General features: G+C 34.5%; 1 pseudogene; it reads right to left on the bottom strand.

Moving 5' to 3' along the window:
• Positions 1 to 1,948: 1,948 nt before the first annotated feature.
• LOC149572972 (uncharacterized) lies at positions 1,949 to 44,255 on the bottom strand (annotated as a pseudogene).
• Positions 44,256 to 72,089: the final 27,834 nt, after the last annotated feature.

Raw genomic sequence — 72,089 nt, forward strand, 5'->3', positions numbered from 1 at the left:
ACATTAAAATATTTTTTGTATTTAGTATTTTTCTCCATTGTACTCTTAGGATTAGTGTGGATATTTCTTGAAGTCGACCTATCATGTTTCTTCCTCAAACCCTAATGTGGTTGTATAAAAATAATAGATGTGACATGGAAGACATTGCCTCTTAGTGGAGTCTTAAGGCCTTATAACTTTGTAATATAAAAGTTGAATCAAATCAATATATATATATATATATATATATATATATATATATATATATATAAGAAAGATATTTATTATAATTAATCTAAATTTATATTTTTTATTCTATAAGATATTGATAAGAAATTTTGTGCAATTTTGTGCATTGATATATTCACTTGATTTGTATCATAATTTTGCATGTACTCATTATTAAATTAACTAATACCATGATATTATTAGTTCATTTAGTTAATTAAATGAATCACAGATAGATATACATTTTACTAAGTCCATATTGATTATAAATCTTATAAAGTGATTAATAATAGAAGTTTAAAATGACTTCATTATATTGAATTAGTGGTGATTTTTTAATGTAGTTGTACTATGAAATTATTAGGGAATATTTATTTAGTTATTATAGAAAACTTTGAAGTGAACACTTTATAATACTTGTAAACATAACATATTCCATTATGTTTTTCATTACTACCTAAAGAACAAAACATATATAAACAATTATATTATATATGAAAGAAATTTTTAAAAAATCAAACTTATATATATTATTTATTTAAAATTATCATTAAATATTCTTATTTTAATATCACTATATATCTAAATTACTTTTTATTTTATCCTTAATATCTCAAAATATATAAGAATTAAAGGTTCTCAAGGATAATTAATGATTAACTTTTTAAAATATGTGTTTAACCTTATGGCATTCTAGCGATAGACTATTTTATTTTTACATTCAAAATGCCTTCTCCTAGAATTGAATTTATCATGCCAAAGGTTAAAAAATGTGTTGGTTATTAAAAAATAGGCATCAATTAATTCATAACCATCGAGCTCAATACAACAATGAATTCGAGTACCTTCAAAGCTTGGTTGAAGTTAGCAAAAATTTTATTCCACGTCTGATTCTCTTTGAAGGGCTCGTATTGCTTGTTTCACGATTTGTCTTTCAACAGTTCAAATCTTCAAACGAAATAGCTCCTCATAGTTTTCAGCTTTGTTGAAGGAAGTTTTGAGGATACAAGGGTTTTTTGGTAAACAATTCAAGCACCAAAATGAGCAACAGAGAAATAGGTTACACAGTGGCGGTGAGTCTGGATGTGTAAGGAGGCACTCCCTTTGTGGAGATGGCCATCGAAATCAATTTGCGAACCTACAAATTTCATGTGGCAGTGTAGAGAGACTCAAAGGTGGAACTTCTGCAAAATCTAGGAAGACAGAGGACTATGCCCTCTTATGTTCTATTCCGGGGCGACACTCCATCTACCAGTGTAAAATTTATAGTTCCATATTGTAAGCCTCTAGAACTTCTCTTCAAAAGTGTGATCTTTAATGTGAAAAGGTTAATTGGGAGAATGGACATAGATCCTATTGTGTAGAATAGCAAGAATTTGTCATTCATGATAGAGACATTGGAAATCGGCGTTCGCCCTTTTATCGCAACATTATCTAGTGGTGTGTGGTGATCTACCACTCTTGAATAAGTTCTTGATATTCTTCTTGTGGATTTGAGAGCTATGGTGGAGGTCCAGCTAGGGAAAGCCATGCAAAGTGCTATGTTGGATGGTTCTTGGATAGCTATAGTTGGCTGCACATGGGAGATGATCTATATGTCCACAGTTGCATGGTAGGTGTAATTAATTTATTATTCTAACAACAAGCACATTTTATAGGTATGCTCAATATCATTCTATAGATTATTTTTATACTGTATTTTGGTTCCCTAGTCTTATAGAAAAATTCCTCTATGGATTGGTTAGGGTTTCATTTTAGTGGGGAAATCTACAAATTCTTGCAGCAATAAACCTGCTACCAATTGTGTGGCCTCTGGAGCATTTTTGGGCAATCAAGTGCATTTCAAACATGGTTGTCTAGAAATGACCAAGTCTACCTAAACTCTGGTGAGTAATCAGTTAGCATGTAAAGCTTTGTTGTTGTATAAATTCCTCCTAATACTATACTCTTAGCATACCAGTCAACATGGGCTAAGTGGTCACCGGCGGCATGCCAAATTTTATCTATTAAAATGGCTCTTTACTCAAACTTATTAGAAGATTTAGTGGATTTTCCTAGATGCGTAATGCTTGAGGTCATTCAAAAACATAGGCAGCCTACATTTCTAGATGGATGCCAATGAGTTTTGCAATGCGGTTGTTAAGCACCATATTGGAAAGCACTTCATTGTGTAATTCGATCTCATCTATTATTAGCCTTTGCAAGAAATCATCCATTAAATACTCAACATGTGTAGCTTCCTTTCGAGGGTGAAATACCCACATCTATTTCCCCTATTACCATAGGTGCCTCTATCCACCCCAATTTTGGCACATATCCAACCACCACTTCCAAGATCCTAGTACTCATCTTTGATATCAGGATGTGTTGAATTTTCTTCCTTGTCCTTATTTTCTTGTTCAATGTGTATAGATTGAGACTCTACATTTTCAAGGGGTACAGTGATATTGTCTACAAACCCCCATAAATTGTAGTGCAAGAGTCCCAATTCTTGCCTTAGCAATGGCGAAGGGTGATAAACTGGAAGGGTGGTGTGTTCATTACTTGTGATGTTGATATGCCAGTGATTTTTATGAATGTTATCCCATATATTTGAATACTGTAGGACTACAAATACAATTTAAGTTGAGAAAAGCCAAGCCAAGAAAAGTATTGAGAATGATAACATTTCAATTGTCATTATAGAAAAGTAGTGGTAGCAGATTTAATGGATCTAATTTTGTTAGAAGGCCTCTTCTTGGACTCATGAGTAGAAATCCTCAAACAAGAAGAGACTCATGATCCACTAAAAGTTTCACTCTTCCAAACTAAACTATAGAAACACTTGTGCAAGAGTAGGCTAGCACAAATACTGACCTTCAAAATCTGAATTCCAAGATGAAGAAGTCTTCAGATCAAATACTTCAACTTGAACTAAAGTTACACCACATCAGCAATGAAAAAGACAAGCTTAAATTGAAGCATAGAGAAGATGCAAAACTTTGGAGAGGTTTGGACTCAGAGTTGTTTTCTGTGAAGATGATACATGATTAATTTATAGAAACTTTGTAGGATTTGGCCATGAAAGTAGATAAAGTTGAAGGTAGCAAGGAAATTTTGGAGAAACAGTCAACTGAAAGATTGAAATCATTTGACATTTGAATGCCTTGTCCTCAAGATTGAACGGTGTAGAAGAAGTTACTAAAAAATGAGAACTTGAGTTGTAAGAATTATTTGATGAGAAGGAACAAATAAGTGAGTCATATGATGTTGAACTTATCCAAACAAACCTACTTATTGCTAAAAAAGAACATATTCAAAAACAATTACAAACTACCATTGAAGAAGACAAGAGATTAGTGGAAAATGTCCAATCTCATCAAGGAACTGCAAAAGAAGTTAGTCTCCTAGAGAAAGTGCAATGGCAACCCTGCATGTTATGCAATCCAAATTAGTGATAGAGAAAGATCAACTAAAGGCTCAGATACAAGAATATGAAGAAAAATTAATAAAATCAGAATCCCAGAGTTAGGTTCTCAAATTATATGATATTTTAGGACTCGAAGACAAGGTTATTAAACTGGGAAAGATGTTAGTTATGGCATCAAACACTATGGACATTATGCGTGCAAAAAATAGATAAAATAACCTATTTAGCTCATAAGAAGAAATGATTGTCTAGAGACAAAGCTCAGATTGAGATTGATCATGTTAATGGCCAGTTTCAAGATGATCTTTCTACTAAAGAAATTCTGGAAGCACAACTTCAAGAGTTGAATAAGTAGGTTATAGAGCTTGAGAATACCCTAGATCTTAGAACAGAAGAGCATGCAAAGAAAGGACAAGAAGATTATGGAAAAATTGATGATACAATGCAAGAATAATAGACACCATATTTATAATTCTTCTGGCTTAATTTTTTTAGTTTCAAACTATTTTTTTAGTACTCAACTATTAAAAGAATGAATTCTCAATGAACATCTTCTGCTGACTTGAATCTCTTTGGGTCTCAAATTTTGTTTTGATTACTCGGGAATCAATCACAAAGGTATAAGAGTGATGATTGGATTGTATCAAATGGTGCAAATTTCCAAAAAATGTGCTTCATAGCATATTGAATTTGACATAGATTTCCATATGCTAGCATTCACAGTCAAAGCCGCTAGTTTGCTCAAGTAATTTTTTGGCTAGAGAAATGTTAGTATCGAGGCCTTTAGTTTGCTGAAGTGAACAACCCATTAATTTCTCAGCCATTTTTGCAGTCACTATCTGAGATGCAAAGTGCAAGGGTGGTGTTCTTCCCCATCATTGGTTGCATACATCAAATCTAATGAGGATGATTTCAATAAAATATCCCCAACTAAGTGACCCTTAATTCCTTTTGCTACTAAATGTATATAATTCTGACCCAATCTATCCTTAGCATCTACTTTTAACTTCAATACAAACATTGGATAAGTCAGCTTGTCCAATGAGTGTAACCCATTGGAAAAAGCTTAATCCCCTACATTTATTTCTTTCATTCTCGTACCAATCCACATATGATGCTATGATCATTTGAGAAATTTCTTCATTTCTAGTTTGGTTGTATAATTGAAGAGCATATTTCTGTCTTTGTCTTGCTTTTTTCTCAGTTTCACATCTTTTCTTCAATGAATTTACCATACTCTGTAGACACTTTTTATGGCCTTTGCAGATGGCCCTTCGTTTAAATTCAAACAAACATATGGGTTGACTTGGTCAATGTAATCTTTGAAATTGTCCACAAGTTTAGTGAGCCTCTTTCAACTTCCTAATTGGAGCTCCACCATTTTTTGTGTTTTTTTGTTCGTAATGTCTTTGTGAGCCCTCATGTAAAATTAATTATTTTTTGCATACCTATACTGATGTGAATCAGTTCACTTTTGGCATCGAGGTCCAAACTATATCTCGAGGCTTTCAAGATGATCAAGACATTGTGATTTAGACTTTTTCTATTTTATTCTGGATTATGTAGAAATGTTAGCAGAAAAAGTAGTGAATGGTTGATTTTGTTTCCAACTGATCTTCTTCATCTTCATCTCCACTTGCATGTTTTATGTTTTTGAGGTGTTGAAATTTTCTTATCTATGTGTGGTTGTGTGGTCGGTCATTTAAAATGAGATAATTGCCTCACTCAATACTCATCCCCACTGGACTACTGATTGACAAATTATTCTTGTTTGCATTTCTTCTTTTGACATTGACTTTCTTATTTCCATTGATTCAGATTAGTCTTGTGATTTAAGGGGAGGATTTTGGGTTTGATTTTAAGGGATTGGTTGTAGAAGTTGAGGGAGAGTTGAGGTTAGGCAAGTAGTGTTTCTCATTTCCTTTGTTATTTTTGGGATTTAGTTAGGTTTTCTTTCAATTTGAAGGATTGTTTACACATGGGAAAATTGAGGTAGAGCAAGTTATTTTGTAGAACAAAGACTATTCTTTTTTTGGAACAATAGAATATTTGGATCTTTTATTTCCATTTTTTTCTTAACTAGATTAATTGGTGATGAAATTCAAAGAAAAGAAGAGTGATAACATCAAATGTTTTGATTTTCCCTACCCAGAATGAGATGCATCCCTGTTCAAGAAAAAATTATTATTTTGTATAGATTAGATTGTGGGGAAGCTTTGGAAGGGAAGTTGTATTTAGAATATTCATCTTATAATGAATTCAACTCTTTTCCTTTCTTTTATAAGAAGAGAGTCCTAATTTATTTTTTCCTAAAGTAGTGTTAATTATTTGGTCTAAAATTGGTATAGATTGGATGTCCTTGTATCTAGCTTAGAGTTTGTTTTGGTGTGGATTAAACATTAACAAATTCCCTCAAAAGCTTATAGATTATTTTTCAGGGCTTACCTATTATGATTTTGGGTGCAAATTTCATGTAAATGTCATTCCCCCCCTCTTGTCTAGCCTATCAATTTGTCTTGCAATTAGGCATAATCACTCCACATTCAAGATTTTTTTTCCCAACCTAACTGAAATTCATTATTTTCCATCTTTAGTACTTGGAATGCAATTATTTGAATTGATTATTGACTTTGAATATAGCTTCGGTGTACCTATTGCACCTTACTAAGGTGCAATTTCTAGTATTTATAATGATATGTTATATTTTCATATTTATTATTATATCTGTACTATTAAAATATTGACTTGGGATAAGATTATAATCACAATCTAATATTTTATTTTAATTATATTCATCATTTTAAAATAGATGATTCATAATATTATGTTATATGTTACTTCTTAATCATATTTGTAATAATAAATTATATTATGTAATATCATTAACAATATTTTTTCCCCTTTATTATAATAATTCAAATAATAATATTTCATAGTGTATTATTATTTATTTAACATGATTATTATTATTATTATTATATTTAATTTATTTTTTCTTTAACTTTGTATTTAGGCTCTATTATCATTCAAATCTAGCTCTAAAAAGGGGACATTACATTATGGTCAAGGATATGAAATTTATGGTTATGATCAACCATCTTAGGATTCATCAATGTATGTTATGAGGCTTATCCTATAATTGAAGTTATCAACAAGTGAAGCATAGCCATTGCTTACCAGACTTTACTAGTCCATTATTTCCTTTTGTTTTAGGTTTTTTAAAGCAATTTATCATAAACATACTATTTAGTCCATTGTTACATTTATGAATTGGCACCCCTTTACCTATTACTAGGAATAACTTAATTATAGATCATTGATAAAAACTTTTTTTTCATGTGCCTTATTTTTATCAAATTCCTATTTTTACATTGTTTGTAGAGTAAGGTTCAATAAATGTCAACATCAGGTGTAATGAATACTCTTATCACCCACGTAAGCATAAGGAAGAGGAAATATTTGATCCTTTGGCACCTCCATATGTTAAAAAGTGATTATTTCAATTAATTGTGTTTCATAGTTTTTAATAGATGTAATTTTTTAATGGGGTTTGATGTTTCATTTTAATGCAAAGGTCTATTTTCTTGACATAAATTTCCTAATCATTTGTATCTTTTTCTGAGAAGTTAGCACAAGAAACAATATTTGTTTATGGCCAAAGTGCTCCAAATTATATTTTATAAGAGTCTATCACTAAAATAATTCAGAGAAGTATAATTGACACATGAAATATAATTTTAAAATGCAAGAATGGTCAATTTTTAATTCTTGAATTGTTATTGATAAAGATTTAGATTATTATTTTTCATAATAACTAAAATTTGTATTCTTTGAGAAGAGTATACCATGTTACAATGACCATGATTATGGTAGATCTAAAGTTGGGAAGACAACTTTATCAATTGTTTGCATTAATCTTTAAAGGGTACTAGCTCAATGGAAGAGCACCTGCTTTATAAGTAGGAGGATGGTGGTTCAATTCCATCATGCCCTAATATGACTAAATTAATGATTAAATAAACTACCAAATATGTTGCCATATGTACTATCAAATAAATTACCAAATAAACTACCAAATATACTACTATATATACTACCCAAAAAATTACCAAAAATAGTACCAAATAAACTTCCAAATATACTACCATATATACTACTTTAAAAACTACCAAATAAACTACCAAAATTACCAAGTAAACTACCATATAAACTACCAAGTAACAAAAATATATGACTAAATCAATGACCTAATCAATGATTAAAATAGTTTAGTCATAAATTTAGTTGGGAGATAAATGTCTGGCAATAAACTACCATTGGTCACGTGATCAAAATTAGTCACATATCTACAAATTTTAGTAGTTTATTTAGTAATATATTGTTGTTTTTATACTAGTGCACGGAGACAAATTAGGACACATGCTTATAGATTGTATAGACTTTTTTTAATAATAAAAAATTTGGGTTTCAATGTAAGTTAATGTTGCAACTAATTAAAATGTCTAAAATGCAAAAAGTAATGAGAAGGTTGGGAATGTATGCAAAACCCAAAAATAAAAATGAGTCTTTGAAAAAAGTTGTATCCACTATTGCTAGTGTCTTTGATGTTATCAGAAAGAGAAGTCGGTCTAAAGATAAGAATGTAGCATGATGAGCAATAACAATAGCTTTAGTTAACAAATCAACATCTAACAAAAGATTGATTAGCAACATAAGTGGATATCTTAATGTGAATTGTAAGACTTTAGAAAGAGTTGTAAAGAGAAGGGTTAACTTTGAATGTGATCCAGTAAATATTTTATGGACTTCTAGTGGTAGACTCCCAAGATGTGATATGAAACTTACTAGTGAAGTCAAAAGTTTGATTAAAATTTTTTGGCATGATAATACAAGAGTATCACCTAATTCAAGAGATGTTCATAAATTGAGAATTGGGTCAAAAATACATGATCCACATCCTAAACACCTTTTGGACATGACTCAAATTGAATTCTTTAAAAAATTTGTAGATGGTAAGGTATTAAATATTACCATTAGCCAAAGATCTTTTGAAAAGTGTGAACCATGGTATGTAAGGATTAACAAGGAAAGAATCACATGTTGTTGTAAAACTCATATTCAATTTCATTACCATTATGATGTATTTTGATCCATACATGGTACCATGCATAGTAAAGAAATGTTGCAAGAATGTGGTATAAAAATACCACCTCAAACTATAAAGGATTTCATATCAAGTTTGTTTTGTAAGCCACCTCATGATCAATAGTTTATTTTCAATGCATGTCTTTCTAGTACATGTGATATGTGCAGCATCTTTCCTTGTTAGATGAACGTTTGCATAAAAATGCTTTGACTACTTTTGGACAATAATTAGTTGAGGTAAAAATATTCAAAACTATTGAATATGTTGAGATAATGGGTGTTGCACACATTGCATAATATTGTTATATTTTATTATTTTATTTTATTATGTAATGTTGTACCTAGATGGATGTGCAACATGTAAAGATTCTCATGGAATATTCTTGATGAGTCGTACTGTAACTGTAAGAATTTTTCTAAGGGGAAAATTCACCCAAGAACTAAGAACTCAAACACAAGCACACAGTAGATCAAAAATGGATATGATCAATTAATTAGAGTATGTCTGAATACATTGCTCTATTTAGAATGTGATGTTGAAACACACTAGGAGTGCCTGTATATAAAGGCCTCTCAGGAAGCACCTAGAATGTCTCTAGAAACAACCAGAAGATAAGACAACTAAGCACCTTATACAACATTCTAGATGAATGGATAAGAATGACAAAGAGTCATATGTGTGTAGAAGATTCCTGTGTTGTAGAAAATATGTGCTTAAAAGAGGTGCGAACCCCTATGATGTTATCAAGACAACTCACAAGAGTGTAGAAACTCCTAAGTGTCTCACAAATAAAATAATGCAAAATAATTAAATAATGCATTAACCTAAGTAAACTTAAGTAAGTGTAATAAGTAAATACTTATTTACACCAACACCCCCCCATAAGTGGAACTTAGGGGAATGCCCTTAAGCTTATGAACTAGGATGAAGATGCATAATGGGTCTTGGCTACTAGGCCATATTAGGTACCCATGTACATAATAAAAATGCAAATCTCTCATAAAGCAGGGAAAGAGGGAAAACCTCATCGGAAAAATCCTCCCCCAAAAAGAGAGATGAAAGAGGATGCATGGATGGATGGAGTAATCAAGACCCCCCATTATGACATACATCCATGTATATACAAGAAAGAATGAAGAAGGAAAAAACCTCCTATGAGGAAAAAGTTTACCCCAAAAAAGAGAAGAAGGAGATGAGGTAGTCCCCACCTTAAAAGTAGTGTGCCGATCAGTGAGAAATACTCTGATGTAGAAGCTAATCCATGACCTTTGAATGATGTTCCTTCCCTTTGGAAAAAACAAGAGAAAAGGTACCTATGAGATGTGTCCCCTATATGGAGAAGGAATCTCTATGATGATTGGTGTCTCTAAAGCCTATCCAAAAGTCCTTGTGTCGATATTGATGATGGCTTCCTCTAAAATTGCTGAAGAGAAGATCAGATCAAACAAGGAAGGAGGTAGAACCTATCTTAGGAAACCAACAATCTTCTCAACTGATGAAGAGACCACCTGCACATGTTGTAAAGAAGAATCCACAATCACACCAATCTGGAAGGATTGATAATGCAGAGCATGGAGTTGAGGGTTAGAGTGGGCCCTCACAATAACTGTAGAAGACTCCTCAGTAAAGAGAAGTGAGAAATCATCATAAAATTCTCCCATATCTACTATGTTTGACTCCGAGAACAAAACTGAAATGTCTGGCAAGAAATCATCACCTAGAAGACCATGAGTACCCTGCAGTGCTGAAGTACATGAATCTATCACTGCAGCAAAGGATGAAGTATCCACCTCAAAAAGAAGATGAATGTCATCAAGAATGTCTCCCACATCTTCAATGTGAAACTCCACAAATAACTGTGCAATGTCTAAAAGGAAGTCTTCACATGAAGGTAGAGTAGGAAGACATAAAGTATCCTGCTGCACTGATTCCAAAGCATCTATAGCTGAAATAGGATCAGTAGGAGCAACAAGAGCTGGAGGTGTGATCTCATTTGAGGTTGAAGAAACCATAGCTAGAGTGACTAGATGTAGAAAGTCCACTAGAGATGGAGGATCACATGGATCTCCATATGCTTCCCAAATAGACCACCAAATATCACAAGGAAAATGTGCTAATCTAAGAGGACCAAAAGATTCTCTACTCATACTTTGACATAGAAATTGATTAAGCTTGATAATATATGTCCAATCAAAATGCGGTGGCATTGAATAGAGATAAGGAAGCAATCCTGGATGTTCTCTTAGATGGTCAATTATCAAAATCCTCCATTTGTAATAGTTTCTTTTTGTCAATTGTGGTCTAATACCAAACTAACAAATTTGACAAGACTCCATGAGATCAATCAATGAACCCCCAAAGAATCAAAGAACCCCCCCTGAAAAAGATGATGTTGGCACTTAAAAACCACTTGCCAATTTAGGGCCTATTTTTGAAAGTAGTATTTCTATCTATAAAACCTATAATGTGATTGCAGATCTAGAAAGTAGACAAAAAATAATGCACTTTCAAAAAAAATAGAACATGATTTGGAGTCCAAATGAGCTCGTACCAAGCATTTTAAGTGGCAAAATTTGAGATTTTGGAGTTGCAAAAAAATTCAAAAACAAAGATCTCAAACCACCTGCACCAATGTGTACATCACAAAATCCTACCCCAAAACAAAAAAAAATTGCTCTCAAAAAGGAGTCCGTATGAGGAAGATATTACTATTTGAAAATCGTTGCTGTTGTTATTTTTTTTGAATCACCACCGCACCTCCAAAAAAAAAATCACTCTAGATTTTGCCTCAGATGTCTGATTTGGATGAAATAATATTTGATCTGGTAGTTTTTTGACCTTCTAACTATGATACAAATATCATATTTGCACCAACAAACTTCAATCTTCACTTGTAAAAAATCTCTCCTATGGCCCTATGGCCAAATTGTTTTTGAAAAATAATGCAGATCAGAAAAAAATAGAAGAGATGCAAATGAAAAAAAATGTAGATCTAAAAATTAAATGTACAGATTTGAAATGATCATACCAATTTTGCAAATTGGTCCTTTGAGTGCCGATTTGCAAAAAAAAAATTACCTCACAATCGACTTTAGCCTAGGGTAGGCAACTTTGTAGCTGATTTTTACCGAATCAACATGCTGGATGCCATGGTGAGGTCAGATCTAATGCTGCACACTCTCAATTTTTGCAATACTCCAGAGTCAGGCTGCAGTGATGAAGCAAGCATGGTCTCAAAATGGCTATGTGATGAGAAAGTCTTCAAGTTGCTCTGATACCATGTAAGAATTTTCCTAAGGGAAAAATTTACCTAGGAACTAAGAACTCAAACACAAGCACACAGTAGATCAAAAATGGATATGATCAATTAATCAGAGTATGTCCAAATACATTTCTTTGTTTAGAATGCGATGTTGAAACACACTAGGAGTGCTTGTATATAAAGGCCTCTCAGGAAGCATTTGGAATGTCTCTAGAAACAACCAGAAGATAAGACAACTAAGCACCTTATCCAACATTCTAGATGAATGGATAAGAATGACAAAGTGTCATATGTGTGTAGAAGATTTTTGTGTTGTAGACAACATGTGCTTAAAAGAGGTGCGGACCCCTGTGATGTCATCAAGACAACTCACAAGAGTGCAGAAACTCCTAAGTGTCTCACAAATAAAATAATACAAAATAATTAAATAATGCATTAACCTAAGTAAACTTAAGTGCAATAAGTAAATATTTATTTACACTAACAGTAACATTGTAATAATATTTCATATAATTATTATTGGAGAAAATAATTCAATGCTCAATATTAAATGTGGGGTTAGTGGGTTAGGTAGCACATGATTTTAACACATGGTTTATGTAATACCACTCGATGGTTTTGTGGGACTTGCTACCATATAAGCAGCCACAAGGGTAATTTTGTACAGAGAGAAGAGTGAGAAAGGCAAGAGTCGAGTGATACAAGGCTTAATAGGTTAGCCAAGGGAGCATTTGTGAAGGTTGGAAACATGGCATGGGATGTGTGGATTCATACTTGTTCACATAGTTTGCTCAGTTGTGGCTATGGCCATGAAGGCTTCCATGGTTGTATTTTGCAATGGTATTTTTGTTGAATAATACATGGTGATGGATGCTTTTGGAGGTTGGGTTTTTCTCTCAATGAGGGTTTCCTAGGTATATCTTGTGTCATAATTTTGTGAGTATGTTGTTTATTCTCTTGCATGTGGATTTTAATTTCATATTTATTTTAGATCTATTATGGATTATTTGAAAATGGTTATATTCTTTATTGCCAAGTTTCCTTACAAGTGGTATCAGAGCTATGGTTTTATTTTTGTAATCCTAGATTGAATCCATGGGAATGCATGAGAGGATAAAAGAAAGGGCAAGATATATGAGTGATTTATTGTAGATCTGAGAGTTTTGGATTTTCTATTATGATGGAATGTTAAAAGATTTGGGCATATGAAATTGTTGGACAAAAAGATTTTTTGGATGTTTCTTTTAAATGAGAGTTTTGGGAGGTAGCATGCAGAAATGACCTCCTGGGTAAAAACAGACCTCACCATTGGATCTGGGTCAAAATTTTCATAAATTTTGATATATAATATGCCCTAATTTGGCCATGTTCAGAGAAAATGAAAGAGTTTTTTGGTTTCAGCCCATGATGGCCGTCAAATTTAATCTTGTCAAAATTTTCGTCACAAAAAAGGAAAAAGGAAAAATCATAGTGAAAATGGTAAAAAGACTGTTTTAGTAAAACGACCATAACTTTTTTTTAGAATATCAGATTTTAGAGTTCTTATAGGCACTGGAAAGCTAATTCAGAGCACTACAACATGGTATAGGCTTGGTTCTATGATTTTGATATTTTTTTTGGTTTTAAGAGCCCTAAAATTAGATCTTATTTATTTTGAGCACAAATTGGAGCATAACTTGGGCATACAGAGTCAGATTTTAGACTTTGAGTAGTCAACAGAAAGCTCTTGGAGAGCTCTACACATTGGTTCAAATTTTGTGTAGGTTTGGCATGATTTATTTGTTGATATATTAATCTAAATAGTTTATAGATATATTTTGACTATGGTAACATTGTGAGTTTATGGCATTAGAGATTTAAGATTTTATGTCATTGTATACTCAGTTCATATTTCATATTGGTTTCATGATGATATGGTTATCAGTGTTTGGTTTGGATATGTATGATGAATTGTTGGATCTACAAGTTGTGTAGTGTTGTAAGTGGTCTATACTTATAGGTTGCATTTATGGCTTGGTTATGGGTTATCTTTGCCCATTGATCTTTCATTATTGATGCATATTTAGATTGGTGGCTTGGATTTGCGTTGTTTATGCCCTAAGTCACATGATTTGTTGATTTATCTTCCTGTAGAAGGAATGAGATGTTGTTACCAGGTATAGTCATGGTGGAAGCTTGTGGTTGACTATTTTATGCTGATAGGTTGGACACATTAAGAGCCAGATGCTTGATTCATGGATGTGATCATGGTGTCATAGATTTTGGCATGACATGATTGTATATACAGGTACATCCTTGATGTTCATTAGCTTGAATTTTTTATTTACTTATGGTGGCATATTTTCTTGGTTGAGGATCATGGTTATTTTGTTTCTTTTGAGGAGCTCATGATGTACATTTTGAGTTCTTTGATGGTTTGATGCCTTGGTTGATTCTCATTGTTAGAGGATGGATTTTTCATCATGGTGTCATGGATAGCTTAGATACATAGTTTAGTGGGTTCTTGTGACAGTGATGGGGTGATAGTGCAAGATTAGTTTCTAATTTGGTTTAGATCTTCATGTAGGAGATGGATTTTATGATGTCATAGGTGACTTTGTACCATGGTTGAGTGGGAGTTGTTGGCATTGATATATTTATTGAGTGTTTGCAGATGTTGGAGGTTTGTCTTAGATCTTGTTGCTGCAAAAGCATCTTTGACATTTGCATGGTGCACTTGTTATCTTCATGGTGTGTGGTGATGGTTTTCTTCATGATGTATGGAGATGGTTGCATCTTGAAGACTCACAAGGTTCTTGGTAAAGGTGTGGTTTATGCTTTTATTTGGCATGTTATCCTTGGTATGAGGATGGTTTCATTATTATGTCATGGTATACTCTTGATATGCATTTAGAGTTGTGACATGTTATAGTATGTTCATGTGGAGCATGTTATCTCTTTAGTTGAGATGGTTAGATCATGTTGTCATGTTTATGTTTCTAAGGCCATGGTTGGAACTTTGACATTAATCTTGGTTTAGTTTCTTGGTATTGAGTACATTGATCATAAGCTGGATACTTCATGATATTTTTATGTTGCATTTGGAGTTGGCATGGATTAATTGGTTACAGGTGCTCATGGATACTTAGAGATGGTGGTGATACTGATTTCTCTTGGATTAGAGAAGTATTTGTTGGGATGGTTGATGGTCTCAGCAGGAAGTCTGAGGAGCAGTCACCTAATATGGACTTGAGAGGAGATTTTTCTTAGATGAGTCTTGGTTAGAGACTTGGGTATCTTGATGAGCATTCTCATTCCCCACTCTTGGTCTACTTAGCAGTTTGCTACTTGAGAGGTATAGCTCATTGCTTCTTTTAGTTGCATTATATTTATGCTTGTCTTTCATGGATATGGATCTTGAGCTATGGTACATGAGTTAGTTTTGGAGAGTTCATTTGAGAGATGGTTTAGAATTAGTTATCTCCATGTGCATATGTTGTTATGTTAGTTGAGTTTGGGAGATGGTTTTATATTGGACATATTCCTTGGTTTAGAAATGGTTTTATGAGTTTGATCTCCTTGTGAGAGGCTTACATCCATGATTAGTTATATGGTATGATTTGAGTGTTGTTGAGGCTTCTTGTTGGGGTTTAATGGAGGAGATCATACTTGCACAATTTACATCTGGAGGTGTGTGTAGAAGGACATGATAGAGGTTATGATTTGCATAGTTTCTTTGGTCTTGGTCATCTTCTTGGATGTTCAGTTTTGCCTACATTGGATTTGAGATTGGTTAGAGATTGTGATCACTGGTTTGTGCTCATGTATGTCATGTGAGAAATGACATGATTATTACTTTATCTTTTTCCTCTATTGGTTGTGGAGAATTTGGGAGACTATTGGAGACTTTTTATGAGAGTTATTCTTGCAGAATACCAGTTTATGTATTATGGATGTTCTTGATACTACATGGATTCACTTCTTTGAGATGTGTTGAGTGGATTGGTTATAGATTTGACATTATCTTTTGCAGTGGGAGCTTCTTGGTATATATGTGGTAGGTATTTCTTTTGAGGCTTGTGATGGTAGGTTGTAGATTGGATATGTCGGTGATATGAGATTCACTTGTTATACCTTTGAGGTATGGATAGTTGGATGGGTTGGCACTTGCTGTGGGTGTTATTTCAGCTATGGATATTTTGACAACTACGGATACATGTGATTACCGTTGGATCAAGTTTTTGTGCTTGGAATTTTAGTTGGTATAGGATTTTATGATCTTCTAATGTGACAGGTTGGGTGGCTTTATCTTTGGATGGCTTCTATGTATGTGTATTGGTAGTGGCATAATAGGAGGTGAGATCATTCATGTTTGAGATGCTGGATACTCTGATTTTGTTGCGGGTACTAGGATGGAGCACTTGGTGTATTTTGATCCATGATGGTGGATGTGCTAGGAGGGATTTTTCCCTTGTTCATTTATGTGGCTACGGATTGACTCTATGCAATGTATACAAGTGGGAGATTGGTGAGATAATGGGTGTTGCACACATTGCATAATATTGTTATATTTTATTATGTAATGTTGTACTTAGATGGATGTGCAACATGTAAAGATTTCCATGGAATATTCTTGATGAGTTGTATTGTAACATTGTGATAATATTTCATATAATTATTATTGGGGAAAAGAATTAAATGTCCAATATTAAATGTGGGGTTAGTGGGTTAGGTAGCACATGGTTTTAGCACATAGTTTATGTAATACCACTTGGTGGTTTTGTGAGACTCGCTATAATATATGCAGCCACAAGGGTAGTTGTTGTAGAGAGAGAAGAGTGAGAAAGGAAAGAGTCGAGTGGGACAAGGCTTGATAGGTTACCCAAGAGAGCATTTTTGAAGGCTGGAAGCATGGCATGGGATGTGTGGATTCATGCTTGTTCACATAGTTTTCTCGGTTGTGGCTATGGACATGAAGGCTTCCATGATTGTATTGCAATGGTATTTTTGATGAATAATACATGGTGATGGATGCTTTTGGAGGCTGGGTTTTTCCCTCAATGAGGGTTTTCCAGGATATATCTTGTGTCACAATTTTGTGGGTATGTTGTCTATTCTCTTGCATGTGGATTTTAATTCCGTATTTATTTTAGATCTATTATGGGTTATGTGGAAATGGGTATATTTTTTATTCTCAAGTTTCCTTACAGAATATCCATTGAAGGATGGGAAGATTGGAAGAAGGTGTGATCTAGTTACAGATAAAGTTAGTTGTCATGCATATATGGATGAGTTTAAGAGTGTGATTATACCAAAATATGTTAAATACTTTCAATATTCTAGATGGCTTGATGGAAAATTTTGCATATGTAAGAATACATTTCCAGTTGGTACTATACTTTTAGTTGTTGACTTTGCAAAAAACTACACACTTTCACCACAAGAAGAGGTGCAACCACAATATTACAATTTAGTGCAAGTAACAATTTATGTTCATATACTTTATAGGCATGCACTTGATAGTATAGAGGATCAAAAAATATTGAGAGAGTACCATTTTTATATGAGTGATAATAAATGATGTAGGAGCATCCAGAGGTATAAGGGCAATCTTGTGTCACCCAAAAAAATGTACTTAGACTTAGTTTCTATGTCATGTCTTTACATTTTTGGATACCCATTTGCATCAAATAAAGGTTCCAACTCTCACAGTTCCACTATTAGTGTGTTTGAAAATCTTTAAAAAATAGGAGAATGCAATTTGGCCATCATTTTGGTGACCTAGAAGGTGTGAATTGGCCAGATGAATGCAATTGTGATTTAGAGCATTCCAAAAAAAGAATCAGGTCAAAAGGCCCCACGGTTTGAAAGTTATGGCAGTTTTTTGAGTTTTGGAGACCTCCTAAGAATGCTTTAAAGTTAGGTTACGGACATTAAATGACCCTAAAAAGGACAAAAAAATTGGGGATGAGCAAAGCTTTTCCATAGGGCTATAGAGCGCTTTGAGAGCTTTCCAAAAATGTAAATGGTTCATCAATCAGAGCTACGGTTCAAAAGTTATGCCTCCCGGAAGTTTGGTTACCATTTCTGGATTCTTCTAGATTTGCACCGACTTCTAACGCCGCTTCTGGAACCTTCTATTTGGTCGGTGGATGCCTACTAGCACTTTCTAGAATGTACTCCTAGTCCTTAACCCTCAAAGGTCTATTTAAGGAGATTTTTGGCATTGTAAAAGGCAGTTCGAAGTGGAGTTTGAGAGGAGGTGCCATAAGGAGAAATTATCTCCAGATTTATGCTATTGTAAGCCCTTAGGGCATGTTTTGAAGTTTATTTTCTCTGCACTATTTGTACTAGCTTATTTTATCAATTAATATAATTTTCCCTTTTCTGTTGGTTCCATTCTATTCTTGGGTTGTGTCCCCATCAAGTGGTATCAGAGCTGGTTTTTCTCAATGTGTAGACAGAGCGTTGACTGTGAGGCAGTTTGCACTAGGACTGTGCGGTTGTGGGTTCGAGTTAGAAGATGCCTCCACAAAGAGAGCATGGTGGAAGGGCCATAGCTATTAATCCTGAGGAGGTTAGAGTCCTCCAAAGGTAGGTGTAGGCATTGCAAGAGGAGCTTCGTAGAGGAGAAAATGTTGCCGCAGGTGACAACAGTGAGGATGACAATGAAGAAGAAGTAATGGGACCAGAAGAGGGATTTGATGGGGAAGTTCTGAATCCTGTAGAGGAGAGGCTTTTTAGGGCCATTACTAAGTTTGGGAAAAGACCTACAATTGAAGTGGGTGTATTTTCAGGAAATCTGAAACCAGATGAGTTGATCGATTGGATCAATGAACTGGAAGAATACTTTGAGTATGAGGATATCAGGGACCCAGATAGGGTTAAGTTTGCAAAGGCCAAACTAAAAGGCCATGCCAAAATCTGGTGGCAAGAGGTTCAATTGGAAAGAAATAGAAGAGGAAAGGAGAAGATCACAAGATGGGATCGCATGGTGGACAAATTGAAGAAGCAGTTCATTCCTGTCGACTATGAGCTGGATCTGTTTAAGAAGATGCATGCGTTAAAGCAAGCAGGAAGATCAGTCCAAGAATATACAGAGGAGTTTTACCGACTCTTGATTAGAGTAGGGCATGCAGAAGCAAATAAGGAGAAGGTTGCTCATTATATCAGTGGGTTGCGACCTAGCATCTAGGAGGAATTAAGTCTGGTAAGAATGACCAGCGTTGAAGAGGCATGCCAGTTTGCCCTACGAGTTGAAGAGAAGTTGAATAAGAGGTTTGAAGGAAGACAAAGATGGTGCAGTCAAGGAGGAAGGGGAAGTGGTAGATCATCTGAAGGCTGCAATGAAACTCAAAAGAAAAATGAAGATGAGGGTACTAGCAAGAACCAGAGGAATGAGGGTTTCAACCGCTCCCGCGATCAAGACTTTGGAAATCAGAGAGGAAGAGGTAGGGGATGTGGACAAGGAAGAGGAGGCTTCTATGGTACCTATTTCCATTGCAATGAAGAAGGTCATCGTGCCTTTGAATGCCCTCAACGACAAGGAAGGATAGATAGGAGAACTGAGGGCTAAGCTAGGGTTGCTCATGTGGATGAGGATGCACAATCATCACATTCAGAGGATGTAAAAAGAGGAGAGACCTTGGTAAATGAAAGAGTCCTACTAAGTGGTGAGAATGAACTAGGACAATGGAGGAGTTTGTTTCATACTAGATGCAAGTGTGAGGATAAATGTTGTGATGTGATCATTGATGGTGGTAGCACTGATAACCTGGTATTAGAAGAGATGGTCTCTAAGTTGAAGCTCAAGAGGGAGAAACATCCCCAGCCCTATCAGATTTCTTGGGTAAAAGATGATCATAAGGTCCTGGTAAGTGAACAATGTTTAGTAAAATTCAAAATTGGGAGTTACCATGATGAAGTTCTCTGTGATGTTATTTCAATGGATGTTTGCCATCTATTGTTGGGTAGACCATGGCAGTTTGATAGACATGCAATACATGATGGACATGCAAACACATACTCTCTGACAAAGGATGGAGTTCACCACAAATTGAAGCCCATGAAAAAGAAAGGTGAAAAGGTATGTAGCAGTGCTAGGATTTGTCTTGTTGATGGAAGGAAGTTTTTAGACGGCATGAGACATCGGCAGATGTGCTATGCTTTGATTCCTAGGAAAGATAAAGAAGGTAGTAGTGAAATACCAGTTGAAGTTTCAAATTTACTAGGGGAGTTTGGAGATATTATCTCTGATAATGTGCCAGATGGATTGCCACCAGTAAGGCAAATCAGTCATCAGATAGATCTGATTCCAGGAGCTAGTTTGCCTAACAAAGCTACTCATAGGATGACTCCTACTGAAACAAAGGAGCTAAATAGACAGGTTCAAGAGCTATTGAGGAAGGGCTTGATTCAAGAGAGCTTGAGTCCATGTGTAGTACTTGCAGTACTCGCACCAAAGAAGGATGGAGATTGGAGGATGTGTATAGATTCCTGAGCTATAAATAGGATAACCATCAAGTACCAGTTTCCTTTGCCAAGGATGGATGATCTTATGGACTGCTTGAGTGGAGCTCAGTACTTCACAAAGATAGATCTGAAGAGTGGCTATCATTAGATATAGATTTGAGAAGGAGATGAGTGGAAAACAACCTTCAAGACCAAGGAGGGTCTTTATGAGTGGTTAGTCATGCCCTTTGGATTGACAAATGCCCCAAGCACCTTCATGCGGCTCATGAATGAGGTACTTAAGAAGTTCTTGGAAAAATTTGTTATTGTCTGTTTGGATGATATTTTAATTTTTAGCAAGACTTTGGAAGAACATTTACTAAATATTCATACTATCCTTGAAAGGCTAAGGGAAGACAAACTGTTAATTAATCTAAAGAAGTGTGTCTTTGCAAAAAGGGAGTTAGTCTATTTGGGGTTTGTTATATCACTCGAAGGTCTCAAAATGGATCCAGAGGAGGTAAAAGCCATCTTGGAATGGCCTACTCCAAGGTTTGCTACTAAGGTAAGATCATTTCATGGTCTGGTCAGTTTCTACAGGAAGTTTATTAAGAATTTTAGTGGCATATGTGCACCCCTAACTGATACAATAAGAGGGGATAGAAAAGAGTTCAAATGGACTGCAGTGGCTGTGAGAAATTTTGAACTACTGAAGAAGAAGGTGATAGAATAGCCTGTGTTGGCACTTCCAAATTTTAGAAAAGTGATCCAGGTGGACTGTGATGCTAGTGGCAGTGCTATTGGGGCTATATTAAGCCAAGAAGGTAAGCCTATTGCATATTTTAGTGAAAAATTGAATGATGCAAAGAAGAAGTATTCTATTTATGATCAAGAGTTCTATGCAATAGTTCAGGCCTTAAAGAAATGGAGGCATTATTTATTGCCAAAGGAATTTGTTTTGTATACTGATCATCAGGCATTATAGTACCTAAATAGCCAAGGTAAATTGAATTAGAGGCATATGAAGTGGGTAACGTTCTTGCAGAGCTATACATTTGTGTTGAAGCATAGAAGTGGAAAATCTAACAGGGTTGCAGATGCACTAAGTAGGAGGCAGTTATTGCTTATAGTAATGCAGGTTGAAGTAGTTGGATTTGAAGAACTCAAGAATTTGTACCCTGAGGATCCTGATTTTGCTGAAGCATGGAAAGCTTGTAAAGAACCTGTTGCTGTAGATAGAACCAAGTGGTTAGACTATTTGATTCAGGATGGCATGTTGTTCAAAGGTAGTCAATTGTGCATTCCAAGGAGTTCCATGAGGGAAAATCTGATTAAGGAGAAACATAGCGGAGGGATGTCAGCACATTTTGGTCGAGATAAGACCATTTCCATTCTTAGAGAACATTATTTTTGGCCTCAAATTTCATAGGATGTGAAGAAGTTTGTATAGAGTTGCCAGGTTTGTCAAGTTGCCAAGGGGTTTAGTCACAACACTGGCCTATATCAGCCATTGCATGTTCCATCAAGGCCATGGGAGGACATAAGTATGGATTTTGTTCTTGGATTGCCAAGGACACAAAGGGGTAATGACTCAATATTCGTGGTGGTTGATAGGTTCTCCAAAATGGCACATTTCATTCCATGCCACAAAACTCATGATGTTGTCCATATTGCAGACTTGTTTTTCAAAGAGCTGGTAAGACTACATGGTCTTCCAAGGAGTATAGTTTCTGACAGAGATACTAAATTTGTGGGGTATTTCTGGAGGACATTGTTGAAGAAGTTGAGAAAAGACCTAAAATTCAGTTCCACGCATCACCCACAGACTGATGGTCAAACAAAAGTGGTAAATAGAAGTTTGGGCAATTTGCTGAGATGTTTAGTTGGGGATAAGCCCAAGGGATGGGATTGTATTCTACCATAGGCAGAGTTTTCTTATAATAACTCCGTAAATAGGAGTACTAGAAAATCACCATTCCAAATTGTATATGGGAGTAGCCCAAGGACTACACCAGAGCTGAGGAAGATAGAACAAGGGGAGAGGACAAGTGTTGAAGCAGAATAATTTGCTAAACATATCAAGCGTCTACATGAGGAGGTTCAAGCACACATTACCAAGATGAATCAAGAATATAAAGCTAGGGCTGATCAAAGGAGAAGACATAAGGAATTCCAAGTAGGGGATCTAGTCATGGTGCACTTACGAAAAGAAAGATTTCCAGCCAGTACTTACAATAAACTGAAAATGAAAAAATTTGGTCCTTGCAAAATTTTGAAGAAATATGACTCAAGAAATGCATATGAAGTGGAGCTGCCAGATGGTATTCACATTTCTCCCATTTTCAACATTGCAGATTTAACAGAGTATCATGATGATGGTGTAGATGATGAGTTAGTGTTAGAGCCATGTCCAATTCCTGCTTCTAAGAAGGAGGAGATAGAAGACATTCTAGATCATCATGTGGGTAGGAGTACTAGAAACAAGTAGTATGAAGAGTATTTGATCAAATGGAAAGGATGACCTATCGAGGACTCAACTTGGATTTCAGCAGCTGAGGTTTCCCATTTGGGATTTCCTCTACCATCCATAAAGTGATAGGGTCACTTTTCAATCTACCATGGGTGTCTGATGCAGGAGCATCCAGAGGTATATGGGCAATCCTGTGTCACCCAAAAAAATGTACTTAGACTTAGTTTCTATTTCATGTCTTTACATTTTTGGATACCCATTTGGGTCAAATAAAGGTTCCAACTCTCACAGTTCCACTATCAGTGTGTTTGAAAATCCCAAAAAAATAGGAGCATGCAATTTGGCCATCATTTTGGTGACCTAGAAGGTGTGAATTGGCCAGATGAATGTAATTGTGATTTAGAGCATTCCAAAAAAAGAATCAGGTCAAAAGGCCCGACGGTTTGAAAGTTATGGCAGTTTTTCAGGTTTTGGAGACGTCTTAAGAATGCTTCAAAGTTAGGTTAGGGGCATTAAATGACCTCAAAATTAGCCAAAAAATGGGGGATGAGTGAATCTTTTCCATAGGGCTATAGAGTGCTTCAAGAGCTTTCCAAAAATGTAAACTGTTCATCAATCGAAGCTACAGTTCAAAAGTTATGCCTCCCGAAAGTTCGGTTACCATTTCTGGATTCTTCTAGATTTGCACCGACTTCTAACACCACTTTTGGAACCTTCTATTTGGTCGGTGGATGCTTACTAGCACTTTCTAGAATGTACTCCTAGTCCTTAACCCTCAAAGGTCTATTTAAGGAGATTTTTGGCATTGTAAAAGGCAGTTCGAAGTGGAGTTTGAGAGGAGGTGCCATAAGGAGAAATTATCTCCAGATTTATGCTATTGTAAGCCCTTAGGGCATGTTTTGAAGTTTATTTTCTCTGCACTATTTGTACTAGCTTATTTTCTCAGTTAATATAATTTTCCCTTTTCTGTTGATTCCATTCTGTTCTTGGGTTGTGTCCCCATCAATAAACTCCATTCATCTAAGTTTGTCCAATATTGTTTCAAGGTCTTTTATGATAATTTAGAAGAGAGAAAAATTCAAATGACAAAACATTGGATATGGTCAGATAATTGTATAGGACAATTCAAGAATGCTAGAATGTTCTATTGGTTGAGTAGGACACATAGGCAAACTAACATCCAACATGTGTGGAGTTTTTTTGAGGCTGAACATGGTAAATGAGAACATGATGGTGCTAGTGCATGCATGAAGAGAGCCCTTATTAGAGAGCAATTAAAATTTGAGGAAAAAGCTAAATTTAGAAATGCACATGAGATTGTTGAATGGTGTAATAAATATTTATACATGAGATCAAGTCAAAACTCTACAATCAAACATTTCTTCTACCTAGTTGAAGAAAAGAATATCCTTTCAAGATATGACTATGATACAATTAGTGGGTCAGCTAAATGGCATTCATTTAGGAGTTTAGATTCTAACACTTCGACTATATGGACAAGGGAGCTTGCTTATTTTTGTCAATTTTATCTTGTAGGTGAATGGAAAGAATGTGAGAATACAAAATGGGTTGAAGATTGGCAACAAAGATCATTACCACCTACTGACACACATTTTGAAGATGATATAGTAAATGAAAGAAAAAATGTTACTTTTGCATCATAAGACTATGATCATATTTCAGACCTCATAGAACCTAGTATGCACAATTTAATTAGATTTTTTTGTGATATCATGCTTCAATTTATATAATTTACATATGTACTCATGTGATTAAAGTATTTCTATACTTTATCTTATCTTGTAGGACATGTTTATGTTTTTATCGCACCTAGTAATAATGATGAATAGATTGAGTATTGGCTTGCTAGATGTGTGGAACATAAGAAAAAATTGATATGTCATCAAGTAGACGATGATGGTTTTGATTATCTAGTTGGGTCTGTCATTGTAGCTCGTACCTAGCTATGTAGATAGCTAACAAGAAGAAATGGTTTACCAGCATTTGAAGACTACCAAACTGAAAAGAAGATTTTACACTATTCTCATTTGGTTGTGGCAATGAATATCAAATTAGAAAGATACAAAGGGAGACCCACCAATAAGGTATTATGGAAAATTTCAATGGACGAGCACAAGACAATCATAGATGCAATTCAAAAGAGAGAGGATGCAGATGGTATAGTGGGATGACTACATTTAAATCAAACACACGTAAGTTTTTTCTTTATTGTGTTATTTTTATATATGTACTTATATAATTTAATTACATGTATGTATTTTGATATATGTACTTATATATATTCCTCTTATTCAGGTCTCAATTACAACTTATGCAAATTTAAGTGTTAAAATGGATCATGTATCAACATCTTGTGCAATTCCACATAGTGAGTACATAGAATTTACACATATATTTACATAGTTCAGCTACCTCATATTAAATTATCCATTTATTAACATGTGTTTTTGTTTTACAATTTTATTTTATAGGACCTCATGTGAAGAGATGTGTTGAACCAATTTTATATTTTGAGTTCGTGATTCTATATATTTATCATTGACATTATCTTACATATATTTTTAAATATATTGTACAAACAAATTAAAAAATAGGAGTTTCCTTCTATTTGAAAGTTAAAGGTGTGCACTTGATATTATAAATTAATTGTCAATTTAAGTAATGGCCTCATATTTTTTTCATTACTTTTACATTCAAACATGTTTAAATTAATGTTTGTTTGACATTTCAAATTACTATTGATTGTAATTAATAACCCTTCACTTGTACATGATAATTTAAAGATCATTACTCATTGTATTGATTATAAGCTATTGTTATGTTGATAATTTATATGTATGTTTAACCATGTTAACCATGTTAAGTGAGAGAGAGGGAAGGAGGAAGAGAGGGAGAGAGAAGGAGGGAAGGATATGGGGAGGGTTATAAGTGCTTGTAATTTATCAAAAAGGAGTCCCATTATGAAACCTTAGGACAAATTAGCACCTCTTAGGACCCCTTACAACACATTAGTTATAATTATAGTCCTAAAATTAATCTTTTCTAATGTGTCCTAGTACATTCTAATATTTCCAAGAGGTTTTGATGGGTCATATGTGGTCATAAGAAACCTTAGGACCCATTATGACTCCTTGGAACCCATTCATACCATTAACACACTTTATGAACCCTTAGAACGCAATAATCATCATAGGATACACTTTAGGGTTGTAATGTGTCCTATTCAATCCTATTTTTTCCTAAGGAGTTTTAGTGGGTCCTAAGTGGTTCTAGGAATCCTTGAGACTAATTACAACAACCTAAGAACCAATATGACCCATTATGAGCCTTTATAGTCATATTAATCATATGTTCTAAAGGGACATTAGGGATTTTTAGGACCCATTAGTACACATTAGGTCTCATTAGGACACATTAGGATTCACTCACACACTTTAGGACCCATTAGACCCCATTAAAACCTCTTATAACATGTTAACCATTGCAAGACATAGTAATGTGTCCTAAGTGATCCTAATATCTTACAATGGATCATGATTGGTCCTAGTGGTTTGAAAGCAATTAAAATTGTTTTGGGGTGCACATTATGACCATTTAAAACATATAAAAATCCATTAATGCCTCTTAGATAATCTTAACGGGCATTTAAGACACACTAATGGGTTATAATATGCCCTAATGGGTCATAATGTGTCTTAAGGGGTTCTAATGTATTTTAAGTGATCCCATGACCTTTTAGAACCCATTAGGAACCCTTATAATTCATTAGGGGCCATTAGGACTCATAAGAAAAAATTATAACCCCTTTGAACACATTCACCACCATATGATACACTACTATGTCCAAACGCATTACAATAGTTCCTAAGTGGTTGTAATCAGTCCTAATGTTTCCTCTTGGATTTTAAACTATGGTCTTAATATATCATGAAGGGTCATAATGGGTTCTTAGTGGTCCTAGGACATCTTAAGGTCTATTAGGATTCCTTAGAACACATTAACTATAATAAGACACACAAATGGGATGGTAATGATTCTAATGTATCATAAAGGGTCATAATGGATTGTAAATGGCCCCAGGACCCATTAAAAAACCTTAGAATATATTAGGACCAATTAGGACACATTAAAATTACCTCAATTTTATGTGATATTTATCCAATAATCTTTTTGATATTAGTACTAATGCTCTATAAATAGTTAAAATTATGTCAATTAGGATTAGTACTTTAGGTCCTAATTTTATATTAATTTTAGGTATGTTATCCATACATGTGTGTCGTAAGGGGACATAGGAGTCCTAATAGGTCATAATATTTTTTATAGGTTCTAATAAGTCTTAATATGTATTATTAGGATATAATAGGTCTTATTAGGTAATAATAAGTCTTACATTACCAAACAACACATAAGAGCCTCTTATGATACATTTATAGGTAATTAGATCCATATTTACATTAAGGGGACCTAGAGAGTCTTACTCAATCCTAATATATGCTACAGGTTCTAATAGGTCTTAACATGTCTTAGTACATAATAATTAGTCTTACATTAACATAAAACACATAAGGACTCCTTATGATACATTTCTACGTACTCTGATTCATATGTGTGTTAATAGGACTTAGGGAGTCCTACTAGGTCCTAATGTCCAAAGGCATTATAATAGTTCCTAAGTGGTCTTAATAAATCATGAAGGGTCATAATGGGTTCTTAGTGGTCCTAGGACATCTTAGGGCCTATTAGGAACCCTTAGAACACATTAACTATGATAGGACACACAAATGAGATGTTAATGATTGTAATGTATCATAAGGGTTCATAATGTGTGAAAGGAAGGGTACCATCCACAATTTCATAAAAAAATATTCAATCTTTACCTAAATTTTATAAATTTAAATTTTTAGGATGAAAAATATTTATTTAATAATAGGTCAATTTTATTTGTATGAATCTCAATGCATAAATTTGATGTGATATTTATCCAATAAGCTTTTTTATATCAATACTAATGCTCTATAAATAGTTAAAATTATTGTTCATCTAGCATATATACTTACAAAATGTGTCATATGTTCATGAATAAAATATGTTGCAATAAATAAAATGGTGTGAATACTTAAAACATGATGAAACATAATAATATATACCACATACACAAGCATGATAAGAAGTTGTAAAAAAATAGTACATGGTCTAACATACATCATAACATGATCTATGAGGTTAAAAAATACATATATAATATAGTTTTAATTGTCCTAACACAAAGTGTATCAAAATATACAATATGTGTCATAAAAACATAATCTATAGGTGCCAACAAGACCTAATCTATCTGATCAAATGTCCTCTTTACTCCATGCAAAGAGGACTCGGATGGATCATCCTATGTAATATGAGTTATCTCATCATGTGGGACATCTTATGAAGTAGATGGATCACCCTATGTAACATGAGGCACTTTTCATCATGTACATGTTTAATTGAAATGGGTTTCAAAATCAAGCTTCCAAATAAATTAAATATTCACTACATAATAAAATAAATACCACATGAGATGGGTTTCCCTCAGTAATAGGAGGAGGCACACTATGAAAACTATCAAATGTAGTAGTAGTGAGGTCTTGTAATTTACAATACATACATTTTTTTAAATTTGATTTTAGAGCATAATGAACTATACATTATGTAGATAAATCACAATACTGACCTCAAAGGATGATGTAGGTACCTCCATCTAGCTAAGTTTTGTGCTCTCAGCAACACTCATGGTGACATAGTCCTAAAATTATGGATACATAAATGGTGAGTCAAAATTATATATACATGAATAATTACAAAGTATGCAAACTAAAAGGTACATAATATGTACACTACATTTTTTATACACTATAAATTTAACATGTATATATATATATATATATATATATATATATATATATATATATATAATACCTGAGTACTAGCCAATGTCACAGATGTGTCTATAGGTATGCTAGCATGATAATTGTAAGATGAAGTCAAAAATAGACTATATTGAGGCTTGTATAGATGAGTACGGTCTATCTCCTGTTTGTCAAATCAAAACACATAAAATATGTATACATGAGCCAAAATTTTTCAGATTATAAGTTAATAAAAATGTGCATACATAAAAATAGTACAAATTATTTTTCTTCAGTCAAAAGTTCATACCATATGTATTTGAAGTTGTGCCTTAGTGGTAACTAGAGCAAGACTTTTACTGATATCAAACTATGTAGCTGTGGACAATCCCTACAAAATTAGATAAAAAGAACATATGAGCACATGTTATTAAATTTGAGTTTGAATGTACATTTTTATAGCATAATTCAAAGTGCATATCGTATGAGGGATACCAATGTCTGTAGGTCTCAAAAAAAGACTATACTGCCTCCTAGGAGGAATAGTATCATCCATCCTCTGTTATTTCAAAAGTATAAATTAATATGGTTAATACAATTACACATGTATGTAGAAAGTAAATAATTATGTGTACTTTATATTTAAATTAAAATTAAAATTTTACCTACTATTTTTGACTCTCTCCCAGCTATCCTTGCTGCATGAGGTGAACAAATGATGACACATCAATCTCATCACTACCATCACCATGGAAAATGTATATGTCATCATCAAAATCAGCAACCTTAGCATAATGGTCATCATGTGCTACATCAATATCGCTTTGGGGGCCTATGCATATGCCTCCATAGCTAGTACAAATATGTCCAAGTGGACAAACATGTCTCACCTACATCCACTGTTGTACTAAATTTCCTAAAAGGGCACTCAAAGAGGTAAGATTAGATGAAACTACTCAATGATGGTATGGAGCTAGTACAACAAGTGCAGGAAGAGGTACAAGAGGCTAAGCTTGCCTGCAATTTCTCATTCTATCACTCAACTTTTCCCCAGGCCTATCATGAGGCATCCCTCCACCAACCCCCTAAAATGCTTTCATATCAAAATAATTGGGTTTCAAACCCAATTCAAACTCAACCCATAGCTTCCTAAGGAAGTACATGGGCACCTCATGATTAGTATGTGGTGAATGGTCAAATACCATCCACCACCACTCCCAAAAATGTGCTGCTCTAGGTGGATGTGTGCACCACCTAACAAAAATGTGAGGCTTCTTCTCATTAATATCCTCACTCATCTTAGGTTTTAGATAATAGCTTTTAAAATTTCCTTTACCTATATTGAGGTTATGAACCTCTCTATATGATAAGCTATCAGAATAGAAGGCATGCATGGTTTGCCTCCATAATCTGAATGAATCAATATTAGAATCTAAATGTTTTATGGAGTGAATGATGCCTTGCATGATATTTGCAAGGTGTAGTAGGTGGGGAGGGGGGTGGGTCTCATGTCAGATAGCCTCAGTATCATGCATGAGGTCATTAAGGTTACACTTCATGCTTTCACAAAGCTCATATGTGGTGGGTGGTGGAGGTGGGGGGTGGAGGTGGAGATGGAGGGGGTGGAGGTGAGGGTGGGGGAGCGGGAGGCGGTAGTGGTGGGTCCATCAAATATAATCTACATATATGTTTAAACAACATAAAAAATGACAAAATTACTATTTAATAAAATTTAAATCTAAAATATCAATTAAATATAAATGTGCAAAAATTTAAAATCATATCAATTAAATAAATAAAGTTAAATACTTAAGTCTAATTGAACATTAAATACCAAATTTAGATCTAATCATAAAATAATACTCCATAAAAACTATATAGGTTTCTTCAAGGTTTCTTTTCTAAAAATAGGAGCCACCTAGCTAATTGCTTTCATGTACACTTATTTGGTGACACTGGTGGATTTTATTCTCATTATGCATTATATGTTCATCTCAAGATCAAACAAAGTTAAGATTATGGCAAGGTTATGGTTTAAAATTTTGTTATGTTTATGGTTTTCATGTCCTATAATTTCCTTATGAGCTTACATGTACCTTAGAATTAGAATTGAATGAGATAACATGGTCATTTTATACCCTCTAGAAAATGAACTTGTTTTGATCTAATAACATTCGAAGAAGTATATAATAAAACCTCATTGTGTGTCCAACATGGTGATGAATCATGTTGACTTGTAGCCCTCTAGATTACTATGGGCATTGTATGCCTAATTTTGGTGGTTACTTTATGGAATTCTTGAATAATTTTTTCTTACATTTCCCCTTCTCAATGGACAACTACTACTAATTAGTTTTAAGTTTGGGTGGTCATCAGCTATGGCAACTCGCTTTATGTAATTATTTAAGAGTTGACCATTTTTGTATAAGGTGTCATTTGTTGTTTCTATTTGGGAGATAATTCCCTCCATAGTTATTTGGAATATTTGGCTCAAGAGAAACAATAAGTTTCTTTAGGAAAATATCATGAACAATATCTAATGTCATTAATAGGATTGGGCAATATATCTCTAAGGTTTTCATGACATATGTATATGAAAATATTAATCATCCTAAGACATCCAGACATTAAGATAACTTTAATCACAAAAATTTGCCTCTTTAAAATCCAACCCTTCTTAATGGTCTAGAAAACAAGTTAATAAGTATGAATCTTTGGCCCAAGTTGTTTGGTCTCCTTCCCCAGTAGGGAATTATAAGTTTTTTGATGATTATTTTAGGGTTGATCTTAGTTTGTCTTGTGATCATCTTGTAAAAATGGATTTATCTAGCTCAATCATTAAAGTCATTTCCAATAAACTTCATGTAGTTAATTTCTAATAATGTGGATAAAATAGAAGCTTTAATCTTAGATATTTCATCTTCTCTTACATCATATATCAAATATTTATCATCAAGGGGGATTATATGGTCATTTATCATGCACTTTTTAATACAATAAATTATTCTTAGAAGTTTTAATATTATTTGGATGAAGTTCCTTTTCATCCCCATAAATTATCTCAATACAATATTAAACTTTTTTATCATGAAACTAATAATATTGCTAATTTTATTGAAAATAATACCAATGACAATGATCTCCCTTTGGAAGATGTTGAGGTGGACTCATTACCTTATTTCCTCTCACTCTTCCATTTTCTCCATAATGACCAACTAGCATGTTCATATTTATATTCCTAACTTAAATGACTACAAAATGCACCTTGATATAGTCTTGTGCACTCTTGACAACTTCCAAGGATTGGAAATCTTTTCCACTTTCCATATTGACACGAGATTAGTCTCCTAAAGATTATTAGGCCTTTTCATAAGATAAATTGATCACACTCTTGAAAAATGGATTGGAAAAGGAAAGTAATTGCATGTTGAAGAATTATTATACTTTTGGATTCATCAAAGAAGAATGGGAAAGTAATTGCACTAAAAAAATTAAAGAATGAGAAATTCTTATATGTTCAATAAGTTGGTTGTTGTTCTATATTTTTATTTTTAAAAATGATTTCAATTCCCAAGTGAATTTAAGATATATTATTTGATTTTAAATAGTGAATATTATAGTATATTGAATTTAAAGAATTTGAGATATATTATTTGATATAGAGGTAGATAGAAGTATATATGAAGATACATAGATAGAAGATTTAACGTTTAGTCCATAACTTAGTTAGTCTAAGGGTTAAGAATTTAGGATATAAAGGTTTAGGATCGGGGTTAGACTTGAAATAATTAGAATTTAAAACTTAATGTCAAGGTTTAATATTCTGTAAATTAGGTGCATGTAATCATAAAATGGATGTAATCATGAACTCAAGTAACACTAAATAAACCTTACATGATGCTAGAAATCTATAAATGTAATGAGATTATGATCTTGTAATACATGGATTAGCTCTCAAATGTCCATAATTCACTTAGAAGCACTTGCAAATAACCTAGAATGATTTGCATAACCTTATTACAAAAAATGTAGATATCTCAAAAGCTTGAGTTGATGGCACATTTATAGAAATCTCTAGGAGTTCAATGGTTTGGATTCATTCTCCATGGGTCGGGGAGGTTGAATCCTTGATTGATCAATACATGATTAAGCTTTATTGGTGGGAATTAATTTCATTTTCCATTAGTGATTATATGGATAATTGATCATTTTAATTAATTCATTTAATTAATAGTTCTAGCCATAGGATTTAAAAACTTGATTTGATTAATTATGTTAGGATTAATTAATGAATCAATGCCCCTTTTTTAAAATTGATTTTTTATATTAAATTATTGATGTTTTATCATGGGCCTCTAGAGTAGGAAGCCAAAGGAGATCCCACATAAGAAGATGTCATTAGGAGAATCTAGAGAATATTGAGAGTATCACAGTACCAAGTGATAGCCTAGACATAGATGGTCATCTGAGCTAGCATGGTAATTGATCATGACATGCAAAGCTAAATTCTCAACTAAGGATTACATAGGGTGAGGCCACTTATCATAACTCTAGAGAGGCTTACTATTATGATGAATTCTCAACAACTATTCTAGTGGAAAGACAAATTATTCACTTCTCTATATATTCTTAGGCATCCAAGGGTGTATAGTCCCTCCTACTCGCATTGATGTTCCACCTCCACCTCTTGATGGTGAGGGAGGGTTATTTAATTAGATTCTTGATTCCTTCTTCTCTTCTAATTTTTTTATGATATATCATTATCTTTGTGTCATTTTGAGACCTTGATATTGATAATGCTCCAATATCACTCATTTTTTTATATTTTACTTATATCACCCCCATACATTGATAGTATATGTGATGATTACAAATATTATTTGATCTCACTACATGTGTCATGATCAATTTTTCTAGTTTATACATGAGATGCTCCTATATGGTGTTTTTCTTTTCTTATAATATCGTGTTATATATAATTTACCTAAGTACCCTTCTTGATTATCTATGATGGATGTAGTAAATGACATGTCTCTATATGATTCTCTTGATATGATATGCATGGATAATATAATGAAAAAATTTAATCCTTCCTATGCAATAAATGATGTAATTAGATATTTAAATGTTTTTAGATTCATATGACATGTAGATGTAGATATGATGCTCCTCTAGGATAATAGTTTATCATTTGAGGTTACAATTATGGTTTCACATTTATAATTAGTACTTGGTTCTTAGGATAGTTATTCAATTATTTATATATTAGGGTGTAGGTTTTAGCAAATCAAGATTATGGTTAGGATAATAGTAAGAGTTATGATTAGAGTTTTGGTTAAAATTGGGATTATAGTTAATCTTAAATGACGCCCAGCCAAGGGATCCAAAGAACTAATCTAAGGTTTTACTAAGCAAGAAATAACATGTACAATAATTTACATAAAAAACATAAGAGATTACATTCCTTAACGAGGACATTTACATTTCATTTTTAAATAATTATAAGTACTAGAAATAAAATAAATAACACATCCACATGAAAGAATGACTACTTGAGTTCAATCCATTTAAATAATATACATTTGTTCCAAATGCCACTTGGAAAATTAATTCGGAATGCACAATCATCCACTGTACATGTCATAGGGTATGAAACGTTGAAAGAATATACATTTATAAAATAGTTTACATCATCCATTTTCAATCCATGAAACAAAGTACAATACAATAAGTAAAATCATTAAATGATAAGTTTTGTGTTTGGATCCCTTGGTGGAGTGTTACATGATTAAATACTTAGTTATATGTTTAGAGTTTTTTTGTACACAACTATATGGTTAGGTCAAGGTTAGAGTTAGTTTAAATACTTTCTTTGTTATATAGTTTGCAAAATAATCTAGATAATTAATCACTAGTTATTTGAAATCAATATTTATTTGTAATTAAATATTTAAACAATGAATTTACATCTAATCTAATCATTCAACATTGTAATAAATACATAAATTAAATACATTTAAAAACATCTAAAATAATAATTTTTAAAGGAACATCTACAAAACTATTATTTAAATTAATAGATAAGATAATACTCATTAAAAATGTAAATTTACAATTTTACATATATTAAATTTGAAAAAAATAATAAATTGACATACATATAAAATGTAAAACCAAAAATAATTAAGTAAAATAGTACAAAACAAATTAAAATACCTGGTATATCAAAAAATAGCAGTAGGGGGCAGTCGGTAGAGGTAAAAAATGGGCTCTCGTATCGCTCTCAAATTATGCTCCCATTTTCTAGATGTGAAAATGACCCCCAAAATGTATGAAATAGGGTAGTTGTAAGTTTTAAGAATCGGATACCCGATATTTTACAAATTGACCTAATTTTTAAGTGGTTCAGGCACTCGATCCACTTTTCAATAATTGAGTACCTATTTCTAAGAAGTACAATACCATGAATTTGACTTTCATGAAATTATGACCCAACTTCTTGTAGGTACCCAATGGTTGCTATGTTGCAACCAGAAGTTACAAGTTCTTTTATCACACATGACATAGTTACCACCATAAAAAAACATGGTGGGAACAACTCCAAAGATGGGCACCAAGATTTTAATTTCTATTGATGAAATTGGTAGCATGATGGTATGTCAAAAGTGTTAGTTGTAGTAAAGGAGGTATCAAGGAAAGAATGTGTTATTTTTTCTTTTCATGATGCCATATTTCTGAAGAGTCATGCTGGTCACTATCTCGCTGCCAAAACTTGTGAGAACTTTGTTAGTAGCAACATGGCAACCCCCTGTGAAATTATAATGAGGTGGGATTTGATTAAAAGATAGTTCCATAGAGACGACTTATCATAAAGAGCCCCACCAACATGGAAAAGTTGGTATTGTATCATGAGCCATGTGGATTTGCACTCAGAAAAGATGTTGGGTGATTGGTATCATCAAATCTCCCCTAGATTGATGGTAGGCACAATTTTGCTATAGGAACTTGATTAAATTTTAGTGCACATGACATGGCAACCAAAGTAAAGTTTAAAGAGCTCTAATGTTAGGAAAGGTGAAGTTGGTGTAAGATCAAGGAGGTAAGAAACATGGTATAAGATGTTATGATGGGGGCCTAGAAAATTATAAAATTAAGATGTTTTTGATTAGATAAACATGTTTTACAGGGATCCTGAAACCCAAAAGTTAAAACATATAAGGCTGGTAATAAGCGTGAAAGCCTAGCCAAAAAAGTATAAGTTCAAAGGCTGAAAATAATCATAAAGCCCAGCCAAAAAGTAGAGTTCTAAGAAAAGACCAGGAAAAAAGACAAGTAATACCATGGCCTCAAGCCAAAAAGAAAGCCAAAAGAAAAAGAAAAACAAAAGAACAAGCGAGAGTTATTCCTCACTCTTTCACTCCAGCTCTTGAATAACCTGTGCAACCTTGAAGGCTAGTTGATTCTCCTCCACTTCCAGCTATTGCGCACTTTGCGCCCTTTGGTCCCCCTAGTCCTGATCAGGAATGGTGTTGTTCTTTGTAGAGTTGTCCTCCATTCTGGCTTCATCCCTATCTTTTCCTTCCTCATCATCCTACATTTCTTTGTCTTTGATCTATCCTGTAAGAGAGATAGTGTCGTTGTTAATGGAGGTTAACAAAGAGAACATTTGATTCACAAGGTTGTGGTTGTAGTTCTCCAAGTTGTGTATCCTTCTTTCCACCAGACTGAGCTTATCAGCCGAATTTGTCCTCCTGTTAGCATCCATCCCATTCCTTGTTGCCTCAATATGTCTCACCTATTCTTTGACCTCCTCTAACTCATGGAAAAAGAATTTGATTGATCTAAAATTATCAATCATGTTGTTACGAGAATTATTCAAGAGGTTCATCCCTATCTCCCTGGCTCTATCCAAAATAGCCACTATCATCGGGTCAATGAGTTCTTCCAGCCACTATTCCTCTTGATTTTCCACGAGGATTTGGGGATTCATGGCCTCCCTGAAGATGCCCATCTTTGAAGTCTTGACATTAAATTTTATCGAAGCTTTCCTCCTATCATTGACCCACACTTCCCCTTCTGCATACCCTACATTCTCCTCTCTCAAGCGAAAAATTTGTTCAAGATTTTCTTATACTTATCGATTAGCTATGGCATCTGCAAGCACCAATAGCACCAAGGCGAAGAGGGGTTCAAAAATGCTAGTAAAGGGTATAGAATGGAATGCACCCTATTTCAAAATTATTTCGACCATTGCAAAATCACTCGACCCAAATGGAGCTCAATCACAAATTCCACCTAAGGTACTTCTTATCAATGATATTCATACTCATTTCAAATGTTCTATTCAAGAAATTGGAAACCTAGAAATGGATAATACCTTAGGTGAAATGAGTGTAAATGGCTCTCTGAAACTCAAATTCAAGCATCTTGAAACCAAAGGCTTGACTCATATCTTGCATATGCCTAGAAAATTTCAAACCAAATGGATCAGGTATATTTTGACTCAGGTGCATAATGGGAAATTATGGTCAAAGTAGCTAGTGTTAATCAAAAAGAACATGATTCAAAAAAGTACAGGTCTCCCTATGCTCAGCAAAGCTAAAGCCACCAGAACCCTAGGTCAAGAGGAGTTACAGAAGCAAACCCTAACTGAGTGGGATGGTAGAGGTTTAAAGGTCAACACTGTATCAGATGTCAAACTAAGATTTGGCATTCATGTAATTGCCCACAAAATCTATAGCTCTAGTCGACTGAACAGTGTACCTTGCAAAGCTGTGGATTTGGCCTTAAAAATTGTAAAGAAAAACCTTGAATTTGATCTGTTAGAAGTATTGTTGAGACAATTGAATAAAAATATGGATAGTATAAGGACTTCCAAGAATAACCCTTGTAAATTCGGTTCTCTATTGATCTGTTTATTTTTCTATGTTCAAAAATTCTTTCTATCTAAAGGAACTATCGTATGGAGAAAAGACATTCCAATTTTGTATTAGATAAATGAGTTTGCAGTAGAGATGGGTGAAAATTTTGACAAAGTCATGGATAAGTATTTTAAAAACTTCAAGGAAAGAATGAATAACAGGTTTTGAATCCCTCCAAAACTAGTTGAAGATTTCAGAGATGATGTATGCTTTATGGTTGACTGTGACAATGTATACATTTAGGAAGTCAGACCCTGAGTTGCATGGGTGAAACCTCTTCCCTATGAGGTAAATATTGATGAAGCCAAAGACATCATAGAAGCACTGGTAAATGAGCCAGTAGACCCAAGGCAACCAATTTTTGGAACTTATGATGAAGCAAAGGCCAGAATTGAGCTTGAAATCAAGCTACCATAGGCCATAAGCAAAGGTAAGAGGAAGATAGCCAAATTAAAAACTACTATCAGCCCTCTTCTGTTAACAGAAGGAAAAGGTGAGGATGAAGGAGATGATGAAGAAGAAGGAAGAGAAGAAGAAAATGAAGAACAAGAATCTGAAGAAGAACCATCAAAGAAGAAAGGTAAGGTAATCATTACCAAACCTAAGAAGAAGCCTACTACGGTATTCACCAGAAGGACTAGAAAAGGTAAGCAAGAACCTATACTAGTCAGGCCTGCACCAAAATTTGAGGAAAGGATTAAACAATTGGAAGAAGGAGTTGGCATCAAAAATTTCAAGGCATTAAAATTTGAAACAAGAACAGATGTTGAGAAAATGCAGATTGAGGAACTGATACTCAGCAAGATGGGTAAATGGAAATACTCCCTGGACCAGCTTGCCTCCAAAATCTCAAAAGAACTATTGGAGAGATTGCAACTGAGATGGGAGTCAGCCACCCAAATGGTAAAAGACATCTCTGAAGAATCTCAAACCAAGTCTCACTAGAGCAGAAATAAAGACTGAAATGAAAAAACATGAAGGTAAAATGATGATCAGATTTCACACCTGTTTGATTTTAATCAAAGACATTGAGCATGTTGTAAATGATGCTACAAACATGTGAAAGAATATCTATCATCTACAAAAGCCTTGTGAAGATCCAGTTGAGGTCAAGGATGATGATAGCAGTGATAGTGATGATGTTAATGTTACTCTATCCATCACTGTCTCACCAGGAGAGTTGCATGCACTAATGGAAGAAGACAAGGAGGAAGAAGCTAAAGAGGAAGATAAGGAGGAAGATGATCCAGTGAAAATTTTTGCAGCAGTTATTGCATCCCTTCCTCACTCTCCATCAAAAATAGTTTCATCCATTAAGGAGATAGCTTCTACAAGTGAGACTATGAGCACAATTGCCACATCAATTGCTCAATCTTCACCAGCCTCCTCCCAGCTCTAGGTATCTGAAATAGATGTGCAAAGCACTTCATCTACCAAGTTGAATGTTACTTCTTTAGTTATCGAGCCAACCTCCTCAGCTCCATCATCATCAATCAGTATAACAGTAAGTTCTACAATTTTGTCAGTTCCAGCTTGTTCTAAAATTTTGTCAGCATTATTTGCAACTACTTCAAATCCAATTAGTTTAGATACTAAATTACCAAGTGTATCATCATTTTTGGAAAGTATTCCAATTTTTGATTTGGTAAATACTTCTATTGGCATTCAATCCTCAACTCCTATCCCAATTTTTACTGCTAGTCCTTCCATCTCCACTATTGTGTCTATTCCTAATGTCAGACCAGTCATCACAGAATTCAAACAAAAGCATCCATTAAGACTTCTCATCACTAGAAAGGAAATTCTAAAAGATATTGACTTAGACACAGAGATAGTGATTCCAAATATTGACTATGAAAATGCTACCATTGAAGAGATGAGGTATGCTAGTCAACTAATAGAGATGAAAGCTACGCAGAAGTAGTTAAGATCTGAAAGGGATAAGGAATATAGAATAATTGAGAATACCAAGAATATAATTACAAATGCTATAGGTGTTGAAGTAGATTCTACTCAACACATTTTGATTCAGTTAGAAGAGGTTGTAAATAAATTCAATGAGGACACCTCTGGTCAAGAAAAATTGATTGAAAAGGCTAAAAGGAAATTTGATAATAATGTTCTTGAGCACATTGCAATAAAATAGGCAGAATTGTCCATCATTTTGGCCAATCTTGAAATTTTTTTTAATAATGTAACTTCACTTTTTGCCAAACTTTGTGATGTTATCGAGTACACCAAGGAGATCAAAGAAAAATGGAATAAAATTGATGAGGATATGAAGGTCAATGCCCAAATGTTGCAACTTGACCCCAATTCAAGTTCATCCCATCATTTTAGAATCAGATTTTTGTCAGAAAAGTAGGCAAAATTGTTGAGAGAGGAAAAAAGGATCAGGTCTACCTTGATTGACATTCAGAATATGATCCTTCCTATCATGGACACAATGCAAAAACACATTATCTACTCCAAAACATTGATCCATGATAACAATTTTTCAATTGGAGATCATGTGATCGAACTTTCAACTGAAGTTCAAATAGAACTCTCCACCTGCACAATTTTGCAAGAAAATTGGGATAAGACTTTGGCTCTTATTCTGAAGGTACACTCTGAGTTTATCTCTCATTTTGGTGTCTCTGTGTAAATACATATTGTGTAATTTGGCATTATTGTCAAAAAGGGGGAGATATATGTAAATAAGGAAGCCATGTGTAAAGATAGAGATACTTTTAAATACTCTATGCATATTGTATGGGGGAGATATATGTAAATTAGTACGTCAAAGTTTGCACATAAGTTTTGGCTCATAAGTGTTTTTGTCAATAATGCCAAAGGGAGAGATTGTTGCAATTATGATATATTTGTCATTAGTGCAAAAACTTATTCAATTTTGAATGCTTATCTAGCTCATCACTTAGTCTACAGTGTATACCAAGCATTCAGTGGTTACCTTATAAGTTCAATAGGTAAACAGTTCTCACCGAGCATTCTAGAGGATACTAAGTAAATGAGAAGTTCAGCAATGTTTACTGAGTGAAAAAGGTAAACAAAGGTCGCAGTGTTTACCAAGTGAAAAAGGTAAACAAACGACTCAATGTTTACTGAGTGAAAAAGGTAAAAAAAGGACTCAGTGTTTACCAAGTGAAAAAAGGTAAATGAAGGACTTAGTGTTCACCGAGCACAACAAGGTAAATGAAGAAGTTAGTTTCTACCGAGTGACACTATATCTACCGAGTCACCAATGGTTACCAAGTTCCAAGGAATGTTGTGTGGCTAGTATGAACTGAGCCTCTACTCCTACCGAGTGCATGAAGATGCCGAGTAATGTAGTGGATGCTGAGTATCAGAAGGTCACTGAGTCAGTTCAGTGAACCTGAGTTATTTACTATTAGGCCGACTTAGTAATTTTTTATTCACTTGTGTTTTGGCCGACCTTGAAATTATAAATATTGGAAGGGTATATATGTAATGTATGATATAATTTGCAATATGATGTGTGTATGAAATGAAGAGAGTGATATTCACAGGAAAATCAGCAGTAGAGTAAAAGGAATACAACAAGGTCAACATAGGAACAAAAAAGTTATATCTATCACATTAGGTGATCAATGCAAAAAGGATCTTATCAAAAAATAGTTGTAAGTAGATCCACTACTTCATCCTAATAGGTGAATCAATTTATAAATCCTTTAATAGGGTAGACTTAATAGTCTTTTTGTAAATCTCCTAACAGAGTGCATACTTCACTATATGTTTGTAAATCCTCTAAAAAGGTGGATCTAGCAGTCCTACTTGCTCCTAACAAGGAAGATCACCAAAAGTGATCATTGTAAGTCTTAATAGACCAACTTTATACTGTAGTATTGAAGTTTTCTAGGCATCATCCCCACCCTAGTTTTATTTTCTATTTGGAAGGTTTCTGGGTCACCAAATCTTTGTTTATATGTGCAATGAATGTTTAATCTTTCATTTATGCAGTAGATTAGCTGAATGAATGATGAATGGTTAAAATGCTGAATTGTTTAAAAATTTTATAAGTTACTAATTCACCCCTGCCCTTCTTAGTAACCTATCTTATCCTGAATATTTTTAACACCATTAACTAATATAGCTAGAGAGGGAGTGGTGACCAGCTGGGAGATTAGCTTACATGATTTGACATCAAATCCAAAAGCCTTCAACACCAAGTCCAAAAAAGACCAATCAACCCGATCATAAGCTTTGGACATGTCTAGTTTGAGTAACATCCCTTCTCTCTTTCCAACTTCCATGGAGTGAATCACTTCATGCACCATAATAATAGAATCTAAAATCTATCTTTCTGGAACAAAACTAGATTGTTGCTAAGAAATAATTAGGGGGAGAAGCTTAAGCAGCCTCAAAGTGAGCACCTTCGTGATGATTTTATAAAAGGAGTTGCATAAACTGATGGGTTTGAACTTATCCAAAGTGTCTGCTTCTGGCACTTTGGGAATAATAACTAAGAATGTAGAGTTTATTTCCTTCAGAATACTTCTAGCTCCAAATAATTCTTGAACCACCTTCACAACATCCTTCATAATGATAGGCCAATACATTTGGAAAAAGAAGGTGGGAAAACTATCAGGGCTAGGCAATTTATTTGTCAAAAGAGAAAAAAGAGCTTCTCTTACTTCAAAATCAAAAGCAATGGCCTACAGTAGATTATTATGGTGCGGTTAGAGGATCTAAGGAATACAAGAAACAATATCATCCTGGACCACTTTAGAGAGAAAAGGATCCCGAGATAGTAGGGAGGAGAAAAAAGAAACAACTTCATTTGATATATCTTCTTCCTTTGTCAGCACACACTAGTGTTTCTTCAAGCCAGAAATCCTGTTATTTGCTCTATGTTTAAGAGTAGTTAAATGGAAAAACTTTGTGTTTTGGTCTCCTTCCTTGAGCCAATTGATTCTAGATCTTTGCCTCCAGAACTTTTCCTCTTCGCTAATGATGTCATGTAAATCAGACAAGATGGATAACTCTTCTTCCCTATTCAAGGCATCATACCCATTTTCCTGCATGGAGGCTTGGATAGAAGAGAGATTTTCAGAGAGATCCTCTTTAAGAGAGAATATATGATCGAAATCTGACTTATTCCAAGCTTTTACCATCCTTTTAACATTGTTGAGTTAGCAACCCTAAACATAGTAGTGCCTTCCACTTCTATACTCCACCAGACCTTAATTCTTTCTAAAAGGTTAGGGTGGGAAGTCCACTTTTTCTCAAAATAGAAGGGAGGAGGTCTAAAAGGATCAGAAGGAAAAATTGAGAGCAAGATAGGGGAGTGGTCAGACCCAACTCTAGGCAAAAGAGCTAACTTGCAAGAGGAAGACTATAGCCAATCAGGAGAAATGAGAGCTCTATCTAGTCTAACTCGAATATAATCCTTGCCTATGCATTTATTGGACCAAGTGAAGTCACCTCCCATTAGGCCTAGATCCAGAAAAGCCAATCCATTGATGAAGTTAGAAAGGTCATGCTTGCTATCCTAGTCCTAGGGCAAACCACCCTTCTTCTCCTTGTCTAGAAGAGGGGTATTGAAGTCTCCCATAATTATTCCTTTCTTGATGTTGCTATTCTATACCAGCCCTTCTGCTCTAGACTAGTGGGACTTTCTATCTCTCTTGTTATTGGGAGCATATATATTGAGAAAAAACCAAAATTCATTGGAATGGATATGGAACACTTTACAAAAAAGAATGTTACCTACATTGAAGACTGATTCCACCCTAAAAAGTTTGGTCTTGAATAATGTCAGCAGACCCCCAGAGGCTCCATCAGAGTCTAATGCCTCCCTGCTCATCAGGTTACTAAACTTAATATTTATCAATGAATCCTTTTTCATTTTTGTTTCTTGGATCATCAAAATGTCAGGTCTCTGGTCTCTAATTAGATTCCTAATAATTTCCTATTTATGGGCACCATTTAGGCTTCTAATGTTCCATGAGATGATCTTCATTTTTTATTCTTAGGAAAATCCTTCAGAGTGCTTTGGTGCCCATTTTCCAAACATCTTCTAGTCTCCTCCTCTCTAGACTCCCTCTCTAATTTTCTACCTACTTTGGTAGTAGAGCCCACATCTAGTTTGTAGCTACTCCCGATCACCATAGGAGAAGCTATAGACAAATCTCTAATTTGTTTCTTCGTGGGTGTCTCTCCCTTCTTTTCAAACTTCAAGGATCTAGAAGCCTTGTGACCATTCTTTGGGGTGCTTAGAAGATCTACCCTTTGGTCCAGATCTTTCACCTTCAAGGATCTAGAAGCCTTGTGACCATTCTTTGGCGTGCTAAGAAGATCTACCCTTTGGTCCAGATCTTTCACCAAGTCCTCATTTTTTCTTGTTCTGGTAGCTCCTTCTCTAGTGGAAACCAAGTTTTCCTCTAGGTACTGAAAGACGATAATTTCCTTATTTTCTCTTTCCTTTTCCTCCTCTGTGGAACCCAGTTCAAGCTCTTCCTCGCTAGGAAAGTTGTCCATCCCAAACTCCAGAAAACTTTTCTACGAGGCAACCTTACCTTCCGCTTCTCTAGGCATGAGGATCCTTTCCTCAACCTGGTCATCCTCAATCTGTTGAGAGGCATCTAAAGGTAAATAGGAACTTGGTCTTGACTTGAATAACTCCCCTTCTTTTCTTGCCATGCCCTAAGGCTCTTGGTTAGTCATCTTTGGAGCATCTACTACTTTTTGGGTCCCTGGAGAAAGGCCCTTCTGGCCCTATTTAGTGGGCTTCTTTTTCCAAACTTTCTTCATCCTCATTTGAGAAGAAGAAGGAGGATTCTTCTTCTTAGCAATCTTAGCTTTCGGGCACCGAAAAGCCTTATGACCTATTTTAAGACAATGAAAACACCCAAAAGGGACACTCTCATAGTCCATTTGCTAATATGAGTGTCATGTTTGGACTAAAAACATACCACTTCAGGCATATCATCCCCTTCCCTTACACCTACATAGATCCTCGCATAGGTCAGCCTACTCTTAGAAGTTGTAATAGGGTCAATGGAGAGAAGCTCTCTGAAAGAGCTTGCCACTCCCTTAAAGATATCCTCATTCTAGAACTCCAATGGCAGCTTAGGGAGTCCGACCCATACTAGAGCTTGCTGAAAGAAGGATTCATTTAAGTCTAGTTTAGACGACCATTTTTAAAGCACCAGGGTGGCCCTCCCAAAGCTCCAAGGGCCTTTACATAGAATGTCAGCCATGTCCTCTTGACAGGTGAACTCAAAAGAGAGAAAACCCTTAGCCATTGTAGTGACACTAACCTGACCTTTCAAGCTCCATTTTTTCAAAGTGTAGGCCCAAAGCACATCAATATTTGGTCTCAGACCAATAAACTTCCCGAGGAGCATTGAGGCCATAGAGGCAATGATGTGGTCAACAATCTCGTTTGGAATAGCAATCATGCAAGAACCCTTTTCTAGACCTAACAAAACCTTAAGTAGAGGGAAAGGGGACTTACTAGATGGCTTGACACTAAAGAGTGAGGCCCATTTTGTTGGGAGATTCTCTGGTATGTCCTCACATGGGTCCCCATCCGCTGACTCCTCTTCGCTACCTGCCTGGATCCCCTCCTGCATACCTGGTGTCCAAGATCTACTTCCCTAGATTTTTTTGTAACATTAGAAGGCATATTTTAAAGATTTATGATGCTATAGAAATTTTCCTTATTCGTAACATTGGGTTTTCATAAGCTCAAGAAGCTCAGTTTGAAGAGATAAGATAAGATTTTACAAAGTTATTTTTCATAAGATCATAAAGAAAGGAAAGGTCAGTGCCAATGCCATGACAATAAAGGAATTGTAAGATTGTAGAAGGGTTTGTCATGGTTTCTAATGAGTTGACAAGGGTTTTTTCAAAGGGTTTCGTAACATCAGGAAACTATTTTTTTAGTGATAATATAATACAAGAGGTCTTTTCATTACTCATGATCGTAGCATTGGGGAGCCTAGATTATTAAAGTAAGATGTTACACAAAGGCCATTATCATAGGATCGTAATGTTGGGAGATTGTAAATCTAAAACAAGAGGCATACAATGTTAAGATAATGTGGAAGCCTACCTAGGTTGTCAGAAAATCAAAACTTGACACATGGAAAGTCAACCAATTTTTGACCTAGGGTGGCAGATATATTTGATAGAAAATGCAGCAATAGGGCATGGTTTTGTGTAGTGTCAAATAGAGTGAGTGAATAATTTTATTTTTAGATGTAGTCTCTAAGTAAGGATCATATTTTCCAATTGAGAGGGGATATGGTAGAAAATCATATAGAATCAATTTCTAAATGACCACCAAAGAAAAGGTAAATATCTCAAAGGAAATTGCAGAGACAATTGAGAATTTCATGACCATGAGAAGATGAAGAAAAAGAGAATTAAATTAAAGGCTCTTGCTTATCTAATATTTTCCAATAAAGTATTTGTTCTCATCACTCTAAGGAGATAATTTTCAAAATAGTTATTTGGTTGTGAGGAGATTTGATTCTCGGCCACCAAGAAAGAAGAAATACATTTCAACAATAGCAATAGGAAGAGTTTCAAATGGACACATGGCATCATCAAATTTAATCTAGAAACTTCTTTTTATCTATATATTCTCTCCTTCTCTCATTTTCAAGGGTTCCAATTTTTACTGTGAGACCAGGTTGTTGGTTGGTTTTACTTCCTGTCTATTGAGCAAAGCTCTAGCTATGAAGGCCACATGTCCATTCTTGTGAAAGTTTTTGGGTCCATTTCATTTCTTTTTTCTCTAAGATAATGAAAATTGGTTATAGATCATGTGACATATCTTGAGTTTCATTTAGTGTTACCAATTAATGTATTTAGTCTTTCCAAGGATAAATACAAAAGTAGATTTACAATGAATTATCTATGTTCTCTTATTTTGTCTCCTAATTCTTCATATGCTATTAACTTTCTGATTGAATGAATAAGGTTTATTTAATTTAAGATATCTTGGATGACTTGTACATCAGATCTATTTTTTCTTTTAATCTAAGGAGTCAAGTAAATGCTTCAATGATTTGATATGGTTTCTAGGTGTATGGAGAGGATGCTAGTAAGAATGGAGTTTGTGGATTTTAGTTGATAAACTTAATTATAAGGCAATCAAGTCAGGTCATCCTATTGCTAATGACTCTATGTTGCAATGGATAAGGCACGGATCACTAAATCTAATGCAAGCTAAGATGAAGGTCATTTCCAAAAATCATTTTAATCAAATAAATTTAGTTTTTCATGTATTGTGATGGGCTAAAAGTAATTAATCCTCACTTAGCTTATGGGTTCATAGGTTATGATTTGTAGCTATTTCATTCCTATGTTATTACATAAGTATTAGATGATATTTTGGTATTTTATCTACTTTGTGAAGATTCAAGTGTATGTTTTAGCACTGGTACCATATAAGTGAATCTAAGGTATACCCACCTAGGTTTTGTAGAGCTTGAAGTAGAAGAAGGGTCTAGTTTTATAGTTGGCCCAAGAATTGTAGTCAAGTGCATCCATCATAGGAATTTGCTAGCCTTAGATGTATTGTTCTAGTTTATTGGTTGTTGTTAAATCTATTAAATTAGGAGCCAACAGAACTAAACATGATGATGAGGTTATATGGAAGATCTTGAAAATTCTATCACCACCATTCAAGAAAACAACTCAGATGATTCAGCTAGTAATGCCCTACACCAAAGATTTCACAAAGGAAACTTTTCATGGAAAATTAGAACATGTAGAAGTAGAAATGAGATAGTTTGGGGAATTAGCTAGAGTTGAGAAAACTTTTAGTACTATGCACATTCAACCTAATCTATCAAGAAGTATAAGCACAAGAGAAGGCTTTTCCAATAGTAGAAAATTTGAAGAAGATAAGAAGATTGAAGAAGGAATCACCCTTTTGGTAAGAATAGAAAATGATGGTAAGAAAATCTTCAAGTGTTGGAATTGTGATGAATATGGTCATTTTGCATCTAAATGTCCTACAAGAGAGAAAAAAATTAGAGGAAAATTTAAGGATAGAAGAGATAAGGATATAAATTTCTTATATGCTAATGAGGATGAAGAATCTGATGAAAAGGATCAAAGTGAAAGTGGTGATGAATTAGGATTTGTGGCTATTAAAGAAGATAACCCTGATAGAGAAATTATTGAAGAAAGAGCTCAAATTACCCAAGTTGAGAAGAAATTAGACTAGATAATTAATAGTGGATGTTCACATCACATGACTAGTGATATGAATAATTTTTGTAAGTTCAAAAATCATGATGAAGGTATTGTTAGAGTTCATAAAAATGTAGCCTAACATATTATAGGGATTGGATCTATTACTCTTGATGATAAAACTAACATTGATGATGTTTACTTTGTTGATGGTTTGAAACATTATTTGTTAAGTGTTGGACAATTGGTAGACAAGGGATATTTGTTGTAGTTCATAGATAAGAGTTGCATTATCAAATAAAAAGATGGTAAGCTAGTTGGTACTGGAACCAGATCCAGAGTTAATGTACTTCAGTTGAATTGTACTAAAATAACATGCTTGGTTGCAAAGGTTGATAACAATTCATTATGGCATAGAAGGTTCTATCATATAAAGTTTGACAATATTGTGAAATTTAGTAGTACATTTGCAAATTATTAAAGCCTACTAATCTTTTTTGCAAGGAATGTATTTTGGTTAAGCAGAGGAAATTTCTCTACAACAAAGAAATTGGAGATCATTCACACTGATTTAAGTTTTCCTACAAGAATTAGTGGATTCTATGGTGAAAGGTACTTTATGATTTTTGTTGATGATTTCACTAGGATGATGTGGGTATCATTTCTTAAAGAGAAGTCTAAAACCTTTGAGAAATTTAAGATATTCAAGAATAGAGTTGAAAATGAATTTGGTGTTAAGATCAAGTGTTTAAGATTAGATAGAGGTAGAGAGTTCACTTTTAGAGAGTTCAAGATGTTTTGTGAAGAGAATGGAATCAAAAGATAGTTATCTTCACCTAGAACACTTGAATAGAATGGGATTGTTGAAAGGAGGAACAACTCAATAGTAGTAGCAACAAGAGTGATGTTATTTGAGAATGATGTCTCAAATAAATTTTGGAGAGTGTAGGACCAAAAAATGGGTTAATATCTAACATACTATGAAAAAATAAAAAATTCAATAAACATACATTGATACCTTCTAGTCTACCATCAAAATAAAATAAACAAAGGAACCAACACAAAGTTAAAACATTCTCTTTCATTTTTAGCTCACATGTCCTTCTTGTTGGATAAAATTGATTAATTGTGTATTATCTTTGATGTTACACAAATTTTATATCATTATCAGTCAGTATATGCCAATCTCACTTGGGTAGTAAAGCTAGTTTTCAGTATCTACCAAGCTTTCCTATGATTGCATAGTTTAGAAGATAGTGTATACCAAGTTCACTCAAGTGTCAAAGGGAAGACTACAAAAGATGAGTGTTAACTGAGCTCACTCAATTGCTAAAGGATTTTTTTGAGTTTGTAGTGTTAAGCAAGCTTTTGTTGGTTAACAAAGGAAATCATTTTTGAATTAGTTTCTATCGAGCTAGGTTGGCTAATGAAGAATTTTCTTATTTTGGCATATTAAGCTAAATTGATTTATCTATTAGTTCTAGCTAACTAAGGTGATGAATATTAATTATTCTAAGTTGTATTTGATCTAGTTTGACAATATGAAAGGTATAAGTTTAAGTTATGGTTTTAAAGTGTGAGTGTGAGAAAGAAGATGTTATTGAAGATTTAATGATGAGAAGAGGAAGCAAATTTCAAGGATAAACAAAATATCCTTGTGGAGCAAAAGAGCTATATTCAATCAAGAAGGATCAAGTACAAGCCAGAACAAAGATCTATAATTAGAAATTCAATCACATTAAAATCACGTCATCTCATTATTACTCTCTAACCATTGTAATCATAGATAACATCTTATATTTGTATGTTAAGAATTTACTAAAAATAATCAATAATTACTAAGTTATACCATTTTATGTGTGTTTATTGAGCTTCAACAGTATTCAATTTTTAGTTTTTATTTTGTACTGACATCTAAGGGATCTGGGATTTATTGTAGTAGTAACTAATTCACCCCTTCCCTCTTAGTTACTCCTCTTATATTTCTAAAAATTGGTATTAGAGCATTTGGTGCTTGCAAAGTAGGTCTCAAGGACCTAAGCTAAAGAGTAGGATGTCTTACAGAAGAGAGATCCCTAGGCTAAACAGAGATAATTTTGTAGCATGGCAAGGACTTATGAGGTTACACTTAGCTACCATCACTAACTCAAGATGCAAATATCTTAATACTGAATACAAGACTCCCACTAGAACATTATATGTTGAAGATATTGCTGAAAAGAAGAATCTGATGCAGAAGCATCCAAAGGTATAAGGGCAATCCTGTGTCACCCAAAAAATGTACTTAGACTTAGTTTCTGTTTCATATCTTTACATTTTTGGATACCCATTTGGGTCAAATAAAGGTTCCAACTCTCACAATTTAACTATTAGTGTGCTAGAAAATCCTGAAAAAAAATAGGAGCATGCAATTTGGCCATCATTTTGGTGACCTAGAAGGTGTGAATTGGCCAGATGAATGTAATTGTGATTTGGAGCATTCTAGAAAAAGAATCAAGTCAAAAGGCCCCACGGTTTGAAAGTTATTGCAGTTTTTCGGGTTTTGGAGACCTCGTAAGAATGCTTCAAAGTCAGGTTAGGGGCATTAAATGACCTCAAAAAAGGCTTAAAAATTGGGTACAAGAAAAGCTTGTCCATAGGGCTATAGAGCACTTCAAGAGCTTTCCAAAAATGTAAACGGTTTGTCAATCGGAGCTACGGTTCAAAAGTTATGCCTCCCGAAAGTTCGATTACCATTTCTAAATTCTTCTAGATTTGTGCAAACTTCTACCGCAGCTTCTGGAACCTTCTATTTGGTCGGTGGATGTCTACTAGCACTTTCTAGAATGTACTCCTAGTCCTTAACCCTCCGAGGTCTATTTAAGGAGATTTTTGGCATTGTAAAAGGCAGTTCGGAGTGGAGTTTGAGAGGAGGTACTGTAAGGGGAAATTATCTCCAAGTTTATGCTATTGTAAGCCCTTAGGGCATGTTTTGAAGTTTATTTTCCTATACTGTTGTACTAGCTTATTTTCCCAGTTAATATAATTTTCCCTTTTCTATTGGTTCCATTCTGTTCTTGGGTTGTGTCCCCATCAAGTGTTATCAGAGCTAGTTTTCCTGAGTGTGTAGACAGAGCGCTGACTGTGAGGCAGTTTGCACCAAGACTGTGTGGTTGTGGGTTCAAGTTAGAAGATGCCTCCACGAAGAGAGTGTGGTGGAAGGGCTAGAGCTATTAATCCTAAGGAGGTTAGAGCCCTCCAAAGGCAGGTACAGGCATTGCAAGAGGAGCTCCATAGAGGAGAAAATGTTGCCACTGGTGACAACAGTGAAGATGAAAATGAAGAAGAAGTTATGGGACCAGAAGGGGAATTTGATGGGGAAGTTTTGAATCATGCAGAGGAAAGGATTTTTAGGGCCATTACTAAGTTTGGGAAAAGACCCACAATTGAAGTCGGTGTATTTTCAGGAAATCTAAAACCAGATGAGTTGATCGATTGGATCAATGAACTAGAAGAATACTTTGAGTATGAGGATATCAGGGACCCAGATAGGGTTAAGTTTGCAAAGGCCAAACTGAAAGGCCATGCCAAAATCTGGTGGCAAGAGGTTCAATTGGAAAGAAATAGAAGAGGAAAGGAGAAGATCACAAGATGGGATCGCATGGTGGACAAATTGAAGAAGCAGTTCATTCCTATGGACTATGAGCTTGATTTGTTTAAAAAGATGCATGGGTTAAAGCAAGCAGGAAGATCAGTCCAAGAATATACAAAGGAATTTTACCAACTCTTGATTAGAGCGGGACATGCAGAAGCAAAGAAGGAGAAGGTTGCTTGTTATATCAGTAGGTTGTGACCTAGCATCCAGGAGGAATTAAGTCTGGTAAGAATGACCAACGTTGAAGAGGCATACCAATTTGCCCTACGAGTTGAAGAGAAGCTGAATAAAAGGTTTGAAGGAACACAAAGAGGGTGTGGTCAAGGAGGAAGGGGAAGAGGTAGGTCATCTAGAGGCTGCAATGAAACCCAAAAGAAAAATGAAGATGAGGGTACTAGCAGGAACCAGAGGAATGAGGGTTTCAACTGCTCCCGTGACCAAGAATTTGGAAATCAGAGAGGAAGAGGTAGAGGATGTGGACAAGGAAGAGGAGGCTTTCGTGGTACCTGTTTCCATTGTAATGAAGAAGGTCATCATGCCATTGAATGCCCTCAATGACAAGGAAGGACAGATAGGAGAGTTGAGGGCCAAGCTAGGGTTGCTCATGTGGATGAGGATGCACAATCATCACATTCAGAGGATGTAGAAAGAGGAGAGACCTTGGTAAATGAAAGAGTCCTACTAAGTGGTGAGATTGAACCAGGACAACGAAGGAGTTTGTTTCATACCAGATGCAAGTGTGAGGATAAATGTTGTGACGTGATCATTGATGGTGGTAGCACTGATAACTTGGTATCAGAAGAGATGGTCACTAAGCTGAAGCTCAAGAGGGAGAAACATCCCCAGCCCTATCGGATTGCTTGGGTAAAAGATGATCATACGGTCTGTGTAAGTGAATAATGTTTAGTGAAATTCAAATTTGGGAGTTACCATGATGAAGTTCTTTGTGATGTTATTTTGATGGATGTTTGCCATCTATTATTGGGTAGACCATGGCAGTTTGATAGACATGCAGTACATGATGGACATGCAAACACATACTCTCTAACAAAGGATGGAGTTTGCCACAAATTGAAGCCCATGAAAAAGGAAGGTGAAAAGGTATGTAGCAGTGCTAGGATTTGTCTTGTTGATGAAAGGAAGTTTCTAGATGGCATGAAACATCAGCATATGTGCTATGCTTTGATTCCTAGGAAAGATAAAGAAGGTAGTGGTGAAATACCAGTTGAAGTTTCAAATTTACTAGGGGAGTTTGGAGATATTATCTTTGATAATGTTCCAGAAGGATTGCCACTAGTAAGGCAAATCAGTCATCAGATAAATCTGATTCCAGGAGCTAGTTTGCCTGACAAGGCTGCTCACAGGATGACTCCTACTGAAATAGAGGAGCTAAATAGATAGGTTCAGGAGTTGTTGAGGAAGGGCCATATTCGAGAGAGCTTGAGTCCATGTACAGTACCTGCAGTACTCGCACCAAAGAAGGATGGAGAGTGGAGGATGTGTACAAATTCTTGAGCTATAAATAGGATCACCATCAAGTACTGGTTTCCTTTGCCAAGGATGGATGATATTATGGACTGCTTGAGTGGAGCTCAGTACTTCACAAAGAAAGATCTGAAGAGTGGTTATCACCAGATACGGATTGGAGAAGGAGATGAGTGGAAAATAGCCTTCAAGACCAAGGAGGGTCTTTATGAGTGGTTAGTCATGCCCTTTGGATTAACGAACACCCCAAGCACCTTCATGTGGCTCATGAATGAGGTACTTAAGAAGTTCTTGGGAAAATATGTTAATGTCTATTTGGATGATATTTTAATTTTCAGAAAGACTTTGGAAGAACATTTACTGCATATTCGTAGTGTCCTTGAAAAGCTAAGGGAAGAGAAACTGATAATTAATCTGAAGAAGTGTAACTTTGCAAAAAGGGAGTTAGTCTATTTGGGGTTTGTTATATCACCTGAAGGTCTCAAAATGGATCCAGAGAAGGTAAAATCCATCTTGGAATGGCCTACTCCAAGGTCTAATACTGAGGTAAGATCATTTCACACTCTAGTTAGTTTTTACAAGAAGTTTATCAAGAATTTCAGTGGCATATGTGCACCCCTAACTGATACAATAAGAGGGGATAGAAAAGAGTTCAAATGAACTGCACCAACTGTGAGAAGTTTTGAATTGCTGAAGAAGAAGGTGACACAACAACCTATGTTGGCACTTCCAAATTTTAGAAAGGTTTTCCAGGTGGATTTTGATGCTAGTGGCAGTGCTATTGGGGTTGTATTAAGCCAAGAAGGTAAGCCTATCACATATTTTAGTGAAAAATTGAATGATGCAAAGAAGAAGTATTATGTTTATGATCAAGAGTTCTATGCAATAGTTCAGGCCTTAAAGAAATGGAGGCATTATTTATTGCCAAAGGAATTTGTTTTTTATACTGATCATCAGGCATTGCAATACCTAAATAGCCAAGGTAAATTGAATTAGAGGCATATGAAGTGGGTAGAGTTCTTGCAGAGCTATACATTTGTGTTGAATCATAGAAGTGGAAAATCTAACACGGTTGCAGATGCACTAAGTAGGAGGCAGTTGTTGCTTACAGTAATGCAGGTTGAAGTAGTTGGATTTGATAAACTGAAGAATTTGTACCCTGAGGATCCTGATTTTGCTAAAGCATGGAAAGCTTGTAAAGAACCTGTTGTTGTAGATAGAACCAAGTGGTTAGACTATTTGATTCAGGATGGCATGTTGTTCAAAGGTAGTCAATTGTGCATTCCAAGGAGTTCCATGAGGGAAAATTTGATTAAGGAGAAACACAGTGGAGGGATGGCAGGACATTTTGCTCGAGATAAGACCATTGCCATTCTTAGAGAACATTATTTTTGGCCTCAAATTTCACAGGATGTGAAGAAGTTTGTATAGAGTTGCCAGGTTTGTCAAGTTTCCAAGGGGTTTAGTCACAATACTGGCCTATATCAGCCATTGCCTATTCCATCAAGGCCATGGGAGGACATAAGTATGGATTTTGTTCTTGGATTGCCAAGGACACAAAGGGGTAATGACTCAATATTTGTGGTGGTTGATAGGTTCTCCAAAATGGAACATTTCATTCCATGCCACAAAACTCATGATGTTGTCCATGTTGAAAACTTGTTTTTCAAAGAGGTGGTAAGACTACATGGTCTTCCAAGGAGTATAGTTTCTGACAGAGACACTAAATTTGTGGGGTATTTCTGGAGGACATTGTGGAAAAAGTTGAGAACAGACTTGAAATTCAATTCCACGCATCATCCACAAACTGACGATCAAACAGAAGTGGTAAATAGAAGTCTGGGCAATTTACTGAGATGTTTAGTTGGGGATAAGCCCAAGGGATGGGATTTGATTCTACCACAAGTAGATTTTTCTTACAATAACTCTATAAATACGAGTACTAGAAAATCACCATTTTAAATTGTATATGGGAATAGCCCAAGGACTGCACCAGAGCTGAGGAAGATAGAACAAGGGGAGAGGACAAGTGCTGAAGCTGAGGAATTTGTTGAACATATCAAGTGTCTACATGAGGAGGTTCAAGAACACATAACCAAGATGAATAAAGAGTATAAAGCTAGGGCTGATCAAAGGAGAAGACATAAGGAATTCCAAGTATGGGATCTAGTCATGGTGCACTTACGAAAAGAAATATTTTTAGCCGGTACTTACAACAAGCTAAAAATGAAGAAATTTGGCCCCTGCAAAATTTTGAAGAAACATGACTCAGGAAATGCATATGAGGTGGAGCTGCCAGAAGGTATTCACATTTCTCCCATTTTCAACATTGCAGATTTAACAGAGTATCATGATGATGGTGCAGATGAGGAGCTGGTGTTAGAGCCATGTTCAATTCCTGCTTCTAAGAAGGAGGAGATAGAAGACATTCTAGATCATCGAGTGGGTAGGAGCACCAGAAACAAGCAGTATGAAGAGTATTTGGTCAAATGGAAAGGATGACCGATTGAGGACTCAACTTAGATTTCAGCAGCTGAGGTTTCCCATTTGGGATTTCCTCTACCATCCATAAAGTGATAGGGTCACTTTTCAATCTACCCTGGGTGTTTGATGCAGGAGCATCTAGAGGTATAAGGGCAATCCTATGTCTCCCAAAAAATTTACTTAGACTTAGTTTCTATTTCATGTCTTTACATTTTTGGATACCCATTTGGGTCAAATAAAGGTTCCAACTCTCACAGTTCAACTATCAGTGTGCTAGAAAATCCCAAAAAAATAGGAGCATGCAATTTGGCCATCATTTTGGTGACCTAGAAGGTGTGAATTGGCCAGATGAATTTAATTTTGATTTAGAGCATTCCAAAAAAAAATCAGGTCAAAAGGCCCCACGATTTGAAAGTTATTGCAATTTTTTGGGTTTTGGAGACCTCCTAAGAATGCTTCAAATTTAGGTTAGGGGCATTAAATGACCTCAAAAAGGGCCAAAAAATGGGGGACAAGAAAAGCTGGTAAATAGGGCTATAGAGCGCTTTGAGAGCTTTCCAAAAATGTAAATGGTTCATCAATCAGAGCTACGGTTCAAAAGTTATGCCTCCCGAAAGTTTGATTACCATTTCTAGATTCTTCTAGATTTGCGCAAACTTCTACCACAGCTTCCGAAACCTTCTATTTGGTCAGTTAATGCCTACTAGCACTTTCTAGAATGTACTCCTAGTCCTTAATCCTCTGGGGTCTATTTAAGGAGATTTCTGGCATTGTAAAAGGCAGTTCGGAGTGGAGTTTGAGAGGAGGTACTATAAGGAGAAATTATCTCTAGATTTATGCTATTGTAAGCCCTTTAGGGCATGTTTTGAAGTTTATTTTCCTGTACTATTGTACTAGCTTATTTTCTCAGTTAATATAATTTTCCTTTTCTATTGTGTCCATTTTGTTCTCGGGTTGTGTCCCCATCAGAATCATAACATCATTATGATTGATATTGCATCTGCTCTTAGTTATGTTGAATTTGATGAAGTCAAAGATTGAAAATTAGCTCATGAGATGTGGATCAAGCTAAAAGACATATATGGAGGAGATGAAAATGTAAGAAGAACTAAGACTAAAAGTCTTAGAGGTCATTTTGATCAAATGAAAATGAGAGAAGATGAGAACATTGCAAAATATGTGGAAATGATCAAATTGAGTGTTAGTGCAATTAAAGCATCTAGAGGAGACATTGAAGAGAAAATAGTTGTAAGCAAGGTTCTTAGAACTCTTCTTCCTATCTATGTAATTAGAGTGTCTACTATTCAAGAGATGAGATGTGATCCAAATAATAAAATATCTTTAGATGCTCTAGTTGGAAGATTGACAGCTTTTAAGTTAGATAACTTTGATAACTATGTTCCTAGTTCAAATGTTATTGAATCTACTTTGAAAGCTAAACTCTCACTCAAAGAAAAGGGCAAAAAATAAAAATCTACTCAATCAAGAAGTGAAGAAGAAGGAACATCAAAAGAAAGTTCAGATAGTGATCTTGAAGTTGTTGAAGTCCTACTTGCTAGAAAGTATTCCAAAGGCAAAGGAAAGTACAAAGGTAAAGTGCATCTGATCTTCTTTTCCTATGAAGATGTTGGTCACATTATTGTTAGGTGTCCAAATAAGGAAATCAAAGATGAAATGAAAATCAATAAGCACAAAGGTAAGAGGGATTCAAAGAACTAAAAGAACTATAAGAAATCTTGTTTTATAGCTAAAGATTTTGATAACAATGAAAATGAAATGATATACATTGTTGTGAAGGATGAAGGAGATAAGATGACATTTATCTCTCATGTTAGAAAACATGATCTATGGATTATTGATAGTGGATGTTCACATCATATAACTAGAGACAAAACAAAGTTTGAGCATATGGAATATTATGATGGAGGTAGTGTGAGATTTGGAAACAATGAACCTTGTAACATAAAAGGAAAAGGATTTATATCATTAACTAAAGAACTTGTGTGTGACAATTCTTATTGGGTTGAAGGACTAAATAATAATCCACTAAGTGTGGCATAGTTGAATAACATTGGATTCAAGGTAGAATTCATGAATGGACAGACCAAACTACTAGATGGAAAAGAAAATCTAGTTGGATCTGGCAAGCAAACAAAAGGTATTCTATTTTATCTTGATCTCAATGATTGTTCATGTTTTTTTGCTCAAGTATAAGAAATTTGGTTATGGCACAAAAGGCTATGTCATGTAAACTTTGACAATCTAGTTAAGATAAGTAAACATAGAAGAGTAAGAGGTATTCCTAGTTTGAAAAAGCTTGAGATGGATCTATGCAAGAATTGCCAAATTGGTAAGATGGGAAAGACTAGTTTCAAAAGAAAAAACTATCAATCAAAAGAAGTATCAAAAAAAATTCATACATACTTATGTGGACCTATTATAATAGAGAGTTATAGTGGACAAAATTTTTCAATTCTTTTTGTTGATGACTATAATGTATCTAAAAGAAAAATTAGAAGCTTTTCAAAAGTTCAAATGGTATCTAGCAAGAGTAGGAAAAAAATTAGAAAAAAGGTTGAAATTCTTAAGATTAGAAAGAAGTGGTGAACTCATCTCCAATGAATTCAATAATTTATGCATTGAAAGAGGAATTAAAAGAAAAGTATCAACCCTTGGCACACCATAGTAGAATGGTATAGCTGAAAGAAGAAATAGATCTATCATGGATTGTGCAAGAACCTTGATGATTGAAAAGAATGTTGCTCTCAAATACTGGAAAGAAGCTATCAGCACTATAGTTCACACCTTGAATAGAGTAAAGTTGAAGAAAGATTCAAACAAAAACCCTTATCAACTATGGTATGGCTACAAACTTAATGTAAGTTACTTGAAAGTATTTGGCAACAAATGTTATATCTTGAAAGGATCTAGAGAAGGAAAATTGGATATAAAAGGTGATGAAGGCATATTTCTAGAATACTCCTGTAGAAGTAAAGCATAAAAATGTTTGAATTTGTCTACTCATAAAATAATACAAAGTGCACATGTTAGAATTGATGAGTTTGTAGAAAAGAGTGAAGAAGAAAGCAATAAGGAGATAGAGGATTATAGAAGATTTTCTTACTATGAACCTAATACCCTACAAAATCTATCTAAAAGAAAGGAAGCTTCATCTTCTGAGTCCCCAAAATCCTCAATAGTTACTAAGTTGTAGATAGTGCAACCTAGGTCATAGTTTGAAGGACTTGAGTCATAGATAGAGCTTACTGAGCTTGTTCAAAACAAGTCTAAAGGAGCTGAGTCATAGACAGAAGGACCCAAGATTGAAACTAAAGTTCAAAATAAAGACAGTGGAACTCATTCAAAATCCAAAGAGCCTATGTTAGTAAGATATGTTAGAAGGCATAATGCACCTAATCAAATCATTGGAGACAAATATGATGGAACAATGACAAGAAGAAAATTAAAAGGTACATGTTTACTTGCTGAATTTGAACCTAGAAGTGTTAAAGATGCTATAAAAAATGAAAGTTGGATTGAAGTAATGAATGAAGATATATAACATATAGAAAAGAACAAAACTTGGACTCTTGTTCCTAGACCAAAGGATAAAAATGTAATTGGTACAAAGTGGGTATTCTAAAATAAGCTAAATGAAGATGGAAAAGTTTCAAGAAACAAGGCAAGACTAATGTGCAAAGGTTATTCGCAAAAAGAAGGTTTTGATTATGGTGAAACTTTTTCTTGAATAGAAGGTGTTAGAACTTTACTAGCATATGTAGCACATAGAGGATTTAAAATGTATCAAATTGATGTTAAGTTTGCATTCTTGAATTGAATTCTTAATGAGGAAGTATATATTGAAAAACCATAAGGTTTATTAGATCCTAGCAAAAGAGGCATGGTTTGCAAGTTACATAAAGCATTATATGGTCTGAAACAAGCTCCCAGAGCTTGTTATGAAAGATTTGATAATTATTTGTTATAGATTGGATTTCAAAGGAAAAATAATAACATTAGTCTATATGTCAAGGAAGGACCAAATAAGAAGATTATGTTGGCAAAAATATTTGTTGATGATACTCTATTTATAGGAAATGATGACTTTTGCAAAGCATTATCAAAAGAAATGAGTAAAGAATTTGAGATGTCCATGTTTGGTGAGATAAAATTCTTTGTTGGATTGTAGATATAATAGAACAAAAATGGTATCTACATCACTCAATCCAAGTATATCAAAGAGATACTAAAGAAGTTTGGAATGGAAGATTCAAGACCAGTTGGAACCCCCATGTCTACTGGACATAAGCTCTCCAAAAATGATGAGTCCAAAGAAGTAGATTAGACCACATATAGATCAATGGTTAGAAAATTATAGTATGTAGTACATACAAGGCCTGATATTTCTCTAGTAGGTGGAATAGTGGCAAGATTCTCAGAAAATCCTAAAGAAAATCACATGATGGCAATCAAAAGAATCGTGAGATATCTAAAATCTAATGAAGGCTACAGCTTATGGTATAAACTTGGAGGCAATTTAGACTTAAAAGTATTTACTGATGTTGATTGGGCAAGAAGTATTAATGAGAAAAAAAGCACTAGCAGTGGAGCATTCTTTCTTGGTAGAAGATTATTGTCTTGGACAAGAAAGAAAAAAAATTGTACATCTCAATCCATAGTAGACACAAAATATGTGGTAGTAACAGTTAATTGTTCTAATATTGTTTAGTTGAAACAATTGTTGGAAGGAATAAAGATAGAGATAAAGGATCCAATAGTCATATACTCTTATAACACTAGTGCAATCAACATATCAAAGAATCCAGTGATGCATACCAAAACCAAACATATTTCTATAAATTATCACTTCTTAAGAGAGTTGGTGCAAGAGAAAGAAGTTAAATTGGAATATGTTAATAAAAAGGAAGTGGTTGTAGAGATATTCACCAAGCCATTACCTAAGGATGCATTTTTGTATCTAAGAGGTAAGCTAGGGGTCATTCCCCTATCTGAAGCTTACTAAATAAAGTTTAGTGATGCATCAAAAAGAGCTAAGTTGAAGATCAATTAGTTGGTGCAAATTTGATAATGGCATATTGGAAATGAATTAGTACTTCAGGTACATTGGTATTAATAGAATTTTTGTCTTTGGCATGTGTTATCAAATAGGGAGAATTTTACTATCATATCTTTGAGAAATTTTTGGAACAAGAATAAAGTAAGGAACTAAAAGAGAGAGAATTTTTCCAAAGAAGAAGAAGTTTTTTGTAAGAGGGAGAAAGTTCCATGAATGAACTTGGTAGAAGTTATTGGAGATAGTGAAAGGAAGAGCTCATACCATCAGAGAGAGTTCTCAAGAATGAATCCAAAATTTTATTGTCTTATGACATGTATTGCCATCAATGCCAAAGAGGGAGATTGTTGGATATAATTGATTAATTGTGTATTGTCTTACACAAATGTCATATCATTATTAGTTAGTATATGCTGAGCTCACTCAGGTAGTGAAGATAGTTTTCAATAACTACTGAGCATTTCTATGATTGCATAGTTTAGAAGATAGTGTCTACTAAGTTTACTCAACTGTAAAAGGAAATACTATAGAAGATCAGTGTTAATTGAGCTCACTTAGTTAATGAAGTAAAATTGGATGGAACCAATGCTAACCAAGCTCTCTCTGTTGCCAAAGGATTTTTGCAATTTTTTAGTGTTAACTGAGCTTTTATTGGTTAACAAAGGAAATCATTTGTGAGTTAGTTTCTACTGAGCTGGGTTGACTAATGAAGGATTTTCTTATTTGGCATATCAATCTCAATTGATTTATCTATTGGTTCTAGCTAACTAAGATGATGAATATTAATTATTCTAAGTTGTATTTGAGCCAACTTGATAATATGAAAGATATAAGTATAAGGTCAAGTTGTGGTAGTCTGAGTGTGAGAATGAAGATATTATTGAAGATTTAATGATGAGAAGAGGAAGAGAATTTGAAGGATAAACATAATATCCTTGTTGAGCCAAAAAGCTATATTCAACTAGGAAGGATCAAGTACAAGCTAGAATAAAGATTTGTAATTAGCGATTCGGTTGCATTCAAATCAGGTCATCTCATTGTTTCTCTCTAACCATTGTAGTAGTGATCTAAATCTCCTAACAGAGTTGGCTTAACAACTATTTACAAATCCTCTAACAAGGTGGTAGTTCTATTGAATTAAGGCCACTCCTAATAGGGTGATTAAATCCTTTAAGAGTCACATCTAACAGTGTGTTTTGTAACCTTAAATAGGGTCGGCTCCTAACAAGGCTCACTTCAGAAGAGTAAAAATCATAACTAGTTACAATTGGTGTTTTTTCACAAATTGAGTTTCCACATTAAATCCTAGTGTCAAATGTGTTCATGTTATTTTATTTTATGTTTTTTCAACTAAGTTAAAGTAATGATAATCATAGATAACATCTAATATTTGTATGTTAAGCATTTATCGAGTACAATTAGTAATTATTGAGTTACAACATTTTATGTGTGTTTATCGAGCTTCAGCAATATTCAATTTTTAGTTTGTATTTTGTACTGACATCTAAGGGATCTGAGATTTATTTTAGTAGCAACTAATTCACCCCTCCCCTCTTAGTTACTCCTCTTATATTTCCAACACTTCTTTCTTCTCCATATGATGTAGCTCCAAATGCCTATAATGCACACAACTAGAAAGCAAAAGTCTATGCTAATGATAATGATATGAGAGTACAATAAGAAGTGATTTGAATCATAAAGAGTCTAAGAAGTTAGGACCTCAAGACTTAGGACTCAAGGGACCATAAATGAGAGGAAGAATTCTCAATTTATAATCATCACACAAGATGAGAACATTGGACTTGTCACCTTGGATATTCAACTTGGAAAGAGATTCCTTTGAGAATCCATGAGACATATGACACAAGATGTCAAATGTAGAATTGTATGACACTTGGAAGTCAAACATGGCTAAAAATGGAAGTGGATCTATGATGCATCATGTAAGACCTCAAACCAACTTAAAGCCAAGAATCTATGACAAATGGAAGCCAGATATAGATATGCATAAGGGAATAATAATATATGGATTATGACATATCTATAGCCAAGTGTAAATGGAGAATCCATGATGCATCATGCCCATGTGTCATGATGATGTCAAGATTGTGTCAATAATATGTAGAATATCTGAATTAAAAATCCATATATCCACACAAATAGAAATTAAGAAAATAGAAATTAATGGTGGAGAATATGTCTTAGAAAATTGTGAATTTCTATGGTTTGCAAATGATGAATCAACTAATTAATAAAATTAAGTAATTGAGGATGCTAATTAGGAAGAATGATTAGTGGAATGACATAGGATTAAATCACTAGTTGTTTAACCCTATAGAGAAAATTAGTAGATGTTTGGCCAATTTGATTAAATGAGTGTGACAATATCCTTTGATGAAGACATAAATTGACTAGAATAATGATGAATAAACCAAAGCAATGGGCAAATTGATTGATTGATTAAATTTGATAACATTGCTAGGACACATGACATGGATTAAGGACACATAACATTTAACCAATATTGTAAATGTTATAGGATTGAGATTGATTGATATGGTTGATCATATTAACATTGACAAATGATGTCAATGTTATTAAAATGGTCTGATGATGTCATCATCTTACACTAAGGGAATCAACAATGTCAATGATCGAATGACAAGAATAATGGTTTCACCTAGCATTAAGAGCCATGACAGTACTAAGGATAGATTGATAGGTTTGATAGATTGATAGGTTTGTGAGGCACTGAAAGGCACAAAAATGCTTAAGATTGGATAAATGATGATTGATTTAAGGTATCTGACATGTTTTGAGTTGGTTATGCTTGATTTTGGGTGATTCCAAGTAGATTTAGGGTGATTTTGTGTTGATTTGATATGACTTTGAGTTGATGAAATGGTTTTTGGGTTGATCAGATATGATTTTGAAATTATATCCAAATGATGTGCAAGATGATATGAATGATAAAGAATATTATTTAGATATAATCAAGTTGGCCAAAAGATTAGAATTAGTGAAATGAGAAAATGGGATAAGTTAGTAAAAAATAGTGATGAAACCATAGATGTGAACCATTTTTGAGCATCTACATTTTGCCCCTCTTTGATACAATGTGATTTAGAGCATTCTGTCAAAGAACCCTAGTGAAAAAGCTAGAAATCATATCCCAATAATGATGGTATATATTTTCCCCCTCAAGAAATTGACTAAGATGGATTTATGATAAGTAGATTTCATTGACAATAAGAAAACAAAGCCATAGCAATTGAAAGATCAAAAATCAGAGCTCAAATGAAAAATTTATGGACTCTAGAGTGCAAAAAGGAATCATGACCAACATAGAAAGTGCCTCTTGCACATCCATCTAGGTAGCAACATACTATAAAAGGACTTTGAGAGGGTTTGAAAGTCATTTTCACTGTCACATTTGGTAGAAAAGAGCTCTAGAGCAAGAAGAATGGATCAGTTACCTATCGAGCAACATCATGGTGAACAAGTGTGTACCTACTATTGACAATAATATGAAAGATCTTTGGTGAGTACATCTAAGTCATCTTTGTGTATTTTATGCTTTTCTATAATTTTGATGCATTTAGGAGTCAATCGAGGGTCAAATGGGTGTCAAATGGGGTCTCAGGGCTAGTTTAGGGCATAAAAATGCCCCAACTATGTAGTGGAAGCACTTGGCATGCCTAAGTGTGCACTAAGAACACTTTTCATGACCAAGTGCACCATGGGCATAATTGAGGGGCCCAGTTGTACCCTAGGATGCTCTAGGGCTCTGAATGGGGTCTGAATGAGCCCAAATTGACATGAAGCTTGGGGTACACTAGCAAGACCCTAGATGATGTTAAACAAGGGTTAAGACTGTCAAAGGTAGTCAAAATGGTCAAAATTTTCAAACTTAGTGCAGATGTAGGTCAAACTCAGTCAGATGCTAATAAAGAGCAGTGCAAAGGGCCTAAAAGGGTGCAAACAAACTTGCAATGACCCAAAACTTGGACCACATGTTAAAAAACATAGGAAGAGTTGAAAACATAGTTCAACTTAGCCCAATATGGTCAAAAAAATGTCAAACATAACTCAAATGGAGGAAAAAGCTAACAGATGGATATGAAGAGGGTCAAAATGATGTAAATGAACTCAAAATGACCCAAAACTTGGTAGCCATGTTCAAAACCCTAAAAGGAGTTTAAAACATAAGTCAAATTAGCCAAACATGCTTGGAAAATGTCAAACTTAGTCAAACCATAGTCAAACAAAGTCAAAGTTGGGTCAAAAGTAGGTTACTTTGGATACAAAGCCATAGAAGCTTGACATAGGCTATATGGTTATGCAGGAGGATCTACCCCTCTTACAAATGAGAGGAAATAGGCCTCAAAGCCTGATGCTATGTTATTAGATGACTATTAGTGAGCAAGAGATCTTGGTAGGAATCGGTTTGTATCAGATCACATTTATGCCAAAGGTTAGAGGGAATAAAGCCTTACTAACAACACTAATGGAGAGATGGCATTCAGAGGCTAGTTCTTTCCATATAATAATGGAGAGGCTACTATGACCTTGTAAGATGTATGTCACATCCTTAGGATTATGATAAGGAGGAGGGAGGAGATGAGGATGATGATAAGGAGGAGGGAGATGAGGATGATGATGGGGAGGAGGGGGATGATGGAGAGAATGTTGAGGCAAGGGATGAAAATGTAGGGGATAATGATGAGGATGTTGAGGGAGAGGATGAGGGAGATGAGGAAAATGGGGATGATGATGATGAGGGTGGGGATAGTAGGAGTGGGGATAGAGATGGAGGAGAGGATGGGGATGTTTATGACAAGGGTGGGGATGGTGATGATGAGGGAGGTGATGAGGATTACATAGGTGTGGATACTATGGTGATGGATGTCAAGGAGGATCTAGTACATTACGCCAGGGGGATGTTAGTACTAGTATAGGTAGGGCCTAGCCCATTAGAGCTTATGGAGGTGATTAGAGGGCTTTGGAGACAATTAGACTAGGTTGTAGTGGAGAGGAATGCAGTGATAGCAAGGAGAGATGTAGTGATAGCAAAGAGGGATCAGGCTATGGTGGAGAGGGTTCAAGTTAAGGTAGGGAGGGATGCCATAGTATGGAAGGCAAAGAGGGTAGTGTAGGACCATGGAAATTTATTAGAAACATCAGAGATTTGAACTTCTAAGAGATGGCTATGATGATGACCAGGGAACATATGGAGACATAGTACAAGAGGGATTAGAATGAGATGGTAGTGCCACCAAGGTAGAGGGTAGAGAGATTTTATGCATCAAGATCTCACTCATAGCAAATGTAGAGGACACAAAATAGTGTAGGGGTAATGGGACCAATGAGGCCACCATAGATGGTAGAGGGATCATCCTCGAGGCTAGGTAGAGGCCATGAGGCTAGGGACAACACAAGGTGACACAACCATGCTCATGTACAATGGGGCTTCTCTATTTATTTTGTTTTTCTTTTCAATTATGCTCTTTTATGGTCCATGCCTATGGGAAATTAGTATTGATGTAACCAAGATCATGTACTCTAATACTTTTGTGAGACATTTATGAGATGTACTTATGTTATGATGACTATATGAGATGGATTATGCATGTGTATTATATGATTTATATGGATGCATTTATGTTTCTATCTGGACTTTGATATGATGACATCGTGCATTGATTTATCACATATTATGCTTGGGAAATGACATCTTTATTATTACCACATGTTTTTCTCATAAATGAATGTCTAATGAGTTGTAAAATGATATGGAATGAATGCAAATGAAATGTAAAATGATAGTAATTCCATATTTATGCACATAGGAATGCAGGTTTACAATGATTTTGGTGTATCAAAGTATGAGACCATGGTAGCAGATGAAGGATATGTAGAAGATTAGAGGAGATGAGATGAGGGATAGTTAGTATGAGGTGAGGACTTTTACTTTTGTAAAGTTCACTATCTGTTATTGGAGCTTTATTTTGATATGGCAAATGGAATGCAATACATCATGGCATAAATGACCAGAGTGTAAATGCAAACCTTTTTCATAAACAAGCACGAGGAAGATAGAAAATGACCTTATCCTTCTTGAGGCATATAGGCATGTTCCAAACTCTCAAAGGTACATTGTTTTAATAGATAAAAGAAAAATATGACCATGAACCATCTCGACCACTATCATAGATTAGTTTATATCATTGAGTGGCATGGGAACATGATCAAAGAAAAAATAAATCACTCATTAAACAACATGAGCCAATAGCTATTCTTATCCATTATTATTTGCATTTTAGGTTTTTAGGTCTTCAAATAGTGTTGGACATGTTGATCATGTGATAGCTCTATTTGTAAATTTAGTTGATAGGTTTATAATGACACATTGCATTGATTGTTGGTTCACATTTCTTAGATAGTGTGATTGTCATTGAAGTGCAGTGCTTTGAGTTTCAGTCTGCAAAAGTGAGAGCATTTAAGAAAAAGGGGTGATAATCCACAATGACTATTTACATTGTTTATTACAAAATTTTGGTAGGTTTTGTGTTTTTAGGGTTTTTGAGGATATTTGATGTTTTTGTATTACTTGTTTCTTTAGAACATTTTATAATTTATAGGATTTACTACAAGATATTCTATGATGTTTAGGGTTTTTTGCAAGACATTATATGATGTTTAATGATTTTTTGAGGACATTATATGATGTTTAATGTCTTTGTAGGATCATATTTGAATTTTTAGGATTTCTTTAGGATTGTCAAATCATATACAAGTATTAGCTCCAATCCGTTATGCTGTAAGTCCAATGGCTTAAAAGTTCTTAGGGATATACCTATAGTTCAAGTTAAAACTCATGCATTGTGTAGGTAATATGCCCCTAGACAAGACACGAGCTATGTACAAAGGCCAAAGATAGAATGTGTATAGATAGGTGATGCTTAGATAAGATGATAATGGACATTACCCAATTTGTGCGCTATGATCAAGGACTAGGGATATGATCAAGGAATGACAAAAGGGGAAAAACTAGATAGAATCCTGATAGATAGAGGAGCAATAACTGATTACATATGGCCCTTATTTGCCAACTTTTCACTATGGTACTTCCTCAAAGTCCTTATTTACTAGGCTTTCACTTTTGGATAGAATTTTTTCTCTTCACTCTAATTTCCATGACAATATGCCTATTTGCCAAGTTTTCATTAAGGCATCCATTTTTTCATGACTTCTTCACCTTTTTCATTTCTTTTTCCATGACTTTTTGATTTTTTTTCTATATTTTCATGATTTTTAGATAGAATCAAGTATAGTACTTGCACAGATGCATGTTGTTGATGGAAATAGGTAATGGTTCACCCTCTAAAGTCACAAGCTGGTATAAAATTGAACCCAAATGATATAGTAACTACATAAGGTCCTTCCCAATTTGGTTCAAATTTACCTAGTTTTTCTTTATACTATTGACTCTTGTAGTTCATTTTCAGGACTAGAACACCAATCTCAAAAGGATAACCTCAGACTCTCTTATTATAGTTGCACTTGAGTCAGTTTTGGTAAGCTTGCAAATGTGTCAAGGTGGCTCACCTTTGCTCATCAAGCATTTCAAGTTCATAGATTCTAGATATTCTATAGTTTTCATTATCAACAACATCTTGTAGGGATACTCTCAATGATGGAATTTCAACTTCAATGGGAATTATGGCCACAATGCCATAGACAAGAGAGTATAGTGCTACACCAGTGGGAGCATGTACACTTGTTCAATAGTGATGCAGGAGCATCTAGAGGTATAAGGGCAATCCTGTTTCACCCAAAAAAATGTACTTAGACTTAGTTTTTGTTTCATGTGTTTTTATTTTTTGATACCCATTTGGGTCAACTAAAGGTTCCAACTCTCACAGTTCCACTATTAGTGTTCTAGGTTAGAGTTTTTAATCACCTTGGGATATGTGTAAATGCTAAAAAAATAGGAGTATGTAATTGAGCCATCATTTTGGTGAACTAGAAGGTGTAAATTGGTTAGATGATTTTAATTGTAATTTAGAGCATTCCAAAAAAAGAATCAGGTCAAAAGGCCCCATGGTTTGAAAGTTATTGCAATTTTTCAATTTTTGGAGACCTGCTAAGAATGCTTCAAAGTCAGGTTAGGGACATTAAATGACCTTGAACAGGGCTAAAAAATTGGGGATGAGAAAAGCTGGTCCATATGGCTATAGAGCACTTCGAGAGCTTTCCAAAAATGTAAACGGTTCATCAATCAGAACTATGGTTCAAAAGTTATGCCTCCCGAAAGTTTGGTTACCATTTCTGGATTCTTCTAATTTTGTGCCAACTTCTAATGTGACTTCTAGAGCCTTCTATTTGGTCAGTGAATGCCAACTAGCACTTTCTAGAATGTATTCCTAATCCTTAACCCTTTGAGGTCTATTTAAGAACATTCTTGGCATTATAAAAGGTAGTTCGAAGTGGAGTTTGAGAGAAGGTACTAGGAGAAGAATTTATCTCCAAATTTATGCTATTGTAAGCCCATAGGGCATGTTTTGGAGTCTGTTTCTCTACACTAAGTGTACTAGCATATTTTTATAGTTAATAAAATTTTCCCTTTCCTATTGTGTCCATTCTGTGCTTGGGTTGTGTCCCCATCAAATAGGCCCAAAGAGTTGGATTTATTTGTAAGTGCTTGCCTCAACCAAAACCATTAATAGTCTTTTGGAGAATCTTAACAATGGTCTTATAGGATGCATTTTCTTGGCCATTTCCCTATGGATGATAAATACTAGAATATCCATGGTATATGTTTTACTTCTCATAGAGCTTATCCACATCTTTTTTTTAAAAAGAACTTCCATGATTAGTAATAATAGCCAAGGGGACTACATACTAACATATGATGTAGTTCAAAAAAAAACTTGAAATCTACTTTACAGTGGTAAAAGTCAAAGGAATGGTTTCAACCCAATTTCTAAAATATTTTGATGTTGTGATGATGAAATTATGACTATTAGAAGAAGGAGGAGAGATAGCTCCAACAAGATCAAATTCCCACTGTGAGAAGGGCCATGGAGATATGACTGGGTATAGTTCTTGTGTTGGTGTGTGAATTATATTATTATGTATCTAGCACTTATGACATGTTTTGGAAAAATCATATGCATCTTGTTCCATGGTGGGCCAATAATATATAGCTTGTACCAACTTCTTGGCTAGATTCAAACCATTGGAATGACCTCCACATATACCTTCATGAATCTCATGTAAGGTAGTTTCAACTTCTTGCGATTCAAGGCATCTAAGAAGGATTTGGTTAAAGGATCTCTTGTAAAGGGTGTCATCGATGATGACATATCTAGTAGCTTTATAGATAAATGCTTGGTTTTTACTCTTGGATAAGTTAGGCTGTAAGATTTTTGCATGTAGGTAATCATAGATGTCTTGATACTAGGGGGATTGGGACTAACAAGTTTACACATGAACTCAGATTGAGAGAGTTCAAATGATGAAATCAAAAGTTTCTTGACAAGTAACTCACAACCCTCAACATTTTGAGTTATATCAATCATAGAAGTGATAGTAGCCATAGTGTAAGATTTCTTGTTGTGTATTCTTGGTAGTTGATGAAAAGACATATTAACATATTTTGATTTAAGGAAATCTGCCATCATTTTTAAGGCATTAATTTATCATCCTTGGTTTCATATTCATCATTAACTTGGTAGATGACTAACTTGGAATCACCAAAACCTTGCAAATATTGTATGTTTCATTGGATAGCTAGCTTCATTCCTATAATCATTGCCTTTTATTTTTCTATGTTGTTTCTACAATTGAAATCTATCCAATATGACTTGGGATTATGTCTCCTTGGCGAGTGATAAACATAATGCCAACTCTTGAACCATTTCTTGTATGTGATCCATAAAAGTAAATCTTCCATTCATTAGATATATCCATGTTAAAGATCGATTCATATGGAAAATCTATTAACATGGAATGATCATATTTCATAGGTGCTTTTGCTAGCTGATTAGTTATCACTTGCCCTTTGATTGCCTTTCTCTCCAAATATTCTATGTCAAATTCACTAAGGATCATAACCCATTTGGCTAGGCACCCTATGAGAGTGGACTTGCTTAGGAGGTACTTTAATGGATCAATCTTAGTGACAAGAATTGTTTCCTTATGGAACATGTAATTTCTTAGCTTTTGGGCTATAAAGATGACAACAAGGCATGCTCGTTCAATGAGTGAATGATTTAGTTCATATCCCAAAAGTGTTCTACTAATATAGTAAATGGTCTACTCTCTTCCTTGGTCATCATTTTGTGCTAAGAGAGCTCCTAATTTTGTTTTTGTAGTAGATATGTATAGAATGAATGGTTTTCCTAGAATAGGACCCATTAAAATTGGTGGATGTAGAAGATAATATTTGAGGTATTAGAAAGATTCTTCACACTGGTTGTTCCATTGAAATGATATTCCTTTATGTAACAGATGTTGAAAGGAATGACACTTATCTACTAGTTGTGTAATGAATCCATGGATAGACTATAATCTCCCTTGTAGACTTCTTAATGTTTTTAGATTTGTTGGAGGAGGAATTTCAAGTATTGCTTTTACTTTCTCAAGATCCACTTCAATACCTCATTGAGAAACAATGTATCTTGTTGGTGTTTTTACACTACTAAGCAATAAAATACTTAATACCAAGATAATGAAGTTCAAAATGACATAAGGGTTTGCTACTTCCTATGCTCAGCTAGATGGTCTTTAGATCTAGACCCAACTCCCAAATGGTTTTATTTGTATCAATGTCAGACCATATGATATCTCTGATTGTGTCCATCTCCTCTAGGTATTTGATCCATTAAGTATTAGTTATAGCTTTAATTTTAGAAGCTACCTTAGACATCTTTACTTCTAACTTATAAAGTATGTCTATCATATCATAGACAACAATGGGACTTGCTTCATTGTTACAAAAAGACAAAAAATTTATATGATCAATGATATTACCAAATGATGATTACTATTTAGTCCACTCCTTTATTTTACCTTCACTATTCAAGATTGTAGGCCCAAAATTTGGTGTCCCAATAGCAATTACTTTAATTTTACTTTGTATTAGCTACATCTTCCCCTCAAAGAAACCATTTAGATCTCTTACCTTATGAATTTCTTTTCTCATACTCACAATGGTTACCTTTAGTAGGTCCTTCTTTTGGGGAAGTATAGTGATTATGCTCTCAAAAAATTAAATGTAAGGGCCCCATGTGCTGAATAATGGAGATAACAAAGTAATTGCCTTTGCACATTTGTATTCCACTCCTTCTAAGGCAATAAAATTGCCATGCACATTTTGTGAGCTTTTCTTCATTTCATTGATCTTATGGACTAATAAGCTTTTCAAAGCTTTAATCTTCACATCCTTACTGGATTCTAATTTTTCTTCATCAATATCCAT

The sequence above is a fragment of the Cupressus sempervirens genome, chromosome 2 (assembly GCF_028749045.1).
Source record: "Cupressus sempervirens isolate cs-2001-9-10 chromosome 2, ASM2874904v1, whole genome shotgun sequence".
NCBI classification, from domain to species: domain Eukaryota; kingdom Viridiplantae; phylum Streptophyta; class Pinopsida; order Cupressales; family Cupressaceae; genus Cupressus; species Cupressus sempervirens.